Source organism: Cornus florida, unplaced genomic scaffold (genome assembly GCF_030987335.1).
Source record: "Cornus florida cultivar Cherokee Brave unplaced genomic scaffold, ASM3098733v1 CherokeeBrave_3.0.0_Hap2_Chr01, whole genome shotgun sequence".
NCBI classification, from domain to species: Eukaryota; Viridiplantae; Streptophyta; class Magnoliopsida; order Cornales; family Cornaceae; genus Cornus; species Cornus florida.
The window spans coordinates 33,781,424-33,853,512 of record NW_026775571.1 but is presented as its reverse complement, the minus strand read 5'-3'; the positions used below and the strand labels follow the sequence as shown (position 1 = coordinate 33,853,512).

Below are 72,089 nucleotides of genomic sequence, written 5' to 3'. Positions count from 1 at the left end.
GTTGACAAGTGTAGGCTTGAGATTAAGCCTAGGATGGAGCCTAGGATTTGTGACAAGTGTATGCACCAAATTTTGTCTTGCAATTATTTTTGGGCCACTTTGGGATTATGGTTTTAAAGAAGGGTTTTTGTGCAATTGACTATAGTTGTGTGTGTTGACCATGGTGTAGGAACACAAGTGAGTGGAGGATTTCTATTTCCTCCACTCACCCATTTTTCACTTTATGTCATTTTCTTTCTCATCACAAACCCTAGCCTCCATGGATGGAGCTTGATGCTTAAGCCTTGACCTTGATTTTTGAGGGCCTTCCACTCACATTAGGCCATGAAGCTTGGAACACTTTTTGTTCCCCTCATCCTCCTCTTTATAACCCTTGAAGGGTTTGCCATTTTGTGTTGATTTGCCTTGGATTCTAGAGAGACACTTCTCTAGTGAGGTAGGGGATGTTATAGGGTTATATTTTTGTTTCTTGCATGTTATTGATGCTTATATAAGTTGTATGCATGTCTTTTGTTAATTTGAGAAATTAGTGATTTATCATACCTTGCATATAACTCATTTTAGACTTGGTAAATGGCATGGCTATAAGTTGATCTTTGATATATATTAATTTATTTAGATGAGTTTTCAAAGCTAGAGATTAAATGGATTTAATTTGATTTAAATTCTAGTAAATTGTATTTTACTTGTATTCCATTTTAGACTTGAGTTATGGTATGACCATGATTTGGTGCTTGATATATATTAATTTGGAATCATTTGAATAACTTCTAAAATCTTGAGATTTGATTAATTTAAATTAATTAAATTCTATATGATGGTATCTTACTCATTTTGCACTTTTAATTTGATATATGTAATGAGTATGCTATGTTGTTTAACATATATTAATTTAAGGTTATTTGAATTTGATTTAAAATCTAGAGAATTTAATTATTTTGTTTAATTGAATTCTATCTAATGGCTCCATGGATCTATTGGTTTTTTAGAAGTTGTTTGTATGTTCAAATCATGGACTTGAACTTGTTATGTATTCACTTTGTTATGTTTTGAGCATTGGACAACATTATTGCTATATTTATGTTCATGAAAATATGTTTTCTTTATAGAATATATTGTTACCTTGTGTAATAAATTGTACACTTTGTAATTGACATTATGTATGCCATTTTAGAATTGAAACTCTAAGGCATGGATTGTATGGTTTCAACCTACTTGTGCATGGAAGGTGTTTTTGTGCATTATATAAATTATGTATAAGTTGTGAACTTATTTGGTTTATTTTAGATTCTCTTGGGACATGGTTACTAGTAACATGGCTAGAGTTTGGCTCTAGTGCGGGAGGTATGAGTTCTCCCCAATTGAGATAGTGCGCACTTAGGGTGGTCTTCCCTGCGGGTTAGTGCCCGAATAATCATTGAGGTCTCGGCAGAATTCCGAGCTTAGATGTCCAAGTCTTCCACTATTTGATTTCGCATTCAATTCCAAGTTGACAATCATGTTTAATTGTGACTTGTGGTTTTGGTTATTGGCGATTTTGATGTTGTTAAGTATATCCAAGCTTTATGATTTTAATGAATCATTGTAAATTTTGATGTTGTTAAGTACATCAATGCTATATTGTTCAAATGTGACTTTGAAATGATCCTATAGATTCATTTGAAACATAGACTTTAGGTAGCATGATCCACTATAGTTGTTTTAGCATTTTAGATTTCAAGTTAATGACCTTGAGAATATGCATCTTGTTGCTTTGTTTAGCATGCTCCCATGTTACTTGAATTGCACGAATGATGTGATTTGTGCTAGAAATGATCTTAGGTAGCTTAGGATGCTCCTTGGGTCACACTTTAACATAAACGCTAGGCGGCATGAACCCTTTAAAATGTTTCACCTTAAGGTGATAAAATTGTAAAAAGTTAGGTCGATGCATGCTTATCTCCTACGAGTAGCTTTATGTTACTCACCCACGTTATGGAGACATTTTCCAAGTACGAAGACTTGGTTCGTGATGCTCATCATTCCTTGGATGGCTTGTAGTTCTTAAGTTTCCATTTCATGCAAATGTTAGCATGAGATGCCTTTTGTAGCTTTATTTGACAAAATGTGTATATTTGATTCTATATATGTAATGTGTGCATGAGTGCACTCCTTATAATGTATTTGATATGTATGAGATGAGACCGGAGGCCAATGACATGTATTTTGTATCCTATGTAATCTATGACTTCATGAAATATTGTGGAATTATTGAAAAATGCCAAGTCATTGCGTCACCATGTTTGCATCAGATGTGGGAATTCCATTTTGATTCTTTCGTAGGATCTCATTAGTCATGTATGAGGTGTGGCCAAGGGCCAAATGGTTATTTGAGGTCATTCGTTAATTTTGGAATTCAAATTTTCCATTTCCAGTTCATTTTCGCCCTTTTGGCCGTAAGGGGGTCGGATTTTGACTCGGCCATTTTCGGGAGCCGCGGACCATTCCCGCACACTCAAAATCACTTATTACGTGTGCGTGCATATTTGTTTCAGCTTAGAAGGGCATTTGTGGTCAAATGCATGCTTGGTATAAAGTTGTATTTTCACCGTTTTGAGCCTAAACTGATCTAAGGGCATTTTGGGAATTTTTTTTGGGAAATAAATTCCGTTCTCAACTCTGTCACATAGAAAATGTGATTTTAGGGGGAGTTTCCATTTCGTGTCTTTCCGAAAAATGTCATATTGACCCCATAAACCGCGCTCCAAACTCAAAAATCTGCTAAAAATACTGTTCCAGCATTTTTTGAGGTTCCAGCCCATGCCACTGCCCCATTTGGCGGGCCCCCACAGCCATTTGGTGGGCGCCCGCAGCTTACTGCCGCATTTGGCAGGCCCCCGGGGGTACTGTTCCTGCTCCAGATACTTTTTTTTTCAATGGGTCATATCTCACTCTTTTTAACTCCGAATTGGTCCGTTCTTGAGTCTAAATTGACCGCGTCGAAACGAGCTTTCCAATGGTACCAATTAGAGCTTCAGATTCCTCTTGTAGCTCAAGATATTCAAGTTTTAGTAAGGTAGTGTCAAAATTTGGTTCGAACCGGGATAGGGTTTCCCTTCCTTCGACTTCAAGACTTGATATATTTTCCATCCAGACTCCGAATCAAGTGATTCTTGAGTCTAAATTCATTAAATTTTTGTTTTCTTTCCAATGGTACCAGTTTTAGTTTCAGAATTTTCTCATAGCTCAAGATATCCTTGTTTTAGTGAGAGGGTGTCAGATTTGGTTTGAAGTTCATCTGGGATTTCTCTTCCTTTGGCCTTGGGATTTCATGTGAAGTTATCAAAGGGTGTTTTAGGATGTTTTAGATCTAATTTGACTTGTTGAAAGTTAAATTCCTTCCTCTTAGGGTAAAATGACCATTTTACCCCTGGCTCTTCTCTTATAGGGTTTTGATGCCCTTCTCATCATTTTGTTTCCGTTGAGTTTTGAAACTCTTTAAGAGTCCATTCTTGTGCCCTAAGGATGACGTACATTTCTAAGGACTTGTCTTTGTCTTGCTTCCGTACTTTATTCATTTGAATTCCGTGGCTTCATAGAGAGTCATCGTGTTGCCTTGGGATGACGTACATCTCTTGAGGCCATTTTACTTCTTTTGCTTCCGCATCTTGGATCCAGTTCGGGTCATCACAGGACACACTGGGTTAAAAAATCTAGGGTCGTTACAATACATATATATCCACACTAAGGGACATTCACTGGATTACGAAGGGGTCTCAACCTGAATAGAAGGTAATATGCGAAAACGTACCCAAAGGTGGGCATGAATACCTAAACCTAACAGGGTACACCTCAACCTATCATAGCGAGCTACGCATCCACTGCATATATACACCCTAACCAACGAGCCTGAGACTCAAGCTCATCTCGTGGTATCATAACCATATATCTAAAGTTCGTCCAAAATCAAAGTATGTCATTCAATTATTCATTGATCTGACATAACTTTATAATCCAAATGGTCACTCAACTTATTCAGTTGATATGACCTAACTACAAACAACTAGTCCAGGAAGTCACTCAACTTAGTCAGTTGATCTGACTTAAACATAATTAGGATTTAATAGTTTACAATCCATTCCTTTATTCCAATAGGTTAGGTCTTAGCGTTTTGAGCTAGACCCTCTTTAGTATGCCACCATCCCATACCGGTGCATACAATCCTCCACATCCATGTAAATTATACAACATAAATAATAGTTCAGCAATTTACAGTCTAAAACCATGATCCAGATAATTGCAGAATAGTGTTTAATATTTCAGCAATTAAAAACCAAGCGTTAATCCATGTAATTGCATAAAAGAATTTAATATTTCAACAATTAATATCCAGAGCATGCATAGATCAAATCTAATAAATAAATGACCCTATCATGCATTCAAAATAAGATTTTTAATCATACTATATCTCATTAAATTGCTAAAATTAAGCTAAACAATTAATTTTCTTCCATCCGTTAATAGCATAAAAAGTGGTTTAATTTTATATTGTTTGTTCCATTAACTTAGAGGCAAAGCTTATTCAATTAGAGGTCTTAATAACACCCAAAATTAAATACTTAACCCCTCTATGAAGTCCCAAACCAATCGGAGTTGTTCAAACGCTCAACAGTATCAAACAGTGTGTCAAAATTTTTTCTAGAAAGTGCAAATTGAGAGAGCTTGCTTCAAGAACTCAGGAGCAGGCTCCCTAATGCATGGAGCTGGCTCCATGCCTCTTGGAGCCGGCTCTAAGGGTGTGGAAGCCGACTTCCACTTCCATGGAGCCGACTCTTTCCCCCTCTGAGAGCCTCTAGTCCAATCCTTCTCCGTTTCTGACCGTCTACTTCGTCTCCGGCCGCTTCCAACCTTATTGTTCTTCGTCTAAACTGAACCTAAGGGTCTTAAATCTCATCTAGTATTATTCCAGACCTTGGTTTATAACAGTAAGACTCAATAACAACGATTAAAACAATAGCGACTTGTTATGCTAAAAACAGACGATAATCTCCACACATGAAAGAATTAATTCAGATAAATTCAACAGACAATAGATAATCAATTTAACATATAATAATCATGCAAGATTCAATTAATATCCAATTAATCTCCTAGAGACTATCTAGGTGCACAGAATACAGGCCAACGGGAGAGAGGAAGAAAAGAACTTGCCTGTGATTTCAGTTATGAAATTTCGGCATCGTCTCTAAGTTTCCGACAATACTGTATACCGTCAAGCCTCCTACCGCTCCGACTTTAATCCACAATCCACCTCCTTGGTCTTCTCTATTTTCCTCTTTGGTAGCCCTAACTATGTCTCTGTTCTCTCAACCTTCCCTTTACGTGAACAAAATTTAGGTTTATGTTTCTGTGTTTTGTTCTTAAAACCCTAAGCCAAAATGTAATGATATATTTATAGGCTTAGAAATATACAACCCTAATTCTAACTATGATACGAGAAGAAAAGAAAACAATTCAATCCGTAAACTAAGTCGGCTAATACAGAACCCCAAACTGACTAAAACCCTAATTAATTAACCATCCTAACTTAATCCAATTAATGCCATTTATTCCATTTAAATTAACCATTACACTAATTAAATTCAATTAAGCAAATAATTAACAATAAAACTAATAATTATACAATTAATGAAATCGCAACCAATCAATAAACAAATACAATTAATTAAACAAACAAATATAATTAAATACCCTATTAATTCAAATAACAAGCAAATAAACAATAAAAGTATTAAAAATACAATTAAATAATTAAGTAAAATATCAGGACTATCATTTTAAAATTAGGGGTATTACACTAGATATAGTGTAGTTGTGTACCCTGGTAGGTCTAGGTACTCATGCCCACAATATGTGCATTTTGCATGTTGCCTACTATTCAGGTTGAGACAACCCTATAGTCTACTGAGGTTCCTTTAGTGTGTATCTATGTATATACGGACTATGTAGTTATTGTTGGATGGACTAGGATGTATATGAGTTCTGAGTCGCTGTTTGGGATATAGTAGATTAGAACTTATTTGTGGGCCTGACCCACCATTATTTTTCAGGTGTTTGTCAGTTCCAGGCTTAGGGATTGTTCGTGCTGAGAAAAGACGATCTATTTACTCCTCCGTCCTAACGTAGGATTTCCTTATTATTATTTGGGTTAATTACAATGATACCCCCCTGAGGTTTGCTATAATGACAGTTATATATAAGTTAGACCATTTTTGAATGATGACACCCCTTTAGGTTTGATAAAGTTAACAAATACACCCCCTGTTAAAATTTTTTATCCAAACAGACCCTTAAAAAGTGAAAAAAGACTAGATTGCCTTTAATAAAATACTAATTTTTGACTTAAAATATCCAAATCTTCATATGACAAAATTACCCTTATTAATCCCAATTTTATCTCTCTATCATCTCTCACTAAAAACCCAGAAATTTTGCCCCCAAAACCACCACCACCACTTCCACCATTGCCACCCACCACTGCCACCTCCACCAAGAAATGAAACAGAGAAATTGCAAATGGGTTTAGTGAGAATTATTGCATACTATTAATTTTTTTTATATATGTTTCTTCAATTTTGTGGGCCAAAAAAATATATATATTTCTTGAAAAACGAACAGGGGCGATAGTGGTAGAGAGAGTGGAGGCAATGCCGGGCATTCGTCGAAGCATCCACTGGCTATGGAGATTCAGTGGCAAGCTTGCGAGTAAGATGGAGAGCTCGGCTGTAGATGAACTACAAGTAAAGCGGTGACGAACTAGCTGTGACGGCTTGATGGAGCCGATGGAGACGGGGCTGGATAACTGCGGCGGTGAGTGAGGAGGGACTCTTGACTTTGATGATGTCTATCGACGGGTAAGGAGAACTCGGCTGTGGATATCTGCGATCGGCGATGAAAGCGACGGCGAGTTCAGCCGATGGCTGTAGATCGGTAAGACAGATCCGGATGTCCATCGATAGGGACTCTTGGCTTTAATGATGTCCACCGGTGGGCAAGGAAAACTCAACTGTGATCTACGACCGGCGATGAGAGCAACGGCAAGCTCAGTCGGTGGCTGTGGACCGGTGAGACAGATCCGGCGAGGGAGGTGGAGCTCGACTGTGGTTAAGGAGAAGTGGTTACGGCAGCTGTAGTTGAGAAGTGGTGGCGATATAAGGAGGGAGATGATGGCAGCGATTGTGGGCTGTAGTTGGGGAGGCAACGGCGGCAGTGGATGTGGTTGGGGAGAGGCGACGATGGCGGATAAAAATGGCGGCGGCGGATGTGGGTGGGGCGGTGAGATTGTGGAAGTGGAGAGATGTGGTAGACGGTGCAGTGGAGAGAGCGTGGACATTGTGATTGTGTAAGACGGTAGGTGGGTGGCGACGGTGCTGCGATGTTTTTCCGTTGGACTTGGTTATATATATATATGATGGTGCTAATGTAATAATATATATATATAAGGGCAAATTTGATTTTTCATAAGTTCTAATATTTTACCACAAAAATGAATTAAACATTGAAGAGCAATTTTGTCTTTTTAACAATTTAAGGGCTTGTTTGGATCAAAATTCTCACAGGGGGTGTCATTGTTCAAAAAAAGACTAAGTTATATATGGCTATCAATATGTCAAACCTTAGGGGATGTCGTTGTAATTAACCTTTATTGTTTTAGTCAGATATTATTTTATTTCAGCTACATTTTGGATTATGGGTCCACATGATGGATTTTCAAGTTGTAATTTTAATTAATTACTTATATCAGATGATTTTGTTATTTGAGGTTTATTATTGGATTAATTAATGAGGATTTATTGTTTAGTATTCTTTATTCTTAAATCTATTTTGTATTGCATGCTTGTTAAATTACCTAATTATTTTGGTATCTTTAATACCCTTAATTTTAGAAGGATAGTCTCGGTATTTATTTATTTGTTTTAATTGTATTTTTAATTATTTAATTGATTATTTGACTAATTGTTTATGTGTTTTATTGAATTAGGTATTACTTGATTATTTGATTATGTGTCTATGTATTATTTGTATTTGTCTATGTGTTAATTGTTTAATTAGATTATATGCTTAAATAGTGTTTTGATTAATTGTAAATTAAATATTTTCTTTTCTTTTATTATTTTATTTTATTTTTCTTTTATGATTATGGTTAGTAGTAATGGGTCAACCAATTGGGTTCCATGGACTACTTGGATAGGAGGTTGGATGTGTATGAATTATTATCCATGGATAGTTGTGCATAGATATATATTATGTACATATATAAAAGGGAAAGTAATTTATTAATTACTTTTATGGTAACTTGGGTAGTAATATTTAATCTCATGTATACGTTTTATATTTAAATAATAAAAATATACATAGATTTGATACGTGTTTCTTTATTTAATAAAGATTTACATAAATTATATACGTAACATATTTTACTTACCTTTTTAATATTTTAATATTTATTTTTTTAAGTTGACTTGGATTGGGAAAATGGTTAGGGTTATTTTATTTAGCCTATAAATATATAGTTATAGGTTGTAAAAGGGAGTTAGAAATATTCACGTGATATATTCTAGAGAGAGAGAGAGAGAGAGAGTTAAAGAGGGAAAGAGGAAAAGGAAGAAAGGAGGAGAAAAATCCTGTAAAGAGAAGATCAAGGAAGAAGAAGTTTAACTTTCGATCCAAAAGTTTAAGGCAAGTTCTTCTTCTATCTCTTTCCCTTTGATTCGTGTTTCTATGCACGCCTAGGAAATTTCAGGATTTATTAAGCACATAAAATTAAATAATTATGCATGTTTAATTGGATTAGAACATAGGTTTTATGAAATTGGTTCATATCTGTTCTTGTGTTATGAATTGATAAATGCATGATTTTGATTTGATTTCCGGTGTGAATTTTTTATATGTTTACATTATGTATTTTTTCATATCTGTGGAATGATGGAACGTAGAAACATGCCTAGGATTCCTGAACATTAAATAGGAACTAGGTTTGGGTTTAAATAAATTTAAATAGACTCAATCATAATGATACTTGCTATTTGAATGTTTTAAACAAACGAATGAATTTAATCTTTTAATATGTTTTAACAATTAAGATTAAATGTGTAGGATGAATTGGATATGAAGAATACTTATTTGACGGTATAATAAAATATCATCATATGTATAAGATTCAATTTATGTAGGACATATGATATAGGAAGTTTAAATAAATAATAAGTCATTCATATTTTGTGATAACTTGATATCATATTATCATAGTTATTTCTGGATTGTTTGATGTATTTCCTTAATCGTTATATTAATTGTTGGATTGTGTGGTTTAATGCACCGGTATGGGACGGTGGCATTCTAGGGACGGATTAACTTATCAGTTAAGTCCTACCTATTTTATATAAGGGAATGGATTAACTAAAATGTTAAGTCCTACTTATATTCAAGTCAGGTCAGCTGAACAAGTTGAATGACTTATAGAGGATTAATTTATTATATGAGGGAATGGATTAACTAAAATGTTAAGTCCTACTTATATTCAAGTCAGGTCAGCTGAACAAGTTGAATGACTTATGGATGATTGACTTATACTGAATAGGATGGTTACTAGATTATATATATATAAGTATGGTGCCATGATATAAGCTTGAGTCTCAGGATCAGTGGTTAGGGTGCGTATATCGCCAGGGATGTGTAGCTAGATATAGTGTAGTTGTGTACCCTGGTAGGTCTAGGTACTTATGCTCACTATATGTGCGTTTTACATGTTGCCTACTATTCAGGTTGAGACAACCCTATAGTCTAGTGAGGTTCCTTTAGTGTGTGTGTGTATATATATATATATATATATATATATATATATATATATATATATATATATATACGGACTACTAGTTACTGTTGGATTGACTAGGATGTATACGTGTATCGGATCTCTGCTTGGACTGTAGTAGAGTAGAACTTATTTGTGGGCCTGACCCACCTTTATTTTTCAGGTGTTCGTCAGAAGTAGAGGTTGTTCGTGCTGAGCAGGGATCAGTCTACTTCATTCTTCCGATGCTACATAAGAGTTCCTTTATGATTCAGTTTCCTGATTTAGACAGTTATTGCTGTCATTTGTTTAGTTTGGATTTTCTAGGGGTCCACACAGTATGGATTCCCGAGTTGTATTTTGGAGGATCAGTTGTATCAGAAGAGTTTATTAATTAATGGAAATATATTCTGAGGTTTATTATTAGATGATCATTTTAGTTTCTTGTCAGCATTTCATTTATTCTTCTTTATTCTTTTGTACTCTGTGTTCGTTTATTATCAATTTGTTTTGATATCCTCGGGTATTCGGGCGTGGGCCTGGCCAACCCGCATTCAGGAATCCGGGGGTATCATAGTTGGTATCAGAGCACTCCAGGTTCAAGTGTCTTTAGGAGTGTCTTTCGTTATGTGACTTCCGTGTTGCGTCTTTTAAAACTTAGAGCCTTTATTAGGATTCGTTGTACTCTATTTACGGTTTGTTAGGAAGAGCTGATGTCAATTATATTCTGCAGTCATAGAATGGTTGGCACTAGGAAAAGGATGGGTTCAAGGCGAAAGTGATAAAGACCCAAAGGAGTAAAGGAGTACGTTATCAATTTCGTTGCCAGAAGGCAGAGTTAGGGATCGATGGTTTAGATTCATTTGGCGTTACTTTAAAAGTATAAGCCAAGGAAGGATTTAAGTGTACATGATAGGTCACCGCATATCGGGGCCAACACGACTTCAGTTGATCTCAAAAAGGAGACAAGCGAGGAGTAGGAGCCGAAGAGGATCCTAATGGATGAGATTTATGTGCATCTAATAGAGAGGGTACTAAATCTTGAAGATGAATGATCGCGCAAGGTGATCTGAATTGCTAGTAGTATAGCGAATGTTATTAGTAGAATTGGGGTTGATCAATCTACAAATAATTAAGCTTTTTTATCATCTCTAAAAGAGGTATATAAGAAGTATTGTTCAGGAGTTTGGGGATCGGATGTGTTCTTATCATAATAAAATACATAATTTTTAAATCACATACAAGAGGGCATTGGTATTATGTTGTGATGTTCTAATTCACTTTATAATATCAAGTTAGACAGTTTACATTCCGCATATAAGAAGGAATAAGGTTAAGCCCTTGGTATTTGCTTAGGCAAACAAATGTTGCTTTTAAGCTATGTTTAAATGATATGTTTCAAGGTTGGATGAGTACCTATGAAACTATTAAAGGAAATTTTGTGAAACAATTTTTGCAAGTTGATTTCAGATGAGACTTTCTTTTCTAGAAAGAACGGAGTTTTAAGTAGGAGTATATTTTGTGCTTTTGTGTTTGTCATACGTGTTTTAATTTTCGTTGATTTTTCTGGTTAATTGTATGTGGTTTAGTTAGGGACACAAGTGTGTGATCAGCCAACTATTGCTTTAATAACATGGAGTAATAGCGCTATTTATGCTAGATTTGTGAGCATACGGTCATAGGATTTGGTAGATACACATAAATCTAACCAATCTATTGGACCTGGACATGTGTCATTATGGTGTGTTTTGGGATGGGATAATTAAACCATCACTATGAGTCAAACAATCTAGAACGATTAGTTTGATATAATTTACATTAGGTATGGTTTCGTATCATATTACAACGCCATGATATTGGTGATTGTTAATGTTTTAGTATGCGTGAGGTAGTGATAAATAAAGATCACTGTAACGTCATGATGATATATCAGAGGTGCTGGATTTGCAGAACATCTTCTTGAAAATTTCAGAAGTTGTTACCAAGTCGGAAGGAGGATTTAGTACTGGATTAAGTACTTATTGGAATGACACCAAGTAAGTATAGGAGACTGAATAAATATTCATCAATAAATTCTTAATCAAGAATTTATTCAAGAGGGTGTGTCATTAGGAGGAATTTGCCGGTGTTGCACATGGAGGAGGAAACTAAGTCTCTTTATTTCCATAAATAATATGGAATTATTTTTTTAGTCACAATTTGCAACAATTAGCTGTTGCAAGGAAATTGATGACTTATGTAGAGGATGGAAAGATTTCATATTCTTTTGAAGTTAGACAAAGAAGTTGGATTGTCATTAACTTGTCTTAAAGAAGCAGTGTGTGTCAAAGACAAGATGGTGAGACCAAACACCTGTATAAAGATGAGATGCATGGTATGTATGGAAATGTTGTAGTTTGTTGACTTTTGTTGAGTTAAAGTCATAGTTGACTATTGATAAATGGAATTACCGATTGATTTTCAATATCGGCAAGTTTATCACGGATCAGTGGTGGATAGATTTAGTTACAGAATTCGCTTTTGAAGATGCTCCAATTTAAACGTTGGGTACAGACGAAAGCTGGTGGTATCGGACTGACGATACTTTCTATAGACAAATTGGATGGAGAATGCACGGACTGAGTTTCATAACTTTTAGTTTTTCATCCTGGTGGAAACATGATGCGTTACGATAGGCAGGAGAAGGAACATAGTGATTTCTCTCCAAGTCTAATATTTATTAGATAGTAGAGATGGACCATCAAAGATCACTAGATCCTTTGCAGCCATTTCCTATACTAAAGTGGAAATGAGAGAGCATTTTACAGATTTAGTTGCGAGATTTCTGATTTTACACAAGGGTCAGGATTCTGGATGGGATATTGGTTGACTGATACATTAGGTCAGCTTGATTCTTGTCTATTTTGAACTGGTAGGACTTTAGTTTATACGAATAGAATGGATCACAAGACGGTTTAGATGGATTACAGTGGTGATTCACATTTTATATCAAGTTTCGCCTGGTGGAAGTAATGATGTAAATGGATGCTCTTAACAAACGATAGAATATTTAAATCTTTCGGTTAGTTGTTAAGTTATCAGATGTATTTATAACAGGTGTAATAATAACACTTGTTATTACTACGGTAGTTGAGAAGTTCAACTTTGAATATTGGAGCTGACCTTGGAGACGGTGTTACCTTACTCAGATGGAGTTTAAGGTACTCGAGGAGGATTTAGTAGTTTCTGTAAATAGTGATATGACGGTCGGGCGATTGAGATGGAAATTTATAATTTTTCTCGGTGTACTCAGACGGTTAGAAGGTACATCATGACATCAAATATCGGTTTTGGTGAATAGATACGGATAAGGATGCATATATAATTGCCCTAAGTGTAAAACCTGCTACAAAGGTGGAAAGTTGATCATCAGATATCGTAGGAATCTTTAGCCAGTTCCTATAACAAATATGGAAGTTGAATTAAATAGGAGTGACGGTTGGTGGGAAGGATCGACATTGATTTGGAATTTCAATTTTCCATATGGAATCCGAGTGGTGGATTGAGAAAGATCGCTTGAGGATATAAATTTGAGTGATGCTTATTTTAGAAATTCATAGTAATTCTATAGTTCAGTAATAGTGGTGTTATAGCATGTGGATGTCCACTATAATGGATGCAAAGTGCTATTTCGAAGGAGCTTTATAACGATTTTGGAGCAGCAGTTTTGCTTCATATCTATAGACAGAGGAATTAATCGAGAGATTAAATTAGACCATAAAGGATATGCTTGAGGCATATATCCTATGTTTTCATGGACAATTGGAAGCATTTACTTCGCTTTTTAGTTTTTGTCTGTGGTATTGTTGGCACAAGGAGGTTGGGGTGACAATGTTTGAGGTTTTGTATATTAGCTCGTGCATACCTCTCATTTGTTGGTTTGAAATGGAAGCAAGGGTTGTACAATCAGACCTTGACTTCATTTAAAAATACGTCGGAGAGAAATACTCCCCTTTATAATGGACTGCGTACAATTTGGAGGCAGCAGTGGGATGTTGTAAATAATTGACCTCGTATACTAGATTTTCTATCAGGGAGTAGTTTGCTCGTTATGTCTTCCATGTAGGAAGAAAGACGATTTTTGGAGAAAGGTCAATTTTACTTATTACATTGACTTTTAGAGGATTGTGTTTCGCAATTGAGGCAGTCGCCTCTAGATTTGCGTTACCAAATTATTAGCGCTGGGTGCATAGGAGTTTGTGCGTATATTCTATGGCACTTGGAGGTATGCAGATCATTCCCTTGTCGAAATGAGAGCATTACGTTGTTGTTTAATACAACCTATACATTGTATGATTATTGTGTTTCTTACAATATAGGAACCCTGTATACCACTTGGTATATTGGAGTTAAGTAGAGCCCTTATAGTAAGGTTGCGTCTACTTGGAAATAGGAGGATGTTTTTTGCTCATAGTTTCCAAGCATAATGGAAGAAAGTAAGGGCGAATTCCGAGGACGGAATTCCTTTTGTTAGGGGGGAAGAATGTAATACCCCTAATTTTAGAAAGATAGTCTCGGTATTTATTTATTTGTTTTAATTGTATTTTTAATTATTTAATTGATTATTTGACTAATTATTTATGTGTTTCATTGAATTGAGTATTACTTGATTATTTGATTATGTGTCTATGTCTTATTTGTATTTATCTATGTGTTAATTGTTTAATTAGATTATATGCTTAAATAGTGTTTTGATTAATTGTAAATTAAATGTTTTCTTTTCTTTTATTATTTTATTTTATTTTTCTTTTATGATTATGGTTAGTAGTAATGGGTCAACCAATTGGGTTCCATGGACTACTTGGATAGGAGGTTAGATGTGTATGAATTATTATCCATGGATAATTGTGCATAGATATATATTATGTACATATATAAAAGGGAAAGTAATTTATTAATTACTTTTATGGTAACTTGGGTAGTAATATTTAATCTGATGTATACGTTTTATATTTAAATAAAAAATATATATATAGATTTGATACGTGTTATGTTATAAGTTACTTTATAATATTATGGTAACTTAAGTATTACTGGATAATCCACTAATAAATAATGGAATGTGTATAATTTATTTATTTAATAAAGATTTATATAAATTATATACGTAACATATTTTACTTACCTTTTTAATATTTTAATATTTATTTTTTTAAGTTGACTTGGATTGGGAAAAAGGTTAGGGTTATTTTATTTAGCCTATAAATATATAGTTATAGGTTGTAAAAGGGAGTTAGAAATATTCACGTGATATATTCTATAGAGAGAGAGAGAGTTAGAGAGGGAAAGAGGAAAAGGAAGGAAGGAGGAGAAAAATCCTGTAGAGAGAAGATCAAGGAAGAAGAAGTTTAACTTTCTATTCAAAAGTTTAAGGCAAGTTCTTCTTCTATCTCTTTCCCTTTGATTCGTATTTCTATGCACGCCTAGGAAATTTCAGGATTTATTAAACACATAAAATTAAATAATTATGCATGTTTAATTGGATTAGAACATAGGTTTTATGAAATTGGTTCATATCTGTTCTTGTGTTATGAATTGATAAATGCATGATTTTGATTTGATTTCCGGTGTGAATTTTTTATATGTTTACATTATGTATTTTTTCATATCTGTGGAATGATGGAACGTAGAAACATGCCTAGGATTCCTGAACATTAAATAGGAACTAGGTTTGGGTTTAAATAAATTTAAATAGACTCAATCATAATGATACTTGCTATTTGAATGTTTTAAACAAACGAATGAATTTAATCTTTTAATATGTTTTAACAATTAAGATTAAATGTGTAGAATGAATTGGATATGGAGATTACTTATTTGACGGTATAATAAAATATCATCATATGTATAAGATTCAATTTATGTAGGACATATGATATAGGAAGCTTAAATAAATAATAAGTCATTCATATTTTGTGATAACTTGATATCATATTATCATAGTTATTTCTGGATTATTTGATGTATTTCCTTAATCGTTACATTAATTGTTGGATTGTGTGGTTTAATGCACCGGTATGGGACGGTGGCATTCTAGGGACGGATTAACTTATCAGTTAAGTCCTACGTATTTTATATAAGGGAATGGATTAACTAAAATGTTAAGTCCTACTTATACTCAAGTCAGGTCAGCTGAACAAGTTGAATGACTTATAGAGGATTAATTTATTATATGAGGGAATGGATTAACTAAAATGTTAAGTCCTACTTATATTCAAGTCAGGTCAGCTGAACAAGTTGAATGACTTATGGATGATTGATTTATACTGAATAGGATGGTTACTAGATTATATATATATAAGTATGGTGCCATGATATGAGCTTGAGTCTCAGGATCAGTGGTTAGGGTGCGTATATCGCCAGGGATGTGTAGCTAGATATAGTGTAGTTGTGTACCCTGGTAGGTCTAGGTACTTATGCTCACTATATGTGCGTTTTACATGTTGCCTACTATTCAGGTTGAGACAACCCTATAGTCTAGTGAGGTTCCTTTAGTGTGTGTGTGTATATATATATATATATATATATATACGGACTACTAGTTACTGTTGGATTGACTAGGATGTATACGTGTATCGGATCTCTGCTTGGACTGTAGTAGAGTAGAACTTATTTGTGGGCCTGACCCACCTTTATTTTTCAGGTGTTCGTCAGAAGTAGAGGTTGTTCGTGCTGAGCAGGGATCAGTCTACTTCATTCTTCCGATGCTACATAAGAGTTCCTTTATGATTCAGTTTCCTGATTTAGACAGTTATTGCTATCATTTGTTTAGTTCGGATTTTCTAGGGGTCCACACAGTATGGATTCCCGAGTTGTATTTTGGAGGATCAGTTGTATCAGAAAAGTTTATTAATTAATGGAAATATATTTTGAGGTTTATTATTAGATTATCATTTTAGTTTCTTATCAGCATTTCATTTATTCTTCTTTATTCTTTTGTACTCTGTGTTCGTTTATTATCAATTTGTTTTGATATCCTCGGGCATTCGGGCGTGAGCCTGGCCAACCCGCATTCGGGAATCTGGGAGTATCACAATATCCCTCGGATTTGTGCTCGGACTTGATCACCCGTGACTCTAGAATCGAGGGGTATCACATTTTTCAAATAACAAACAGATATATATAAATACAAAATTTCAAATAAAACAACAACAAATAACAGTCAATCAAACAACCACAGGCCACATGTGGGTGAGCTTCTATATCTTTAAAGTTTACATTTTACACACATCCACAAATATAATTGTTCTGATTTCTCTCTATTTTTCTTGTTGTGATCTAAAAGTTTATTTAATTCCAGTACTGATATGAATGAATCAAATAAAAAAATAAACATAATGGAATCATAAATTTTAATAAAAAGTAAAAGTTCAGAGACAAAAGAGTCTAAGGACCAATTTCATTAATTGCATCTCTCTTATAAGAAAAACATAGACAAGATAAAACAAAAAACAAATGAAAAATAGAGTTGATCCAAACGAAGATGTGCAGAAGAGACGTAGCCATAATGTTCCAAATATGTACAGAGATAGTTGAAAAGGAGGAAAGAGGACGTGAGAGAAAAGAAACCTACTTGGTGGAGTCGCCGTAGTAGACACCGGAGAGACAAAAAATTTGACGAAAAATCTGGTGGAAAGTTACTGAGCTCATAGTCGACTCCGAATAGAGGAATCACCTTTGGGGCAATTGCGAAGGAATGAAGGATTTGGGAATTTTGGGTCTAAGGCACAAGCTTGTTTGTTTAGTGCAACTAAATTTACTGTGTAGTTGTTTTTTAATTTTTTCAAAATTTTACTTTTAAATTTTTAAAATTACATTAGGTATCCCATTTTTCTTAAAAGAAATTACAAAATATACCCCACCGTGTCCAATATGTGTCATCCGCGTGTCTCATCCTTGTCCACCCTGTGTCTAATAAAACATAAATTCTGGATATTTCACAGAAGTTCGGGCACGTGTCTGAGCCTCGGATATGCGTATCCGTGTCGAATACATGTCCGACACTGGTACGGGACTCCTAGGAGGGGTGTCCGTGCTTCATAGGTTATCATTAATGACATCCAATCCCACTTAAAGGCCCATCTTGGCCTCAACCTTATCTAGGCTCCAAGATCTTCAAACAAACCGGCCCATCGAGCTATGAGAAACAACCTCTTTGATTTTGTTTGGGATTCTTGCCCAAATGGCCTTTTCAAACCATAGCCTCTAATCTTTCTTTTCCTTCTTAGCTTCTCCATTTTTTGTAGGGAAAAAAGTAAAAAGATTTTATAGTTCGGTTTAATTCCATCTATTCAGTCAAAGAACTCTAAAATTCTATACAGCAGAATAAGCTTTGGCATTGATCCTTCAAGATTCCAAGTCTTTGTTTTAAGGTAGGGGTGTCAATATTTGACACAACACACTAACAAGACATGAGATAAGAGGGTTTGGGTTTGGGCTAATCGTGTTTATGTCGTAATCATATTGACACGGATTAACCTGCTAACTAAATGTGTCGTGTTCGCGTTTGACCTTGTAAACACGATTATGACACGATTAACCTGATTAACTAAACGTATTAGATAAATGTGTCGTGTTCGTGTAAAAAAGGACTCATTGAGTTAAACATGTAGGATAAACATGTCGTGTTCGTATCAAAAATGAATTAAACGTGTTTTTTCGTGTCGTGTCAAGTCTTGACCCATTTAATAAACAGGTTACGTGTGTCGTGTCGTGTTACATATGTAATAATCATATCGTGTTCTTGTCAAGGGTCTTAGACACGATTAATAATGGTATCGTGTTCGTGTCGACCATAATCGTGTTCATGTCATAATCATGTCGACACGAACACGACACGCTAACACGAATTGCCACCCCTACTTCTGAGTGTGTAGAAAAGTTTTTAGGTGTCTTGTTATGTAGTAATGTTTGGTGTTGCTATTGAATATATATATATATATGATGTCATACAACAACAATACAAGGCACAATGATTAGAGCTCCTCAATTTTTTATATGGTCGAAAAATGCAAAACAAAATCATATTAAGTTGTTTTCTGAAAAAAAAATATATTCTATTTTTATTGAATTAGATTAGATATTATCACATTAGTAAAAGTTCAAATATGAATTCTGTTCATTATTTTTAATATCAAAAGATTAACGAGCAATATTAAAAATTATTTTAAAATATATATATATATATATATATTATAAATATTAACAAAAAAAAAAAAACACAGTCATACATAAATTTTTATGGACACTCAAACTCAAACCAAGTAATAAAGTGTTAAGACTAGGTTTTAACACGATCTCAAAAGTTGGGCTATCTCTAACGCGCGAGGTCGTTTGACATGTATTGGAATTTTTTCTCTATATGTAACCTTTAAGCCGGGGGATGAGAACCTTACTAGTATTAAATTATACCTAAGAAGTTTTTCAATTGTTTATTTTATTATATATGATATATATGTACTATTTTTCCCGCAAAGTCCATACATTCAGCATGGCCTTGAAGTCGATGTGATCTGGATCAAGGGCCAACACCACATATTGTTTCAAGTTTCAAGACGCACGATGTCCGCCACCAATCACTATATATAAAATGTGTTTGTTACCTAATGCTGTTAGTTCCTATAAAAAAAAATAAAAAAGTAAAATTAATAAAAAAAATACAAATCATACAATTTGAATGTAAAATAATTACTTCATGTCGCAATTCATCTACGGGTCAGAATAATTTGACCTTCTCAAATTTTATATGGTCAAAAACTCCTAAACTTGTCCAAAAAAAAGAAAAAAAAAAAAAAAAAATCACATTAAGTTGTTTTCATATTTTGTTCAATTGAATTAGATTACCACTATTTCAAGATATTACTTTATGGTAATAAAACTTCAAATATTGATAGGGTTCCTTATTTTTAATGTCAAAAGATTAATTGATTTAGCCTTCAAAAAATTTAGATGTAGTTTTTCAAACACATAAATAAATTTCACAAATGTAACTTTCATAATAGAAAATAAAGAAAATTAAATATTTAAGATAATATTTCATTGATCATTTAAAAATTCGAAGTGTTAATATTTTTCAAACACTAGTTTTTGTTGCCTTTTGAACTTCAATTTTAATGTTTTATTCCATAAGAAGGAAGGAAGAGGTGTGGTAAGAAGAAAAGAACATATTCATTTGCTCCGGAGAGAAAAAAATTGGACTATTATAAAAAATTTAAATTAAATATCAACTATTATTTATAAATTATAATACTATCATTTATAAATTATAATATTATAGATATTACTGAACATAATGATAAAAACAATTTAAAATTTTATATTTCCTTCTCTCATAAAGAAACATCATAAATTGTGAAACTTTTTTTTTTTTTCAACCAAATAAAAGAAGGAAATACATAATCTCTTCCTTAAATGTCTCGTTCATCACTCTTCTCTACATTCAACCCAACATAAAACAAAATTAGTCAACCCTCTATTAAATTTTAGTATTTTAAAGAGTAGTAATACTCACCTAATACTTCCAGTAAATTATCTAACCCAATAATTTTTAATTAATTATTTATATCAAATACAACAACACTTGCAGCGAATTATTTAATCGAATAATTTTTAATTGGCTATTCATACCAAATACAACTACGCTTCATTTCCTTTTTTGTTGCATAATTGATCAATTAAAAGAGTATGTCTAACAATTAACTACAACAATTCAAGAATCATTTTCTTATTTTAAATTTATTATTTGAATTACTTAACTAAAATAAAATAAAAATTTACTTAACTAAAATAAAATATAAAAAAAAAAAAAAAAATTGATATTGTGACAAAAATAATATATATATAATGATTAATGACCTTTTTATCAAAACATGCGAGTATTGCTTCACATGATTACGCGAGGTATATAAATACATACTTTGTATTGTAATAAATTGTCGGAACTTTCTCTCCCCTCTCTCTCCCTCTCTGGATCTACCTCTTGCAGTGCCAATTCTCTCTACCGACACTGGCCGGAGACCCTCATTGCGCACAGAACGAACAGAACCCTAATTTTCTCCATCTTTAGGATTCGAATTCGTTGATTAAATCCAAATCCAATCCAGTAATACGGAGTTTTAGTCAATTCAATTCATTCTCCGATTCTCAATTTCCGTTCTCACGACCCTAAAATCCCTCAACTCTCATCAATATCAATCTCAGCGTCTCAGATTCAGCTCACGGTGCGACTCAAAGATGCTTGATCGGTGTCTCGGAGCTCGTCGGAGTTGGCAATTCCGGCGATTCATCCGCAGCGGCAAGATCACGCTCCTCTGCTTTTGCATGACGGTCATCGTCCTCCGCGGGAACCTCGGCGCCGGAAAGTTCGGCACGCCACAGCAAGACTTCAACGAGATCCGCGACCACTTCTACGCTTCTCACAAGCGCGTTGAGCCTCGCCGTGTTCTGGAGGAGGTCCAAACCACCACCACCACCACCACTGCAACAACCACCGGAGGAGGAGAGTCAAACGCGGACAACAATTATGCAACATTTGACATCAATAAGATATTGGTGCATGAAGGTGAAGACGAAAAGCCAGATCCGAATAAGCCGTACAGTCTCGGCCCCAAGATCTCCGATTGGGACGAACAGCGAGCTGATTGGCTCAAGCGAAACCCTAGTTTTCCGAACTTCATTGGACCCAATAAGCCTAGGGTTCTTCTGGTTACTGGGTCTTCGCCGAAGCCGTGTGAGAATCCGGTGGGGGATCATTACTTGTTGAAGTCGATTAAGAATAAGATCGACTATTGTCGGCTTCACGGCATTGAAATCTTTTACAATATGGCTCTTCTTGATGCAGAGATGGCAGGGTTTTGGGCGAAGCTTCCATTGATTCGCAAGCTCTTGTTGTCACACCCGGAGGTGGAATTTCTATGGTGGATGGATAGTGATGCTATGTTTACAGACATGGCTTTTGAGTTACCTTGGGAGAGGTATAAGGATTCTAATCTTGTGATGCACGGTTGGAATGAGATGGTGTATGATGAGAAGAATTGGATTGGATTGAATACTGGGAGTTTCTTGTTGAGGAATGGTCAGTGGGCATTGGATCTTCTTGATGCTTGGGCTCCCATGGGACCCAAAGGAAAAGTTAGGGATGAAGCTGGTAAGGTACTTACTAGGGAGTTGAAGAACAGGCCTGTTTTCGAAGCAGATGATCAGTCTGCTATGGTTTATCTATTGGTGACACAGAGGGATAAGTGGGGTGAAAAGGTGTATCTTGAGAGTGCTTACTATTTGCATGGTTATTGGGGGATTTTGGTGGATAGGTATGAGGAGATGATTGAGAACTTCCATCCCGGTCTTGGTGATCACCGGTGGCCGCTAGTGACCCACTTTGTGGGTTGCAAACCGTGTGGGAAGTTCGGGGATTATCCGGTGGAGAGGTGCTTGAGGCAGATGGATCGTGCCTTCAATTTTGGGGACAATCAGATTCTGCAGATGTATGGGTTTATGCATAAGTCCCTTGGAAGTCGGCGAGTCAAGAGAGTAAGAAATGAGACAGGCAATCCTCTTGACGTCCAAGACGAGCTTGGGTTGCTTCACCCTGCGTTTAAAGCTGTCAAGGTATCGTCTTCTTGATGGCACATGAAAATGATTAGCTTCAAATTGAGTTTGAGAAGTCCTTTTCACATTTTGATTCTTTTGTGCACTTTTTAAGTTATAGTATATGTCAATCTTGTATTTCATTATTACTTGTAAGTTGTTGGCAGTATCTTTTCTGTTCCTAATATTTCCACTATTAATTTGAACGGGAAGCATAGTATTATTTATGACTCATGCTATCAATTTTGGGATTCGTTGATTGTTAGAAACAGTTGGATCTATTGCAATGCCGTTTGTTTTATGGTTGATTGCAACTATGATTAACATTTTTTCCTCATGAAGATATATGGTTCTATTCTGCTTGGTTGTCTAGTTTTGATTCCCACATGATCTTGATTGTTTGTTCATTGAAATTTTGAAGGTGTTCGCCTTCCTTTGATTTTCAAACTTAAAACTAACAAAAAAAGGTCGTGAAGTAACACATGTATCATTTTTGGCAAAACATTATGAAACTAAAAGAATGTTAAATTCAAACGTGCAGTCACAGTTGACACTATGACATCTAAGAGTTGGCATTCATTGATAATGTGCCTTTATTTTTAAAGGAGCCAAGTGAAGAAGAAGACACCATTAAGATGTTAGATTTAGTAAGTTGGAAACGCAAGTGAGTAAGAGAGTTTAGCCGTATTCATAATGATACTATTTAATGATTGAGTCATGCTCCCACAGAATATATTGGTTTCTTGCATCATTAGAATAGTGAGAAACAGTGGTGAGAGATGTTGATAAAGCGGTCATCAAGGAAACTCCTGGGGTTTAAATGGATTATAGCTCTAATTGGAGAAATATTGTTGACCAAATGTGTAAAGCATGTTATAATTGTTAAATGGGAAGGTGTTTTCAGTAAAGAATCCAGTCTTTAATTATTAAATGGAATTCTTCTTAGTCAACATAATTAGATGAGTCCTGGATAATAATGCAGCAGAGCTTGCTGAGACAGTAAACGGAAGGTTCCCAACCTCTGATCAGTCCCCATCTTATCAGTGAATGGGGAATGATTTTCATTTTATGCATTTAGCTCTCGGCTGCCATTTTGTCTCAAGAGGAATACAACTATGAATCGAGAGTCTCTCATAAATCATTTGCAACAGTTATTATAGTTTTTGCTGCTCATTGTGTTTCCACATTCTGAGGTAAATATGATTAGCACCCTCATCACACAGGTAACAGTTGTTACAGAAAGTTTCTGCATTGCAACATAATTTGATGTCAATCCTCGGGGAAAAAATTTACACTAGGAATGTTATGATCTTTATTTTGTATTAGGTGCGGTGCCACTGGAACCGCATAATTCTTTGTCATCCTGAACATAAATTTAACTGATTTGCAGCTTAACGGATGATACATTGTTACATTACTTCCTTTTTTTGCAGTGCCTTCTTACCTCGTGATGTGGCTAAATGTTAGTTTCATGTCAAGAATAAACAGTTTAACTTTTTCCCCCTCATGATGTGCAGTAAAATCTAAATGTTAGTAACAATATTAACTGTCAAGCTACCTAATGCAACCCTCCTCCTTTTTCCCGGGCTTGGGGACCAGCTGTGTAAATGTTTGGCGGCATTAAACATGACACAGCGGAATTACCTACAAGAAGTACAATTAGTGAAATGTTAGGCAGCATAAACGAGCTTGTGGATAGCTGTCCTTAAGGTGGTATGAATATGATGGAAGGGTGAAAAATTGAACCATCTGCTTTGTCGAAATTGTGGCCAATGACAGGATATGAGCACTGCATTGGCACCAAATAATTGAAAGATGAGAACTGTTTATTGTTGTTCCATTTGTGAACTGTCGAACGGTATAAAATAATAACAAGTTTCCATCTATTTCTTCTCAGAAGGTATAAATTTTGTATGTTACTAATAAATTTACCTTTGGATGAGAGGAGAAGAGGTCATATAGCATAGTAGTCCCCATAGTAAAATTAATATATGCTTTATCACTGAATAATATGTTGTGATTTACTCTAATTATACAACTGTTGTGATTTTCTGCTTCTTACTCTAAATCATGTAACCAATGTCCATCCATAATTGATTGGCAAAACTTTTCCCTGTGAATTCTGATGCGGCAGGGTTTAACCAAATAAAGTTGTATTTGAAGATTATTTGATAACACATAAGTGATCACTTCATTGCGTTGGAGCTGTTGATTTATATATATGTGTGTGTGTGTGTGTGTGTGACTTCTTCCTGAACCTGGCTGGTGTTTCAAGGTGTAAACCCTGCTATTAATTTATCCGTTTCATTATCCTAATTTTAGTTGAAAGAAATATCAGAACCTGTCAAATATTTATAATATGATGGATGGGGAAATCTTATTATTATTATTATTATTATTGTTATTATTATTATTTTGTTTTGAAATTGTTGTTAGCAGATAAAACATAAAGATACTATAATATTGTTATTGTGTAATTGCTTGGTATATTAATGATAAAAGCTTGGAGTAATAGCTATAATGATTGGATTTTTGAGTATGTGAATTATGGTGTATAAAATTGTATTAAAAATTAGATCGCTCTCTATGCTAAATATTTATGACCTTCTACAGTATATATCATTTTAGTTTGGTGATATTATTTTTTTGGAACTTCTTTCTCTATGGAAATCCATTAAGGCGAGATTGCTATAACAATTAAAAGAATTTTGCTGTCACATTATAACGAGTACTTTTCATAATTAAATTATTTTTAATTTGTTTTGAACAATACTATTTAAATTACTTTCATTGTTAATTTTTTTATAATATCCTCTAATAGGATGTTACCATATTTGATAATAGCAACTTTATAAATGAAAGAGTGTAATTGTCTTTATAAAAAAATAAAAAAAAGAAAAAATAGACTAAGAAAAAAAAAAAATACCTAAAATATTCATCCAGTTTTATAAACTTCCATTTCAACTTTACTAAAATTAGTAACTATTAAAAGCTAGCTTTAAAGAGTTACCAACCCTTCTCTAAACTCGACCATCCAAATACAATTGTTGAGAAAAGCATAGTGTTGTTGGGTCACTGTAACTTTAGAAAACCAAATTAAAAAAAAATTAAAAAAATAAAATAAAATTCCATAAGTAATTATTGGTAACAAAGGGTGAATGTGACCATATGCATGTAATGCAATTCTGAATAGAGTAAAGCTATAATGAGGTGCAACTCATTATAGCAACCATGAGCTTTGTCTGTTTTACTTAAATTTTGAGGCATGGACTTGATCATTTGAAAGAGAATAGTATATATATACAATCAAAATTTTGTATCAAAAATAATTTATAGTATATCATAAGCTTTACTCAAACTTTTATACTCTCTATTTTTTGACCAAATTGAATCGTTGCATTAGACTCCTTCGTATAATTTTATTTTAAAATGTTTCAAAATTATTTATAATAAATGATCATGTAAATTCAAGAAAAACATGATGATATGATTGGTGGGCAAAATTTTTATACTCAAATATGTTAATTTAAAGTAAAATTATTACAATTGTCGTGAGGCACAGCTCACTGGAGACTTTTCTTCTGAATAAGCTCTTACAATCAATTTCTTTTTTGTTATTTCTTTTCTTGACGCTATGAATCTCTTCTTCTTCTTTTTTCTTTTGTTTTTTCTTTTTTTTTTTTTTTTTCCTAATGTTTTCTTACATAAATTGCACGAAAAATTTTAAAAATTTATTAGACATATCCATACACTCAAATTGCCTTGAATCGTCAACTTCTTATTTTGAATTTATTACAGCTTACACAATCCAGAATGCCAAGTTTAATTATCATTAGTATTAATATTCAACATTAATAAGGTCTATTTACTTTTTATAAGATTAATAAATTTTGCTAATAATTAATTAATTAATTATTTTATTGTGCAATAAAGAGACTCGAGCTCCTGACATCTATATTGCATGACATAGTAGGTAAGTGACCTCATCATATAAATTCTATATAAAAAATATGGGTTAATTAATATAAAACATTTTACTGTAGAATGTTGGATTTGATGTGATTTGGATTTGGAAACAAGATTTACGGATTTAAAAATGATGAGATTTTAAATACTGTTTTAAATCCATCTAAAGAAGATTTGAAAGATAAATATCGTTTAATGATGATATTTCCGTAATTAACTTAGTGTAGATCAAAATCTTCAAAGTTATTTAACTAATTCCAATTTACTCTTTCAAATATCATTGTTGTTGTTGGAATAAAAAAAAGTAAGCATATTAGGTGTTTGGTGACCCAATGTAATAAGTACTTTTTACAATTAAATTATTTTTTAATTTATTTGGTAACAAATTTTTTTTAAAAAAATTCTATTGCTAATTTTTCAATAATATCCTTTAATATGATGTTACTATATTTGATAATAGCAACTTTATTAAGGGAGGGGCGTAATTATCATCATAAAAAATTAGAATGACAAAAATGTCTAATAAAAAAATAGTTACTTAAAATATTCAATCTCTACTCAGCAGTTTTAAAATTTCCAAATTCTAGGTTAATTCAAACAAAATTTGGTAACCATTCAAAACACTTGTAATAGTTACCAAAGCGTTTTTAAGCGGTAGAGAAGCAATCCCAAATGGGCTCATTATATATATCTTGTATCTCTGAGCAAGGAGCAGAAGCATATAAAAGTTAGTAATCAAATATCATCATTTTTTTTTTGTTTGATATTCTCCAATATCTCAAACGCATTCAATTTTATAATGAAAGCCGTGCAATCCAATCCTTTACAATTCACACCGTTTATGTGCAACAAAACTTATATTTACACCGATTGAATGAATAAAGATTACATTTTTATAAGCTTATAATGCAAGTTCATAAACCCCTTTATATAAAAAACCAATAAATATATTAATAATTAAAAATTTAATCTATAAGTGAAAGTATAATTATCAATTAATATACTTGTTAATTTTTTAGTGTATAAATTGTTGTGTATCAATTTCTAAGTGGCATACTTTTAAATTACTAGTAATTGATACTTAGTTATCAATGTATATTTATATAAACTTTTGTTAATATACATATATTTTTTTTTACAAAGTAATTAATATACTTTAATAAGTGGCGCTTAGTATTCAATAAATGAACTTGTTTAAAATATTAATTAAATAAATGCATAGGCTTAAGTTTACATTTTAGTATTCTTTTTTTAAATATGTTGGTGATGGTGGTTGAATAAATTAGTTTTTTTTATAAAATAAATAAATAATATTTTTTTAATTGACTTGTTAAATAAATTTTATGTTTCAGCTCTATCATGTAGTCCTTCCTGTTGTTTGTCTATTTGATGTAATTTTGGAGTATATTTTAAAATAAAATAAATATTTCATTTATCATTTAAACAATGACAAAAATGGTATAATATTATTTTAATTCCAAATTCCATTTAAATCCAACTTTAAATCTAATTTGTTCCAAACATATAAATGGAATTTCATTTTAATTACAATTCCTATTCCATTTCCAAATCTCAAAATAATTGGTAATTAAAATATTCAATCTCTACTCACAACGCAGTTTTAAAAGTTCCAAATTCTAGGTTAATTCAAACGAAATTTGGTAACCATTCAAAACACTTATAATAGTTACCAAAGCGTTTTTAAGCGGTAGAGAAGCAATTCCAAATGGGCTCATTATATATATCTTGTATCTCTGAGCAGAAAGCAGAAGCATATAGAAGTTAGTAATCAAATATCATCATTTTTTTTGTTTGATGTTCTCCAATATCTCAAACGCATTATAGAGATTGATCCACCATCAATTTTTTAACGAAAGTCGTGTAATCCAATCCTTTACAATTCACACCGTTTATGTGCAACAAAACTTATATTTACACCGATTGAATGAATAAAGATTACGTTTTTATAAGCTTATAATGCAAGTTCACAAACCCCTTTATATAAAAAAAACCAATAAATATATTAATAACTAAAAATTTAATCTATAAGTGAAAGTATAATTATCAATTAATATACTTGTTAGTTTTTTAGTGTATAAATTGTTGTGTATCAATTTCTAAGTGGCATACTTTTAAATTACTAGTAATTGATACTCAGTTATCAATGTATATTTATATAAACTTTTGTTAATATACGTTTTTTTTATTTATAAAGTAATTAATATACTTTAATAAGTGGCGCTTAGTATTTAATAAATGAACTTGTTTAAAATATTAATTAAATAAATGCATAGGCTTAAGTTTACATTTTAGTATTCTGTTTTTAAATATGTTGGTTTAAGTATGTTGGTGATGGTGGTTGAATAAATTAGTTGTTTTTTTAAATAAATAAATAATAATTTTTTTTAATTGACTTGTTAAATAAATTTTATGTTTCAGCTCTATCATGGAGTCCTTCCAATTGTTTGTCTATTTGATGTAATTTTGGAGTATATTTTATAATAAAATAAATATTTCATTTATCATTTAAACAATGGAAAAAATGGTATAATATTATTTTAATTCCAAATTCCATTTTAAATCCAACTTTAAATCTAATTTGTTCCAAACATATAAATGGAATTTCATTTTAATTCCAATTCCTATTCCTTTTCCAAATCCCAAAATAATTGGTTCCAAACATAATTACCAGAATGTAAACACTAAAAAATAACTCCATAAAAAAACAGGTCATGTAAAAGTAATTACCAATATGACAATTTTTACTGTTCACAATTCATAGGATTCAAAATACCCCTAAACACTTTTTAAGACTTGCAATCATATATATTCCTTAGCATATTTTACAATCAAAATACCCCTAAACACTTTTGAAGGTTTGTAATTATTGGAAAATATTTGTGCTTCAAACGACATTTAAGATATAACTAACATTATACTAGCACGCCATGAGATAATTAATAATATGCTAAAAAATAATTAATTAAATATGAAACTCGATATTTAATTAAACATGCAAATTAAAGTAATAAAATAATAAAAAAAAAATAAAGAACCTGGACCGAGACTAGTGCTGACGGACTCTGTGACGCTTGTCTTCCAAGATACAACGGTTTACATCCACCAGTAGCAGCACTACAAACTCATGGATACGGCGAACCTCCTGCATGTAATACACTTTTTGACTCAAAAATGCATCTATACTATATAAATGTTGAATTTGGTGCAATTCGAAACAAATGGTTTGGATCAATCTTAATATGGCTCAATGAAATTGGATTAGGGTTTAAGTGACTCGGACCACTTAACCTATGGTTTGAACTCACTTGGGTTGGGTTCAAGTCTAGAGAGGGAGAGAGAAGAAAAATGAATTGAACGAATTGCAAATGGCAACCCAAGGGGGTATTTATAGAAATAGAAGTGCTTTTTCAGATTGGATGTGTATATTCATTATTGGACAAAACCATTTATATGTGTCTCTTCATTACTGGACACAACCATTTGTATGTGTCTCTTCATCACTTGACACAACCATTTATATGTGTCTCTTCATTACCAAACACAACCACTCCAATTGGTTACAATGGTTCACATGGTATCTGTTCACTACTAGACACATCCACTCCAATAGGTTGCAATGGTTCACACGGTGTTTGTTCACCACTAGACACATCCACTGCAATAGGTTGCAATGGTTCACACTTTATCTATTCACCACTAGACACATCCACTTTAATAGGTTATGTTTGTTCGATCGTACCTTTTCAACCAACACACCCATTCACATATGTATTGTAATCCAATGCATCCTTACAGTTTATTAACCGTTTCTAACCAATCCTTAACCACATTAAACATTAAGAATATGGTAAAGAATCGGTAGAGGTTATGTTAAATAACCTAAGTTTTGGATTTTGCATGCAACATTTACACTAAGATATTCACGTTTTAGTCTAACGTGATACATATAGGCACCCAACTATAAATTAGTTACAGACATATTTCATTCACACTTGAAACACTAGTTTTCATAACTAGTACCAACAATCCCCTACATGAATGGAATTTGGCTGCTTAAATGCCAAAGATGATTATGCAGACACTAGAGAGAGTATAGTCAGAAAGTTACTGCATCGGGATAGGTAGCTTTTCGCCTTGAACCTTCCCTAGTGTATTGCTATCGGATTTACTAACTAACCAGTGAACGTGATATCTTGAACTATTCAGTCGTTTGTGTAAACCAAGACAATAACAAACACATAGTACCCTTCCTTACAAAGTTGGTTCCCATTGTTGTGTTCATTTTGGCCCTAAACAACTCCTGGCATTCATGAGTGCTCTAAAAAACTTAGCCTTTATAGGTCTTACCAATTCCTCTATTATTGGACCAAGTAAAATGAATTTCTTTATAGCCCAAATCCATGAGATTACATTTTAAGATCCCTCCTTGAAGTTTCTGAGTATCCTATATTCCACCATCGAAACTGTCTTTCTTTTCATATAGGTGCATAATAGCATTTAAATCCCGAACAAGTGCAGAAAACACCCCTAAAGTATACTCTGCGTAACACTTTACCTTGTATTTGAAAAAGTGTGCAAAAAACACCACTAATCTTTTCACACTGTGCAAAAAAACCAGGCAATCAGAATTCTGACATAAATTAGTGATGTAATACCCGTTTTGCCCTTTTATTCTTCCGAAAATGTCCAAGGAGGTATATATGCCTACTAATATCATAATATATGGGTATTATGTGCACATTACCTTTTATATATATATATATATATATATATATATATATATATATATATATATTTGAAACTTTTTTCTTTATATATATCTCTAAACTTTTTTTTTTTTTTTTTTTTTTTTTTTTTTTTTTTTTTTTTTTTAAACTTTGAGAATTTATAGAATAAGGATTTGAATTTTTTGAGATTTCAGCTTACTGTTTTCTACTAAATTTTTTTCCTATTTATTTCACCTTATATATATATTTGAAACTTTTTTCTCTATATATATCTCTAAACTTTTTTTTTGAAACTTTGAGAATTTGTAGAACAAGGATTTGAATTTTTTGAGATTTCAGTTTACTGTTTTCTATTAAATTTTTTTTTTTCACACTAATATTGTTAAACAAAAAAAGGGGGGGGGGGGGGGGGGGAATCACAATATCAGTGTGCAATAGTTTTCGTAGTTTGGAGCAGATTTATTTTATTTAGTTTACACTTTATTTTCGTTTTTTTTTTTTTTTTGTCTATTTTTATCTTTACTTGTCCATTGCCGGTATCCTCTAATAGTGTCCTTTTCGGTCATTTTACAAAATTATTTATTTATATATTTTTTATAAAATGGTTCAGTAAGGGTAATTTAGTCAACTTAGGTTAACTTTGTAACTATTTGCACCAAATTAAAACTTTAGGGTTATTTTTTAAACGTGAGAGGTGTCATCCAATAGTGTCATTTTCAATCATTTTACAAAATTATTTATTTTTAGATATTTTATAAAATGGTTTAGTAAGGATAATTTAGTCAACTTAGGATTTAAATTTGTCAGATGAATCTATTTGCACCAAATTGAAACTTTATGGGTGTTTTTTGTATGTAAAGGGTGTGATATGCTTGTAAGAGGCTGTTTGACATCTATTTTGTTTTACCTGTTTTTGTTACAGACCTGCTACAATAGCTCATTTCAAGCCCAATACATGTTTGGCTGAGCTTGTTGTGTTTTAAACAGTTGTAAAACAATGTCAAAAAAGGGCCCAAAATATGAAACACCATTTTGGTGTTTTTTTGTTGCTTCGGTACTGTTTGGGCTATATATTACTGTAGCGAAGGAAACAATTCGCTACATTAAACAGTATCGGAAGAAACATGTATAACACGTATAAAAGACAAAATTGGTCATTTTTTAGGGTTTTATACGTGCAGCTTCTCTCTAGCGATTTTGGACGACTCGGCTATTTATAATTGTTTGGCTACCGATCGAAGCTCACAATAGTATTTTCGCTCAAAACCTTCAACGATCTTTGCTATTTTCCTCTTATCTTCGAAGACTAGGCCAGGTTTAACCCATTTAAATTGAGTTTCTTTGAATAAATGCAATATTATGGCTGTTTTTGAGTTGTTATTTAAGGTTTGTGGTTGGAAATCCTCAGACGGTGTTTGATTTTGGAGTTTTATTGAAAGTTCTTTGAATTTTTTTAGAAACTAATGCCTTGAGAACTTTCAGAAATACCTTTCAAAAAAAAAAAAAAAAAAAAAACTTTCAGAAATACACTGTTTTTTGAATTTTCAATTTTAGAGTTTTATTTTCATGTACACCTTCTATATTCATGTTTTTGACTGATTTCTTCGACTTTTGTCGTTCAAAATCGACAGATTAGAGGAATATTATATGATTTAAATGTTAATCATTCTTGATTGTGATTCAACAGACCCTAGAAAATGATGGGACTTTATTTTATTTTATCTATCGAATCCGCTCTAAAGATGTTTATCATCAGAAAGGTTTCTTTTTGATGTGATTTAATAGTATACATAAAATTCAAGACTGGGTTTGTAGGTTTCTCTATATGAAGTTTTAGTAATCTGGAATTAATGGGTTTCATTCAGTTCAATTTCTTTAGTGATGAAGATTGGTTTTCTTATTGTTTAACGGAAGAATGTTCATTCATTTTGGAATTTGGATTAAGTGATCTTATTTACTTCTAAGGATAGAGTTGAGAATTGAGTTTGTGTTTTTCAGTTTATGAATGTTTTTTCATCTGGAATCAATGAGTTCTGTTCGGTTTATTGCTCAACAGAGCTTCTTTTTTTTAATAGTTGTAATGTTGTGTTTTTCGTTGTATCTTACCCTTAAATTGACTGTTGATAAAAATATGAATAACTATTAATTGAAATGCGTTTTGACTGATGTTGTTAAACAAAAGAGTAGGAGAACAATAACTTCTTGGTTAATTTACGGGGAGTGAGTGCTAAAAAATCTCAGTTGAGAGATGGTAGTGGCTCAAAACTGAGAGAATGGGATTAAGAGTGGCTTTATACTAATAGTGTTTGGTGAAGGAAAAGGTAAGAGTAAATACACTATTCTACCTACGCTGATAAAATTACAGAAAGCTTAAACATGGTTAACTCATTTTTGGGTGTTAAGCCTGATATTTTCTTCTGGACTGCATAATATAAACAAAGCTTTTTTCTGGAAGTGTCTATTGATTTGAGCATGCACATGGACTTGATATGAGGAAATGAGTTTACTGTTGAAAGCATGTTGATTCTTCGTTAATCATGTGAATAGGAGTTGGTATCAAAAAATAATGTCATTGGATGGTTCACTATTGCCTTTTGTGTTGTCTTGAGTTATTGAAATAATATATATTATTTTTGTTGTTATTAATTATAGTGTTGTTATTGATCTGTCAAATGGATATGAATGTTGAGAATGTGGAACAATGTGGTGATTATTTTACAATTGAAGGAGAAGGGGTGGCTGAAGTTACGAAGGATGGAAAATTGTTATGGAATGACTCACTCATTGAAAAATTCATTAATCTTATGAAGGAACAAGTTAGGGTTGGTAATCGTACTGCCACAACATTTAATACAATTGGTTGGAATAATATGGTAGAAAGAATGAAGGTTCAAATAGGGAGAAAACTTGACAAAACCCAACTTCGGAATAAGTTTAACCAATTGAGGAAAATTTATATCTAGTTTAAGAAATTGTTATCGGAGACTGGCGTGGGATATTGATGAGCACTGAATATATGCATAATCGAGCCCCTAAATACATATCTGTTAAGGCTTAAAGTGATACTTCTATCCATAGTTAGACTAATTTATGTTTAATGTGTATTTGTAGGTACTTTCCCAGAGAAATAGTTAAAACCGAGACTTAATGATGATATCGAACCTTACAGAGTCGTTGCTGGTCATTCAGAGCAAGCCGAGAGCTTAAATGGTGAAGTTTGAAGATATTCAAGCCTTAGAGCTCGAGCCCAAGTGTTGAGGCTCGAGCATCACAACAAAGACAGAAGAAAAGTCAACAAGGCCCAAAAGCTCAAGCCTCGTACCTTGAAGCTCGAGCCTTACCATAAAGTGCTCGAGCCTTAACCAAGGTGCTCGAGCCTTGACCCTCAAGCTCGAGTATGAGGTGTCAAAAATTAAAGAGTTGATTTAATTGCAAGGCTATGCTCCCAGGTCTCGTGCTTCACCTCCAGGATCGAGCACCATCCATTAAGGATCGAGCACTAACAACTGAAGCTCTAGCCTAGTGTCCTAAAACTCAAGCCAGGTGTCCTAAAACTCAAGCCAGGTGTCCCAAATGCTCGAGCCTTGTACCTAGTGCTCGAGCCCAAAAAGTTTGGATCAAGCAATGTTAAAAGAATCCAATCCCATAAATATTCTAAGCGTTGAAGAAAAAGACGCTTCAGAAAATAGTTGAAGGAAATTGGCTAAGTGTCAAAGTGAATATTAAACATCATTCATTGAAGCTCGAGCATCTATTCAGAGAGGCTCGAGCCTTGTTCCTGAAGCTCGAGCCTGCACCTTAAAGCTTGAGCCTGTGTTCCTGAAGCTTCAGCCTTCCATGACATGTCACATTTAAAGTACGAGATTGCTCTCTTTATCAACCGTATCTCATCCCAGTTGGGCCAAAAGACCTAAAAACCCATCAAATATTATTTTCTTCTATAAAAGAAGGCGTAAGCCTTGATAGAAGGGGTCCGAAATTTCAATCTCTTTGCCGGTGTTTTCAGAAGGCTGAAGGTGTGGTGGCTTTTAGGGTTTCTACAACCTTAGAAGTGAAAATACTGAGAAGAAAAGTGTCGTTCGTGACGAAGGAGATGAACTCAACACAGATGATATCCAACCTTGTCATGAGTAGCTAATTCCTCTCTTAGGGCACTGATGTAACCTAACCTAAATACTATGGTTTGATTGTTTTAACTCTGAGATTAATTTTAATATATATGTATTTTCTTGATTATATGACTATGAGCGCTTGAGACAACTCAAGTGGTTTTCATGCTTTAATAGATTATAAACTGTTACTACATTGTCTTAGATGTAATAGTCTATTTTCTATTATTAACTTACCTTGTTGTACGGTATCTGGCGTAGCCCTGCTGGACACAAGAATAGGGGTCATATAATGATATTCCAACGTATTTTGCAAAAGAATGTTTTCATAGTCAATGCTTAGGAAAGGCGGATTGTTTGCAACATAGTTAACGTAATTAAAGTAGTTAGAGTAGTTAGGCGGACAATCCACGCTAACCGCAAATAGGTTATAGTTAGCTAAATTTGTAAAATATCTTTCTTTAAAACTCGAATTGAATGAATGTTATTGAGTTCAATTCATTTGGAAAATCTCATTGTTAAATTCCCAGAGTTAGTATAATTAACTGTAGTATGATGGTTCTGATGAAGTCAAAGCCCTAAGATTCCCCTCTCTCTCTCTCTGATCACTCAATTTATTTACTTTACTGTTATTTGATATTTTATTTTTAATTCTAGTTTGTTAAACTGTGACAACCAACAAACTTTCCAACCAAGTTACCTATAAACCAGAGAATAAAGTTAAAGACTAAAATACAAATCTTTTCTCCCTGTGGGTTCGACATCTCTTTTTATAGCACTATTCTGCACGGAATCGTTCTATTGTGAGTAAAGTTATACAACAATTTTTGGTGCCGTTGCCGAGGAGATTAGTTTTTATTTTAGTTTTTAATTAGTTATTTTTGTTTACCAGTCTTCGAACTCTCTGATATCTCACCTTACTTCTTTTTCTTTTCAGGAACAAGTTAGCAGTGAGGACAAAAACGCTTAAGGGAGAAAAAGCTTCGGTTTATTTAACCTTTTTGTGAGTTCTTATTGTTTTCTATTGCTTGGAATATTTTATTTTTGCTACTGTTAGGATTAGTGAAATCAGTGCATGTTAACTCGCCATAATCGGACAACACCTTTAGTGCATGATCTTGAAATAGAGAGAACTCTTAGACAATTAAGAAAGCTTAAAAAACATCTAAATTCAATAGGAAGTTCTTCTGATAATATGGCTGAATAACGTAATGCACCGGGTAATAATGGTAATGGGAATGGAGAACAGGTTCCACCTGTCCCTCTACAGCCATAATTGAGGGACCATTTTATTCCTACAACATACACTTCTCCTTCATGCTTTGTTTTTTCGGATGCTAATGCGATCCATTTTGAGATCAAGCCTACTATGATCCAAATGCTTCCTACCTTTCATGGGTATGCAACAGAGGATCCTTATAAACATTTGGATGTGTTTTTGGAATTGTGTTCAACTACCAAGTTGACCACTCTAACCAATGATTCATTCAGAATGCGTTTTTTCCAGTTTTCTCTCAAGGACAAAGCAAGAACTTGGTTGCAGTCCCTTCCAACAAATTCTATATCTACATGGGACATGTTGCAACAGGAGTTCTTGAAGAAATTTTACACTATGGGTAAAACCACATAAATAAGAAGAAAAATCATGGCATTTTCCCAAATCCCGGGAGAATAGCTTCATGATGCATGGGAGAGATATAATGATCTTCTGAGAAAGTGTCCACACCATGATATTACTCAATGGCACTTAATACAGATCTTTTATGATAGTCTTACTGATTTTTATAAAAATATGATCGATGCTTCTAGCAATGGAGCTTTTCTACGAAAGAGTCCAGCTAACGCTTGGGAACTGTTTGAGGCCCTAAGTGAAAACTCAGTGCAACATGCTTCTTCCTCTAGGTTTAGGTCTTCACCTGGAATGCATAAGGTTGAAAAACTTTACGAGGTAGATAAATCTAGTGAGTTAGCCGCTTAAATAGAAGCCTTGAACTGTAGGTTCGATCAAATTTTATCATCTGGCTTCGCTCTTGTTGCTAATCCATAAACTGCCTTACCCAAGGAAGTTTGTTCCATCTGTATTAATCCAAACCATTTTGCTGATGCTTGCCCTATGCTGGGACAATCATCTAAGATCCCATAGGAGCAAGTGAATGTTGCATTCTCTAGGCCAGCTTATAATCCATATTCTTCTATATATAATCCTGGCTGAAGAGATCATCATAATCTGTCATGGCGTAATCCAAATCATGGAAACATTGCTCCCCAATCTCAGGGGCAGTATCAAAATTCATCAAATCCTTTGCCACAAAATAATTCTTTCAAACAATCTGGTATTTACGTTCACCTTAGTTTAGGAATTAACCCACTCAAGCTCCTAATCTTCCACTTCCTCCTAGAAATTCTGTGTTTGAGGGACAAGTACTTAATGCTTTTGTTGATTTGAAAGCCAATACCCAACTTCTTAATTCTCATTCTCAAGCCATAGCAAAGCTAGAGGCACAAGTTGGGCAAATAACGAGTACTCTATCTCGAAGAGAGGATGGAAAGCTGCCTAGTCAGCCAATAGCCAGCCTAAAAGGGCAGACTTACATGATTGATAAAACCAATTCCTTAAGCATTCATCATGAACAAGTTTAGGCTATCACTACATTGAGGAGTGGTTGAGTGGTTGATAACCAAGTTGAAAAAGGACAAGAGGAAAAAGAAAGGCTTAGGATTCTTATAATTCCTATCATTCATAATCAACATCCCAAGGATATTTCCTTAAGTGTTATTCCACAATCCACAAGAGGAGTTGAAGGTGGGGTCACTTCTTCATCTACTCCTAACCTTGAGACAGCTTATGAGCCAAAAGTGCCTTATCCTGAACGTCTCAAGGAACCCTCACACTTTGGTAAACAAGGGGAGAAAATTTAAGATATGCGGAGGTCTTTAAACAGGTCAAAATCAATCTTCCTCTGCTCGATGCTATAAAGCAAATTCCAGCTTATTCCAAATTTTTAAAGGACTTGTGCACTCTTAAGAGAAAATCCAAAAACCAAGTTCCTTAAAAAGTTTGTCTCACCAAGCATGTCAGTGTTATTCTTAAGTACAACACTCCTCTAAAGGTTAAAGATCCTGGAGCTCTTACAATTTCTTGCGTCATTGGAAACAATGTGATAGAGCGAGCACTTCTTGACCTTGGAGCAAGTGTTAATCTTATTCCTTACTCGGTGTATGAGAAGTTAGGTTTGGGAGAGTTAAAACCTACTTCGGTTGTTCTATAGCTTACTGACCGCTCTGTCAGACAACTACGAGGTATTGTTGAAGATGTACTCATAAAAGTGGACAAGTTCTATTTTCTTGTCGATTTTCTAGTTCTTGATACAGAACCAGTCCACGATTCCAAAAAGTATATTCCAATCATTCTTAGGCAACCTTTTCTAGCCACAGCCAATGCTTGCATTAACTGTAGGACTGGAGCCATGGATTTATCTTTTCGGAATATGATAGTCAAGCTAAACATCTTCAATACTATTCATCATCCCCACGATGATAGTGAATGCTTCTTCCTTGATGTTATTGATGATTTGGTTGAGGAATCGCTCCCAACTATTATGGCCAAGGATCCGTTAGAAGCTTATCTGAATCACTTTAACTATGAAGATTTCGATATCGATGCTTCAATAGCTGAAGTGAATTATTTACTCAATTCCACTCCTATCACAGATTTTCCTCCATGGAAATCTAGGTTAGACTCCCTTCCACCACTTTCTAGTATTCCGCATATTCTTTCTTTATAGTCTCCACCTAAGCTTGAGCTTAAGTCATTACCGGAAAAGCTCAAGTATGCTTTCTTGGGTTTAAATGACACCCTCCCGGTGATCATTGCTTCCAATCTTACAAGTTCCCAAGAAAGTAGTCTCTTAAAAGTTCTTGAGCAAAATAAAGAGGCTATTGGGTGGAGTGTGGCTGATTTGAAATGAATTAGCCCCACAATTTGTATGCATCAGATTCATTTGGAGGAAGATTCCTAAACATCTCGGGAACTCCAACGAAGATTGAATCCTAATATGAAGGAGGTGGTGTTGAAAGAAGTTGTGAAGTTGCTAGATACGGGAATAATCTACCCCATCTCAGATAGCAAGTGGGTGAGTCCTACTCAGGTAGTACCTAAAAAGACAGGTATTACAGTAGTTGAGAATTCCGAGAGAGAATTAGTTCCACAGCGCACCACCACTGGATAACGTGTGCATATTGATTACTGGAAACTCAACTCCGCTACTAGTAAAGATCATTTTTCACTTCCATTCATTGATCAGATTCTAGAGCAATTGGCTGGCCAGAGCTATTATTGCTTTTTAGACAGATATTCCGGCTATAATTAGGTAGTCATTAATCCTAAGGATCAAGAAAAAACTACTTTCACTTGTCCATTTGGTACGTTTGCATATAGATGGATGCCTTTCGGATTATGTAATGCGCCAGCAACATTCCAGAGGTGTATGCTGTCTATCTTTTTGGACATGGTTGAAAAGTTTCTCGAAGTCTTTATGGATGACTTCTCTATTTTCGGGTCCACATTCGAAAACAGTCTCCAAAATCTTTCCCTAGTGCTTCAACGTTGTAGGGAAACGAATCTTATTCTTAGTTGGGAGAAGAGCCATTTTATGGTTCAAGAGGATATTGTTTTAGGACATATCATTTCAAAAAATGGGATTGAAGTTGATAGAGCTAAAGTAGGTTTGATCTCTAAATTGCCTCATCCTACTTCCATAAGAGGAGTGCGATCATTTCTTGGGCACGCCGGTATCTATCGACGATTCATTAAAGACTTCAGCAAAATTTCCCGTCCTTTGTGTAATCTACTTGCAAAGGGCGCTCCTTTTGTCTTTGATGAATCATGCCTTGAAATTTTCCATAAGCTTCGCTCTCTTCTTTCTTCAGCTCCTATCATGAATCATCCGGATTGGGCTCTTCCATTTGAGATTATGTATGACGCATCTGATTATGCTATGGGTGCTGTCTTGGGATAACGAGTGGATAAGCTTCCTCATGTTATCTACTATGCTAGTAAAACTCTTTCAGATGCACAGTTGAATTATACCACTACTGAAAAAGAGTTGCTTGTAGTTGTCTTTACTTTGGATAAATTCAGATCATATTTATTAGGTTCCAAAGTTATAGTCTATTCTAATCATTCTACTTTGTGACATCTTCTTTCCAAAAAGGAAACAAAACCTCGTTTGATTCAATGGATCCTCTTGCTTCAAGAGTTTGATTATGAGATCCGGGATAAGAAAGGGTCATTAAATGTTGTAGCTGACCATCTTTCTAGAATTCGTATTGAGGATACCTCAACTTCACTTCCAGTTTGTGATTCCTTCCCGGATGAACAACTGTTTGGGGTTTCTCAGTCGGATTTGCCTTGGTTTGCTAATATTGTGAATTATCTCGCAATAGGCAAAATTCATTTATCTTGGTCAAAGCAGGAAAATGATCAATTCTTCTCTCAAATTAGGATGTCTATTGGGAAGATCCTCAACTATTTAAATATTGTGCTGATCAAATCATTCGTAGATGTGTTCCTAAGAGTGAGTTTCATAGTATTTTGACCTTCTGTCACAGTTTAGCATGTGGAAGTCATTTTAGTGCAAAGAAAACTATAGCTAAAATTCTTCAGTGCGGTTTCTTTTAGCCTTCACTCTTTCAGGATGCATATTTATTCTGTAGGTCATGCTTTAAGTGTCAGTAGCTAGGATCAATTTCTAGAAAAAATATGATGCCCTTAACTCCAATCTTAGTTATTGAGGTTTTTGATGTTTAGGGTATTGATTTTATGGGTCATTTTGTTCTTTCCAATAAAAATGAATATATTCTAGTGGCTGTAGACTACGTGTCTAAATGGGTTGAAGCAATAGCTACCAAAACCGCCGATCACATAGTTGTGATTGAGTTCATTCAAACAAACATCTTTAGTCAGTTTGGTATGCCACGAGCTATAATTAGTGATGGAGGTGCTCGTTTCTGTAATAGGTATTTCCATACCTTAATGTAAAGATACTCCATTACTCATAAAGTTATTTCTGCCTATCATCCCCAAACAAGTGGCCAAGTAAAAATATCCAATCGTGAAATTAAGAGAATTATTGAGAAAACGGTTAAGCCAGATCATAAAGATTGGTCTTACAGGCTGAACGATGCTTTATGAGCTTATTGTACTGCTTATAAGACTCCGATTGGTATGTCACCTTACCGTCTAGTCTTTGGTAAAGGGTGCCATCTTCCTGTAAAGTTAGAACACAGAGCTTTCTGGGCTATTAAAAAGCTCAATTTTGATATGACAACTACTGGTTATAACAGGAAGTTTCAATTAACTGAGTTTGAAGAATTGCGTAATGATGTTTATAAGGGTGCTAAGGTTTACAAATCAAAGACTAAGGCATTTTATGACAAGCATATATTACGTAAGACTTTTGAGCCTAAGAAGAAGGTTTGGTTGTTTAATACACAACTGAAACTTTTTCTTGGAAAGTTAAAGTCACGTTGGGAAGGTCCATACATGGTTATTTCTGTTACACCTTACGGTGCAATAGAGATACAAGATTGCAAGACCGGACAACTGTCTAAGGTCAATGGATAGAGACTGAAACCCTACATAGAGGGTAGTGTGCAGAGAGGCACAGTGGAGGCAATAGAACTTCATGATCCCATTTACTTGGATTAGAGAGGTCGGGTTAACGTCAAGCTATCGACGTTAAACTTAGCACGCTGTTGAGCTATCGACGTTAAACTTAACACTTGTATGTTGTACAGTAGATTTGTTTTGTTATTTCTGTGTATTTTAATTAGTTATTTTTTTTTTAGGTTTTCGTAATTTTTAGGTTTATGTTATTTATTGTTTAGTTTGATTTTATGTTAAAATGGAAAAAGAATAAAAATTAAAAATTAATAAAAAATACAAAAAAAAATTGAAACAATGCTCGAGCCTGACAGTTGAGGCTCGAGCATCAGCAGCTACAAGCTCGAGCATCCGTACCTAAAGCTCGAGCCTTTCATCATCGTTAGATCTAGGGTTTTTAGTGGCCATGCTCGAGCATCAAAATGGATGCTCGAGCCTCTGCACTTTATATTAAAAAAAACCCTCGAGCCACAGACACAAACCCTCATGCCTCTGTTCCTTTTGCCTCCACACACTCCCCAATCTCTCTAATCTCTCCATATTTAGCATCAACATCATTCAAGGCTTCAATCCAACATCAAAAAGGTACGAATTTCTTTCCTTCTAGTGGTTTTATATATATATAGGTATATATATACGTATACATGGTCTATATATTTACTGATTTCATCTACAATTAATGCCAAAGCTATTAGAAATCGTCCATATGAATTTATACATCCCACTCTAATGTTAAATCTGTAATCCGAACTTGTAAAAATTCCAAATCTCAACGGATTTGAAGAACATGGGTGAGGGTGATTTTGGGGTGTTTGAGGACGAATTTATTGAAGTTTGGGGGTTCTTGAGCAATTGAGGAGAAGCTTGGGGGTTGTTTAGGTGATTTTGGATCGATTTTGCAGGAGATTAGAGGAGTTGAGCTTTGGTTGAAAACCAGGAAGCTCGAGCCTTCAGATTGAGGCTCGAGCATTTGCTTGCAGTAGGCTTGAGCATTAGATGTCAAGCTCGAGCCTTAGCCAGTCCCAAGCTCGAGCATCAGTACCTCAGGCTCGAGCCATGGAGCACAGAGTTGGGATTTTTGCTTAGATATTATTTTTGGATTATAGTGATGCCGAGACGGCCGAGACAGCGGGTTATTAGGACGCCGGTGATGGCGTTAGACGATGCCTGGCGGTACAGCAAGATCTGTTTCGAGAAAGATTTTGTTCTAAAGGATTTTCAGAGGCACTGCGATACATTTTGGGCGATGGAGGCCCTTCAGGCTCGCTAGCTAACAGGGTTCTTGAAGCATCCAGCTTAGATTGCATACCCCAGGCTGGTGAGAGCTTTTTACCGCTCCTTATAGTTTTATGCAGGAGACGAGAAGGAGAACGAGGAGGACCACTTCACAGCCACTGTCAAGGGTATATAACTGACAGTGAGTTGTGACACTATTGCTGAGGCTATGGGCTGCCATCATAGGTGCCCAGTCGCTCTACGGGCTAGATTTCCAGATATTCCCCCGGGCACGACCCGGGAGGTGATGGTCCGTGCTTTGGGCCAGGGGCGACATTCTACCACCTTAGAGACGATTTGGAAGTCACAGCTTCCGCGACGTTTCTGATTCTTAGATACGGTCCTAGTGGCCAATGCTCACCCTATCGGACACAAGATAGGGCGATGTTCTGAGATGGTGGATACGACTTACGCATTCCATGCCGGCTACTAGGTGTCGATTCCCCAGTTAGTTCTGGTACACGGATACAAGGCACCTCCCAGTTATCCGATTTTCAAAATCATTGATTCAATCCCACTTTCTAAACTCACGGATACAAGGCACCTCCCAGTTATCCGGTTTTCAAAATCATTTAATGAGATGTTCTTACTTCCTTTTCCATTCTAACCTTAACCCCATGACCATGCAAGATGAAGGCACAATTGTGTCGTGTTCCAAAGTTTCTAAACAACAAAACAGTTCATACGGAGCTTGTTACCTCCATCTTTGAAAATTCATAACGAATTCAATTCTAAGTCAAATTGAGTGATTCCAAAGCCTAATGAAAGCTTAAAAAATGTACTTTAAAAGTGTCAATTTAGTTTAACAAAATCCCTTCCCAATTGGAATAGTTTTGACCCAAAATTTCGAAATAAAATCTGCCCAGAAACTGATTTCCAGCCTGTAGCTTCCATCTTTGAAAAATCATAAAAAATTCAATTGTTATCCAAATTGAGTGAATCCAAAGGCCGCTGAAATTTCGAAGACTATATTTTTAAGATAAAATTCTACTTCACCAAAATACCTTATCATTTAAATCAGGTATGATGAGAAAGACTCAGACAAAATCTGCCCCAACCCAGAATTTCCAGTAAGAACACTCTAACTTCAAAATTTCATAGAAAAGCCATTTCTCAACCAATTTATGTGAAACCAATTCTCAATGAAAGCTAATTAACTATATTATCATAGTATCAAATCATCTCTAAATGATAAATTACGAATTTACATGAATTTAAGCAAAACAGTAGCATGTAATTTCAGCCCAACAGTTTCAGCCTATTGCAAAAAATTTCAGTTTAATTTTTATACACTTTGCAACTTAGATTGAAAGAGATTAACTCACTAAAGGCAAAAGAATTGAGGGTTAGACAATTCTACTTCAATGAAGCTTGAAAACACTTACGAAAAAATGTGAAAACCACCCAAGGATTGAATCAAAACTACCCAAAATGATGAAGATGGAAGAACACTTCTTTCTTTTTCAACCAAAACCCTCTTCTTTTAACACCACTTGCCAAACCCAGCAACAAAAGAAATGGACTCAAGTTTGATATCAAAAGAACCCTCACTACCCAAGGAACATTTTTCCTTCACAAAGACCCATCAAAATCCCAACACAAAGCTTCCAAAATTTAGCTTAAAAAGTATCACTATGGAAAGGAAATATAAAGCACGAAAATTGGTTTTCTGCAGAATGGTTTCTAGGAACAAAACAATAGTCATACCATATGCTATAAAATGAATATGGTATAGCCACATACACCCCCACATGTTATCCCCTCCATTGATTAAAACCAAAACCATATGAAATGACTCAAAAGTCCTTTTATTTCCTACTAAATACCATTCATGCCATTTACATGATAAAAGTCAAGAATACCCTTTCACAACTAACCAAATGCCAATTATGCTATTTTGCATAATAAAAGTCTACTTCGCACTTTATAAAAAAATCAAATACCAAATATCCTATTTGCAAAACAAAAAGTCCATAATGGCCTTTATGAAATAAAGAAATGACATTTAATTAAATTAAACACATTTGCAACTTAAATCATAATTTTCGACAATAAAATAAAATGCACGAATGCCACCATGTCCAGAAAATGATAAAAATGCAAGTCCTCACAATTGGGCTCTTTTAACCCAGGGCAAAAATCTTGTTGCGCATCCCCTCCTTGACAGGGTGAATTGATCTTTGAACCCCACCCAACAAATTATTCCCTATGGAACTTATTGGATTTGATTCAAAAGGAATTGATTATCCTTGATCAAAGTAATTCTTGGGCTTCCATGCCCTTGCAACACTTGATTTGAAAAGATTTTTCTTTGAAGTCTTTTTAGAAACAAACCATTGGAAGTTTCAACATCACACAAAGACTCATTTTTGGCAAATTCATTTTCATGGCATTTCTCAATAACACAAACTTCTTCATGCTTGTCAATCAAACTCAGGGTTGGATTAAATATGTTCAACTTCACTTTCATATGCCCAAATAAATTTTCATTATCCCCGTCCTACAATTAATGTTAGCATTTGCGGTTGCCAAGAAAGAACAGTCAAGGATAACGGGAATTTGGCTCTTGAAATTGGGAACTGGTTCTGTGTCAATGACAACAAAATCAAACGAGAAGAAGAATTTATCAATTTTGATTAACACATCCTCAATAATACCCAGGGCTTTTTGATGGATCGGTCGGCTAATTGCAAAACTACCGATGTCGGTTTTAAGTCTCCTAAGCCTAATTGAACATACATCGAATATAGAAGAAGGTTCACGCTTGCTCTTAAATTAAGAAGATCCCGGTTAATGATATGGTCATCAATGATACATGAAGTAGTAGGTGAACCGGGGTCTAAATTTTGGAAGAGTGTTGTGTTGCAAAATGGAGCTTACTTGCTCTATCAAGACAACTTTCTTTGATGCTTGGCTCTTGTTCTTCCTCTTTTGGGTGTAAAGATCTTTTAAGAATTTGGCATATGCCGGAATTTGTCTAATTGCATTTAAAAGCGGAAGATTAATATTCACTTGCCTAAACACTTTAATGATCTCATTCACTTTACCTTATTGTTTTTCAAGAGAATTGGATCATTTTAAGACATCCGGAAATAAAGCCTTTGGCTCAAAAACTTTTTCAAAATCCTTTTTAGAATTACTTTCAACACAAGAATTTTTCAAATCATTTTTCAAAACTTTGTCAACAAAGGGGGGCACATGCAATGAAGCAGGAATAGGATATGAAACGGGACGGATGTCAACTTTTGGTTGCACTGGTTCACTCTCTTCATTTTGAATACCAACTTGATTGTTAACAATTTTTCCACTTCTTAACGTTGTCACCGCATTGACATGCTCAATTGTGTGACCTTCTGATGAGGAATTGGTCTCCACAACAAATTGTTATTTGGGTGGTGGATTCAATGGCATTTTCCCTTTTTTCCTAGCATTTAAGGTACTAGTTATTTGCCCAACTTGGGTTTTTAGCTTTGTAATGGATTAGAAATGAGAATGAAGTAATTGGGTGTTTGCCTGCAAAGTACTCAAAGCGGTCAACACTTTTTCTTCAAAAGCGGGACTTCTAGAATTTCCTTGAGAATAAGATTAATTTGGAAAGTGAGTATTTGAAAATTGGTTTCCATGTGATGATTAAAAAGATGATCTATAACCTTGGGAACCTTGGTTTTGCATTGGGAGCGAAACATACTTGCCTTGAAAACTACTTTTTTTTTTTTGGGGTGCCCTTGGCTTTTCCAAAAGAAGTTTGGATGGTTCCTCCACCTGAGATTGTAATGTGTGCCATAGGGATTATTCCCTTGGTTGACAAATGCGGCATTATGTTGTTCATGGTTCTGACTTTGCACATGTCCATGTGGACAATTAGAAGTAGAATGTAAGACACTAGAACAAATCATGTATGATTCATTAGATGGATGATGAACATTGTTAGGGGAGGAAGACACTTGATTCACCAAATTTTGGTTGATAAAAAATTGATCAAACCTTTGAGATAAAGACTTAACTTCGGCGGCTATGTCATTAGAATTGTCAACTTGATATAAGCCGACAATCTTCCTTTCACCTAGATTTCTACCATTTTTAGATGATAAAGATCGATATATTGAATTCTCACTCATGCTCTTATATAGTTGCCAAACATCATTTTCATACTTATCAAGATAAGAACCATCCATGGATGCATCAACCATACCCTTGTGATTATCCGGTAAACTTTCAAAGAAGTATTGAACCAATTGCCATTTAAGAATGTCATGGTGTAGACACTTCCTAAGCAAGTCATTAAATCTTTCCCATGCCTCATGAAACATCTCCCCATCCTCTTAAGAAAATTCTCAAATTGAGGTTCTCATAGCATTGTTCTTTGAAACTGGATAATACTTTTTCAAGAACTCGTGTTGCATTTCTGCTCAAGAAGTTATCAAAAAAGGTCTAAGATTATTGAGCCAATATTTTGCCTTATCTTTAAGGGTGGAGGGGAAGAGTTTTCGTCGTAAAACCTCTTCTGGCATGTCCGTGTATTTCACGGTGGAACATACTTCAAGAAACTCATCCAAATGCTTGTAAGGTTCTTCACTTCGAAGTCCATGATAATTAAGAAGCATTTGAATATTTACGGTTTAATCTCATAATGATGTGCTCTAAACGGAGGTAGTTGAATGCATGTTGGTACATTATACTCATTTGGCACATAATATCTCTCAAAGCAAAAGGAGGATTCACAATTGGAGGCTCAACATAAGCCCTATGATTAACTTGAGCAACAGGAGGTGGGGGTGGAACAAAAATTGGCCGAGGCATTCCCAATGGAACTTGGCCTTGTTGTTGTGGAATGAAAGGTCTTAGCATGCCCAATGGTACTTGAATATTGTCATGATGCACATTAGGGTGGAGGATACCTTGTTGGTCGATGTGACCAAAGTCCTCCACATGGTCCTTGTTAATGTCCTCCATTAATGAAATGGAGTTACTAGAATTACCCATTCTCTTAAAATTACGAACAATGGATTCAAGATTCAAATTAAATGGGACAATAGTAGGATTTAACGACCTACGACCATGCATGCACAAACAAAACAAAAACAAGTAATAAGCAAGTAGCAATCATTTCTCCTCCATAACAAATCAATCAAGAAACCTCCACATACAATGTTCCCATACTCCCATGCTTTGAACAATATGCAAGAAAAGTAAATTGCCTTCACGCGGGCTTACGATCTAGCTAAGAATTTAAAAACTTGCCTCCACGCGGGCCGACAATTTAACAAGAGAGAGTTAGAAAAGTTCACAAAGGATCCTTAAGCAACTTCAAATGATTTTTCAATTTTTGCCTTGCTTTGCTTTGCAATTTTTTTAGATTTTAGCTTTTTGCACTTTTGCTTAGCTTAGCTTACCTCTTTGCCTTTGAATTTCCCTTTGCTTCACTTCCCTTGGCTCAATTCACCTAGCTAATCAAGAACAAACACAATAAGCAACCAAAATAAAAATAAAAACAGGATAAAAAAGGTACTAATTCCTAATTGATTTCCAAAATACGACGATGCCAAATCCTCGGCAACGACGCCAAAAACTTGGTGTGTCGTGAACCAAAGCACAAAATAGTGTAGTGTGGCCAAGTTTAAATTTATAGAATGCCACTATGTGATACCCCTCGACTCCGAGACATGGGTTGATTAGGCCGAAGCCCAAACCCGAGAGAATACCAAACAATTAATATTAAAATAAACACAGAATACAAAAGAATTTAATGAATAAATAATAAAGCTGAAGGAATTCTAAATATAAAATCCTCAAAAGGTTATAGATTAATATAATTCAAACTTCCCAAAACCTTCAATACGCACAACTCGGGAATCCATCTAGTGGACCCCTAATAAAATGCCAATATAAAGTAAAGCACGGAAACCAAAACTAAAACATGAAAGGAAATTCTACATCGTCAGAAGAATGAATGACCGTCTCTGCTCAGCCCGAACAAGTTCTAAGACTGGAACCGTGCGATACCTGAAAAATGATAGTGGGTCAGGCCCACGAACAAGTTATATTCTAACTACAATCCAAACAGAAACCCAATACGTAGATATATCCTAGATATCTCAACAATATCTATCTAGTCCATACAAATATATATCCACACTAAGGGACTCTCACTGGACTACAAAGGGGATCTCAACCTGAATAGAAGGCAACATGCAAAACGCACCAGAGGTGGGCATGAGTACCAAGACCTAATAGGGTATACCTCAACCATCATAGCCAGTTATGCATCCCAATGCATATACGCTCCCTAACCATCGATTCTGAGACTCAAGCTCAAATCGTGGTACCATAGTCATATATTTAAAGTCCATCTAAAATCAGGGTATGTCATTCAATTATTTATTGATCTGACATAAATAACAACTAATCGATTTAGTCACTCAACTTATTCAGTTGATCTGACCTAAAGACAAATAACAAATAATCCAGTTAGTCATTCAACTTTGTTCAGCTGATCTGGCTTAAATATAAGTAGGATTTAATTTTGTAATCCATTCCTTTATTCTAGAGTAGGTAGGACTTAGTATTTTGAACTAGTCCGTCCCTAGTATGCCATCGTCCCATACCGGTGCATACAATCCACTCCCTTAATTGATAAACAGATATAAATATTTCCTCAATTAAAATCCAAAGCTTATGCATAATAAAAATTTGATATATAAATAATCATATTATGCATCCAATTCAAGACTTAGAAATTATGTCACAACTATTTAAATCACCAAAATAATAATAAGCAATTTAATCCTTCATGTCCACTAACAGCATGCAAACTTATTTAAACTTCCATACTGTTCAAATCAATAGTATATAGATTAAGATTATGCATCACGGAATCCTAACATGTCATGAAAAATAATTTAGAATTCCCTTTACCAACCCAAAACAGTCCTGAAATTTTAAAAAATTCAAAACTGTGCTTTTAAAAAAATTCCCGTAAGTTACTATGCAAGAGAGCTTGCTCTTAAAATGAGAGAGTAAGCTCCCACACAAGGGAGCCGGCTCCCCTACCTTAGGAGCCGGCTATGTGACCTAGAGACCTGGCTCCCTAATTCCATGGAGCCGGCTCTCTCTCTCACAGAGAGCCGCGGGCTAAAAATAAAAGGGAGCCGGCTCTTTCCCCTTAGGAACCGGCTCTGTCCCTGCTTCTGGTCATCATCTTCGTCTCCGTTAACGTTAAAAACTCTCTGAAAACATTAGTTCAAGTTCCTAGAGGTCCGACTAAGTCCCAAATCATCCAGAAAAATCATACATCTTAGTACGCATCATTACAATATTTAAAACAGAAATCGAAACAAGTTATCCAATAAATCAAATTCAGTTAATCAACGCATATATTACAATTTAAAAGCTAAATTGACATGCATACTTAATTGCTTTTAATATCTGTTTAGTTCCTGAAGACTACCTAGGCATGCACAGAACACAGGTCAAAGGAAAAGAGTAAGAAATAGAACTTGCCTCTAATTTCAATTTTGAAACCTTAACATCGTTTTCCTAATTTTTCCGGCAATTCGAGACTGTTCTCAACTCCTTTATTGCTCCTGGTTCAACCCACAAGCAAGCTTCCAATACCCTTCCTCGGTTCAACCCTTGATCCTAGCCAAACCCTTACTTTCCCTCTCTCTGTTTTTCTCTCAAACCTCACTATTCGTGAATTCTCTATATACGTGAATAGGGTTTTTTTTTTTTTTTAACCCTAGGCAGACTTATAATGACATATATATAGGCTTCTAATAAAACCTAATTCTAGTCATGTGAGGAGTGTAATACCCCTAATTTTAAAAGGATAGTCAGGGTATTTGTTTAATTATTTAATTACGATTTAATTATTTAATTGTAAATTTGGTGATTTATTTAATTGTGAATTTGGTAATTTAATTGTGAATTGGTTGAGAATTATTTAATGACTTGGTTTTGTTTTGTTTTATTTAATTGTTTTGTTTTAATTGTTGTTTAATTGGATTTATTTTATTTTATTTTATTTGACTTAATTATATCTTTCGTTAAATGTGTTTTTGTTAAATTAGGTTTTTAGACGTCACGTATGTAGTCGACATAGTTAAGCATTGATTAGGTTTTCTATGGGCCGACTAAGGATTAGTGTAGGGTTTGAATTAAATTAGGGTTTTGTGTAAACCTGTAAACCTATAAATATATGTAATGAGCGTCTGCCTAGGGTTTTCGAACCATATTCACGGCATACTAAAAGCAAGAAACGTATAGAGAAGTCTGGGACAAAACCAAAGGATCGCCGGAAAAGCTTAGGAGAAAGACGTTGAGGTTTTTGAACCAAATCTCACAAGCAAGCTTTATACTAACTCTATCTCTTTGGCCTGTGTTCTTTGCATTCCTAATACAGTCCCAGGAAGAAATTAAGATAAATTAATTTGGTTGCCCTGTTATTTATTTCAAAATAGTATGTCTTCCTTTATGTGAATGCTAATCGTTTTTAAATTCTTTTTGCTTAGTTCTTATTCCAGTTGAATTTGGTTAATGATCAATGAATTTAATTAACTTTGGATCACCCTAGGACTTAGTTTAATCAGTTAAAACATAATTTAAAAGTGTTAAAGGCTGTAACAGAGAGGAACGAAAACAATGGAGATCACCGGAGACAAAACAAGCAACCAGGAAGAGAGGGGAAAGAAGAGGCGGCTCCATAAAATCATGGAGCCAGCTCAAAGAAGGTTGGAGGCGGCTCCATCATGTTTGGAGGCGGCTCCAACTTGGTTGGAGGCGGCTCCTTCGACGATTTCCAGTTTTTCGACTTTTTTGCGAACCTAGGCTGCTGTGGTTTAATTTTTAAGGTCCTAGGCTGATTCAAGAGCTATTCTAGGGTCATTCAATAAGGTAAGAACCCTTGTTAAATGGGCAGAAGGTATGGTAATTCATAAGATACCATAGGAAGCTGAAATAGGGTCACAGTTTAACCCTTAGGGAAGCTTTCAGTTTAAACTTTGTTGCGGACGATTCAAGTTGTTTAATTTTCTAAATTAGCAATTGAATTAGGAGTTTGATATGTAAATCATATAACAGTGGTATGAGATTAAGCCTGTTAACTAATATAAATTCAGTTAATGCTTAATAAGAAACTAGTTGATGTTTACCAAGAATTGTTTATATCAACATGTGGGATGTTGTGGGGTAATTACAAGTAAACATATAATTACTATTAATATTATTATTATGCTTATTATGAGTTACAGGATGGTTATATTTATTATCTGCATTTAAAATTTGTTAGAGAATCAGGTATTGGACGTATTAAACAAGCATGCTAGTTAAATATTCTTGTTATGCTTATGATTGGATATGTTGATATTGATATGTTATGCTGTCATATATATATTATCAATACTGGATGGATGGTTTGTATACACCGGTATGGGACGGTGACATACTAGGGGGATTAGCTCAAAAAGAACGCTAAGTCCTACCTACTCTGGATTAAGGAATGGATTAACTACAAAAGTTAAGTCTTACCTGTATTTTTGTGTCAGATCACTAAAAAGTTGAGTGATACTTTGGTTTGGAATGGAATTTAAATATATTTTTATCGTGCCACGATATGAGCCTGATTCTCAAAGTCGTTGGTTAGGGAGCGTATATGCAATGGGATGCATAGCTGGCTATGATAGTTGGATGTGTACCTTGCTAGGTCTAGATAGTCATGTCCACCTCAGGTGCGTTTTGCATGGTGCCTACTAGTCAGGTTGAGACGGGCATGTAGTCCAGTGAGAGTCCTGTAGTATGAATATATATATATATATCTACAGACTATTTAGTTATTGTTGGAATGGTTAGGATGTACATACGTATCAGGCCTCTGTTTGGATTGTATTAGTATAGAACTTGCGCGTGGGCCTGACTCACTTCTATTTTTCAGGTTCACGACAGTTTCAGACTCAGACGTGTTCGTGCTGAGCAGAGGTTTTCTAATCACTCTACCGACGATGTAGGATTTCTCATTAAAGCTTACTTCTGGATGTTTTATCAGTTATTTTATTACTGTTTGAGTAGTTATTAGGGGTCCACTAGAGATGGATTCCCGAGTTGTACCCTTGGAGCTTTTAGATTATTGGGATTTAAGTTTTTATCTTTAAAGGATTTTATATTAGTTTCTTTCAGCTGTTTAATATTTATTCTTAATTCATTTTGTCATCTGTGTTCGTTATAAAATATTAATTGTTTGATATTCCCTCGGATTTGGGCCTGGGCCTAATCAACCCATGTCTCGGATCCGAGGGGTATCATAAGGAGTCGGCAAGAAAACAGACAAAAATATAAAATACATATATGTATATAAATCGGCAATTTTAATGAATATACATAAAACCCTAAAAAATTATATTACATATATAAAATAATGAAACTAATTTAATTATTAACAATTTCTAATAATTAAACTAACCAAATATACATATATATTCATATATACATGTATATTCATCCATGGGTAAAAACTATATCCATTTACACTATCCAAATAGTCCATTGATCATATCCAAGCCCAACTCCGTTTAAAATAAAAATAATATTAATTCAATGTACACCTATTTTATCAATTAAACAAATAAATCAATTTAAACAATTAAAGCAAATCCACATAATCATATAATTCAATTAAACATACAAATCAATTAAACAATTATTAAAATACACAATTTAACAAATAAATCAATTTGACAACTAACCAATTAACACATAGCGAAGTAAACACGTAATGAATTTAAAAGTTGCAAGAAAACCATAAAAGAAAATATCGAGACTATCCTTTTAAAATTAGGGGTATTACACACTACCACTACTAATTAAAAATATAGCTAGGGTGAGTATAGATCGTCCCAAGGGAAATGGAGTGTATTTATGCTTGGAAATCAAGGTCAGATTAGTAGGTCGAGTGATCAAAGATGGTTTGATTGGTTGATTAAACTACAATTTAAACTAATTAAAAGCAATGCGAAGTAAATAGGATAAATGGAGTGTAAAGAATATAAGAGAAATGTCTTGAGACTTAGAGTTCACCACTAAGCATCACCTTCTTAGACATTCAATGTTTGATGGATTAGGGGGATTATATGTTGTAATTGAAAGTGTGTGCCATTAATTGAATTAACAAGCATGGATGACCAAATAAGTATACATTGTCTAGCCAAACTAGTGAGTAGCACAACATATCAAATCAAGCCATTATTCCTTCCTTAAGGTTCACAATTAATGCACATCATCAAATTAGAGAAATATACTAATTGCATTCGTAAGCATGGAACATCAAACAACAAGTATGGATTATCCTCCCATCTAAGAAAGTAAGGCAACTACACTACAACTAAGCTAGGGACATGAAAATTAAACTAATTAAACTAAGGAGGAGGCACAATCCATCAAGAAATGAATATCAACCATCAAATAAACATCAACAGTATTCCATTTAAGTACCATGCCTTGACCATCACTAGATTCATAACATCAACACACATAGACATGCTTCAATATCACAAAATCTAGAGATAAACACATGAACATCCATTCTAACATACATAGACATATTAATAGAATTAAATGGTCAATTGGAAGTATTAAACTACACAAATCATTCTAGAAACAAGATTTATATAAATATTAAAGGTCAAGACAAACATTACAACACTAATCTCCATTAATTACAAAACATCAAAGTCTAAGAGGTATGCTTAGGGTTATCTCTAGCCTCAAGAGAATGGTTTAGCCATTTATTGATGTTGTCATCCAACCCTCAAGGGCTATCTCCATGGTAGAGCTCATCTTCCTCCTTGGTGGAAACCCTAGATAAGTAGAAGAACTTTCCCAATTTGTGTATGTCTGTAATACCCATAATTTTAAAAAAGATATTCCTGGTATTTAATTTATTATTTAAGTGCATTTTACTTTATTATGTGTCATTATTTTTTTTATTAGGTGCTTAATTGTTTTCTTTTGTGGTGATTTAATTTATTTCTTTTGTAGTGTTTTAATTATTTAATTGGCATTAATGGTTTAAGTGTAATTGGTTTAGTTATTTGATTGGAATTACTTGTTAGTGTTTTAATTATTTAATTGGCATTAATGGTTTAAGTGTAATTGGTTTAATTATTCTATGTGTGTCTTATTTTATGTGTGTCTTATTTAGTTTAATTGGGTTTACTAATTATTATTTTGTTCAATTAGATTATTTGTTAAGTATTTAATGGTGAATAGGGTAATTAGGTAAATACATCTAACTAGGGTTTTAATTACAGTATAAATTAGGGTTTTATATTATAGCCGTCGTAGATTTTTACGTTAATTGGATGAGCCGGTTAGGATTGTGAGTTGGACTTAAATGAACCTAGGGTTTAGGAAAACTCTATAAGTATAAGGTAGACGTCTGTGTAGGGTTTTTTTTAAACAAAACACACGTTTTGTGGAAGTGGAGAAGGAAAAATGCAGTTTTTCACATTCTGCCAAGGTTTGATCAAAGCTCCGATCCTACTTTGGTCCGATCGAGCTGAATTTTGGAGGAGAGGTTCACGACTCAGTGACGCACAATCTGAACGGTGAAGATCAGAGTTTGACCTCGAGAACAGTGATTCGTACTCGTGAACAGTAACTGGGTCGCACAGGTTTTTTTCCATTCTGCCCAGATTTCATCAAACATCCGATGCCGCTTCGTCCGTGGTCCGATCGAGCTAAAATTTGGAGGATAGGTTCACGACTCAGTGTTGCACAATCTGAACGGTGAAGATTAGATTTTAAGTTTGGGAATAGTATTTCGTACCCGTGAACAGTAACCGGGTTTTGGAACTCGCCGGGATTTTTTAAGAAGACGACGTTGAAACTTTGAACAAAAGTTTCTGAGGCAAGATTCTATCCTTACTCTTTCCCTTAGGCTTCATACTCTTTGCACTCTTAAATAATTTCAGGATTAATGAAGATTAAACCAAACTAAAATGATATCTGTTTTGCTATGAAACTGGTAGTTACAGTAGTGTTGTATGCTTGTTCAACCTAGACTAAGCATGTTTGTGGATGCATTGTGGTTCTGTGGTTCACGTTTTTCCTTACCACTGCTAGTATAAATTATTGGAAGGATGGGTCTAGATGATAGCTATCTTAACTTCTGTAATAGCAACTGTTGGAACTTAAATACTAGGAGGATTTGAGTTTAACACTAGATCGGTTTTGTGGAACACTATAATTTGAGCATGTCTACATACATACTGTGAATATTGTTTTGATGCTTACATTATCACAGTTAGTATCAATTGTGGAGGTTATGATTTTGTGATACATACCCTACATATCTGTATGTCATTTGTAAGGTGTTAAATGTAAGTTTTAATTAATTCTGTCTTTATATCAGACTAAAGGGAACAACTTAAATTGGGCATGTATATGTTTTTGTTGTGACCCTGTTTATCAATGCTTATTTTATCACTGCTAACATTGAATGTTGGATGTTGGAATTTAGTTGATATATACTTGATTTATTGGTATTATTGACTACTGGAGGATTGGAAAGTAGGCACCGGTATGGGACGGTGGCATACTAAGGATGGGTTTGGTTTTTAAAACAATACCATTACCCACCTACTTGGAATAAGGATGGGATTAACTAAAAGTTAAGTCCCGTGGATTTGTATTGTCATGGCAACTACTTGTTGAGCGGCAATACCAGGGATTTTATATATGTACTGTTATGGTGCCTCGGTATGAGCTTGAGACTCAGGACCGATGGCTAGGGAGCGTATATGCATCGGGATGTGTAGCTGGCTACGATGGTTGGAAGTGTACCCTGTTTAGGTATAGGTACATATGCCCACTTTGTGTGCGTTTTAGCATGTTACCTCTATTCAGGTTGAGACCGGCCTGTAGTCCAGTGAGAGTCCTTTAGTGTGACTATATATATATTTACGGACTTTTAGCTATTGTTGAATTGTTTAGGATGTACATGCGTATCGGGCCTCTGTTTGGATTGTAGTAGTATAGAACTTGCGCGTGGGCCTGACCTACTTCTATTTTTCAGGTACACGACAGTTCCAGGCTTAGACGTGTTCGTGCTGAGCAGAGGTCTCTATTCATTCTTCCGACGATGTAGGGCTCTCTCTATAGTTTTATTTCTGGACGTTTATTACAGTTATTCTATCTTCCGTTTGGATGTTTAATAGGGGTCCACTAGAGATGGATTCCCAAGTTGCAAACTGATGGAGTTTTGGAGTTTGGGTTTGAGGGATTTTAATAATTAATAATATTTTGCGGATTCTATTTTTAGTTCCTTCCAGCTTTAATTTCATTTCTTAATTTATTTTGTATTCCGTGTTCATTATAAAATATTAATTGTTTGATATTCCCTCGAGTTTGGGCCTGGGCCTGATCAACCCATGTCTCGGATCCGAGGGGTATCTCAATGTCTTTCTCTAATCTCTAGCCAAATATCTCTCTAACTAACCTCTTATGCTCAAAATAGCCAAAATCCTTATATAGATAGCTCTAAGGTCACATCCAAGGTCAACCCTTGTGCACTAGGACCTCCAAATGATTACACCACGAGCACACATTTAATTTGGCTTGAAATCACACGCAACTTGAAGCAGTTCGATCGATCACGAGGTTGCTTCGATCGATCGAACTAAGGCGGTGCCTTTTTGGAATAAAGACAAGGCTGAGATATTTTTGGGATATTTTGGGAAAGGACAAAAGTGGTAGGTAGGGATAAGATCAAAAGAGTTCAATTGATCGAAAGAAATGTTGGATTGATCGAAGAAGATATTTTGCTGAGGATAAGGACAAAAGGCTCGATCCATCATGGCATGGTTGGAACGATCACTGTGTGATCTATCGGAGCTTGGTTCGATCGATCGAAGAATGTTGTTTTGCACAACTTTGCTCATTTCTTCCACTAAGCTTGAGATTGCATCTTTTATGCTCTAATTCAGCTGAATTGACTTATTTTGGGGATAAATGCCTGAAAAAGAAAATAACATGAAATTAGATTAAAACGGTAAAATAAGATAGATTAAGGTCCTAGAATACTCAAGCTTAAGGGGTTTAAATGTACACTTTTTAACGCTTATCACGGATCTTGGAAATCTTCAAAACAAAGTTGTATTGCCAGATCCACTATGAAATCTGAATTCATTGCTTTAGATAAAGTTGGTGAAGAAGTTGAGTGGCTTCGTAATTTCTTGGAATATATTCCAAATTGGCCTAAACATGTGCCCACTATATGTATATCAGGTCAATTAGCAATTAGAAGGGGACAAAGTAATATGTATAACGGTAAGTCTCGACATATACGTCGACGACATAATACCGTTAGATAATTGCTCTCAAGTGGGATAATCTCAATAGATTATATCAAGTCAAAAAATAATTTAGTAGATCCGTTTACAAAAGGTTTGACAAGAGAGTAAATGTATAGTTCATCGAGGGGAATGTGATTAAAACCAAAAGCTAACGAGTCATCTTAATGAAAACCCAACCCAGTTGACTGGAGATCCTAAGATTTAGGTTCAAATGGAGAATAAAAATTCTGAATGGCTCACCAGAAGCACTGGGAAGATTTAATCTTATAGCCATTTCTATGATAAGACAGTGTTACCTACAACGATGATTAGAATAAGCTATGGTTTTAATGACTCTTATACCTTGAAAATTCCAACTGGGGTATGGTAGGATACTCTTCATAAGTGGTTACTTATATGAGTGTGAAGTGGGGTCGCTTCTATAAAAACTTCGAAGGCTAAGTTTTCTTGAGCACTCATGAAATCCAAGAGTTGTTCAGGGCCATATGAACACAACCGTGAGAACCGGCTTTGTGCGAAAGGGAACTGTGTGTTTATTGTTGTCTTGGTTTATGATGAGTGCTGAAAAGTACGCTTTTAAACCCTTTAAGTTTGAGTATTCTAGGACATTTATCTATCTTATTTTCCCGTTTTAGTACTTATTTGTGTTTTTGTCTATTTCAGGTCAATAATGTTAAAATAGGCTAAAAATGGTTTCTTAAGGCCTTTTTGGAGTCAAACTAAGTCTTAGTGAGGATCCGGAGCAAAAGGAAGCTGATTTGGAGCAAAAGGAGTCTAATGCTGAAAAACTGCCAAGTTGTATTGATCCAAATTTTTCTGAGATCGATTGTTTTTTCTAAGATCGATCGAAGTTGGATCGATCGAAAATAAAAGTTAGATCGATCGAACTTTTCTCTGATCGATCGAAGAAAAAGTCTGATCGATCGAACTTTTGTTGGCAGCGAGCTGTCTTATTCCCGTGCGCGCCCAAAACTCCCACCTACCACATAGTACGGGATTAGATATTTTTGGAGTTATATTCCTGACTTAGGGACTAAGAAAATGACCTTCTATATAAAGGGAAGTGACCCATTTTGTAAATGAACTTTTTATCTTTTTATTTTTACATTGTAATTTTTATTTTTCTCTCTAGAAAAGTTAGAGATTAGGGTTAGAAGAAAAGAGGGAAGTGGAGGCACATCTCAAGAACCTATCTCTAGATCCACTCTCTCTTCATCTTTAGAGCTTCAAAGAAGAAGAAGAAGAAGATGGAGCCATGTTTGGAGCTTACCCTTGAGGGTTCCATAACCACATCTACCTCCTCCATGATTGGCTAGATCTACACTTAGGGCTTGGATAAGCCCTAAGTCTTGTGTAATCTAAACCCTTATATTTCTATTTTTGGGGATTTATATATGTTGTTGTGATTAGTGTTCTAGCATTGTGAATTTAATGAATCTTGGTATATTTCTATGATTTCTATGGTTTAATTCTTCCTATTAATTCTCTAGTTTATTTACATGTCTATGTGTGATTAAATTATGAATTATTTCTTACATGATTCATATGGATTAATTCTTTCTGTTAATTCTCTATGTGATTACATGTTGTCATATGTGTGATTATTTGGGAATTGATCTCTACACTAATTTTTCTATATTAATTGTATGTCTATGTATGGTTGATTGAGAATCTAGTGATGGCTAGACATGGTTTTCATTTTATGGGTTTGTCAATTAATTTGATGGATTATTCTTATGCTTGATGGGTTGTTCTACAATTTAATTCATACTTGTAGGTAGGTAGACAATCTATGCTTGATTTGATATTCCATGGCTTATTATTGCAAATTCCATGATTCTCTAGATTGATGTGTGCTACAATTGTTACTAATTTGATCAGTCATGCTTAGAATTAATGGGTTGTGCTACACTTAGTTTAAGTAGACAATTCATTCTTTAATTTGATGTTCCATACTTAATATTTCAATTGGTAGTCGCATTTTGTTCACAACAATGTATTCCCCATTAATGGAAAGCAAGTAGTTAATTACATGAGCTTAGTGGTGATTCCAACACCCTAAGACCTCTCTTTATATCTCTTAAATCCCTATCCAACTTACTTTATTTTAATTGCATTTTAATTTCCTTGCATCTTAGTTTAATCAATCCAAACCCTCTCTTCGCAATCTTTTGATACGTTAAAGTCGAAGTAAAATTCCAACACGTATAATCCATTGGGACGATCCCTACTCACTCTTACTACGTTAGTAGTAGTGTTAGTAGTGGTTTTTATAAATTTAAACTTGACCTAAAAGGCTTTTCTCGAACCGTACATTCACTACATTATTTTGGCTTATAGGAGCGGCCGTCATCAGTTTACATTAACGACTGAACAGTTCAAGACATCGTGTTCATCGGTTAGCCAGTAAATCCGATAATAATAAACTAGGGAAGGTTCAAGGACAAAAGTTACCTATCCTGATGCAGTAACTTTCCAATAGTACTCTTTTTAGTGTCTGCATTTTCATCATTTACAAATGACGATAATTTCCATTCATGTAGGGGATTGTTGGAAACGGGGCATACAAAATATAAACTTTAGATAAAATTTAGAGTAGATTCTGCTAAGAATATTTTGCAGATCTATAGACGAATGCATTATTCTCCGCAAGGAGATGAATGTGGTATATTTATTTTCTCAAATCCGTTTCCAGATGAATGAGAAATTAGTTCCAAAGTGAGGTGTTTGATAAGCCTAAATGAGTTGCAAAACGTGGGAAGTGCTTGTCTCATATGGAAAAAATGTTGAAACCATTTTGAGTTTAAATAAGCCAAGTATGGGATTTGAGTTTGGCCCAGGGGCACCCAAGTTTTTAAGAGGGGGAGGATCTAGGCAAGCTTGGGTTCAAACCATTTACCACACGCGTGTGCCCTGCCTGCCCGACCCTGTACGGGCTTGGGCTGGGCTTAATTGTGAAATCTGTTTAATTTTTTATTAAATGAAATTGGGCTTGGGCTTGATTGAAAACTGTGGTTAATTTTTTACTAAACGAAATTGGGCCTTTAATTTTGGACTGGACTTATTTAAATGGGTGATTGGTTTTAGAAATTAAAAATTAGTTTTTTTTTTTTTTTTTTCCAAAGGGTTGCATATCTTTTCCAGCGAGTTGCATCTGTTTTCTAAAGGGTTGCATCTGTTTCCAAAAGGTTGCAACTGGTACTGAAACAACATGACACATGGTTGCACCCATACCCGAAAAGGCACTTTGCTGCCTATAAGTACCCCCTTTGGGGTCATTTGCTAACACACCATTCAGAAATCATTCTTCTCATTTCTGAATTAACTTCTTCTTCTCTTTTCTTCTAAAAGTGTTTGTGGGTTCGAGCCCTAGTCTTTGGGTTCGATCCTTAGTCAGTGAGTTCGAGTCCGACTTCGAGTCAAAGAGTACTACACCAAGTTGGTTCGCCTATTCCTTTGGTTTGCAGTGCTACTACCGAAGGAAGACAAGTCAATGTATCATGGGAGATAGACGCCACTGAGTCCATTAGCACCATAGCGGGGCAAATATGTCTTAAGGATATAGAAACAAATTCTAGCCTCGATTTTTAATCAGGTTCCTTTATTTTATAGTTTTTATTTTATTATATTAAACTATATATTATAAGTAATTATATATATAGATTATTATTTTGTAATAATAATTATATATATATATATGTATATATACAAACATTATATTTTTACATAATATTTAAATAAATAGTACTATAGTATATGCTATGAAATAGACCACTTATTTGGACGGCATGTAGCACAACCCATCAAGCGAAGACATTAACCATTCAATAAACCCACAATTGTAACACACAACAATCTAGAGAAATGTACATCATGTGACAAAAAGCATGAATCATCAAATATAAGTATAGATTATTTACATATCTAAGAATTTAAATGCAATTATACTACAATTACGCAAATGACAAGAAAATTAAACTAACTAACTAAGGTTGTAGAACAATCCATCAAGCATAAGTATAACCCATCAAATCAATCATAAGTGTAACCAATAAGCACTGTGCATGACCATCACTAGATTAACAATTCAAACACACATAGACATGCATTAAATTTATAGAATCTAGTGTAGAGACATAACCATCTAGTTCATCACACATAGACATGTAAATAAAATTAGAAGATTAATTGGAAAAATTAAATCATTTAAATCACAAGGTTAATACATTATTTACATCAAAAATCCCCAAATAGGTCAAAGAACTAGAGTTTAGAAGGCAAGCTTAGGGGTTTTTCCAAGCCCCGAGAAGAGGATCTAACCACTCATGGATGTTATCTTGCAACCCTCAAAGGCTATCTTCATGGTTGATTTCATCTTCTTGCTATTTTATTGTCTCTTCTCTTGCTCCAAAAACCCTAATCTCTAGAGAGAGAAACTATGTCTAATCTATATAAAAGCTAACTAAAAGTTGAGAACAAAACTTGGAACCCTATACAATTGGTTCAATTTGATTTAAATATAAGCCCCTTTGTGTAGGCAACAAGTCAGAAAATAACCATTTTATTGGTTTAATCCCGCAGCCAAAAGTTATGTAGAATTTGGGCGTACTCGGGAATTAAACAACTCATTGCTAGCAGGATTTCGATTGATCAAAAGGGTCTTCGATGGATTGAGAATATCTTCGATCGATTATGAATGACGTGGCATGCTTATCTTGACAACTGGAAACCTTATCTGCTTAGTTGGCATTGACGTGGCACTGCGATCGATTGTCAAAATCTTCGATCGATCGTGAATTTGGTCGAACGATGAGGTGGCAGTCTTATCCCTTTGCTGATGTAGCTTCGAAGGATCACCAACCTTCGATCAATCGTGGATGAATCTTCGATCGATCGAGATTGCTCCAGGAAAAATTTTCAGACTTTTTTGAATTTTCTTATTGACTCCAAAGAGGGCTTAATAGGCTATTTTAGCCCATTTGAACCTTATTGACCTGAAAATGGACAAAAACAAGAATTATAACTAAAACGAGAAAGTAAGATAGATGAGTGGACTAAAATACCCTAACTTAGGTGCTAAAATATGCAACATTTGAGCACTTATCAAAATATACTTAAAATTTGTAAAAACAAATTGAAAACAATGATAACCAAAGATATTGTTCGCTTCTGTTTTATTTTTTTTTGGCAACAGTTAGAGTGACCAAACATGTTTTTTTTTTTCAAAATTCTTGAAACGCATGACATACCAAATATATTTTGTATGTTTCTGTTTCCGAAATTTTCACATCAAAATATCGTTCCCAAACGTGCTTCCGATTATTTTACAAAACATACTACATCAAAAACACTATTTCTGTTTTAGCCAAAAGCAAAACGCCTAAAACAAAGCACATGCCAAACGGGCCCTAAACATACTTTGGTGTCTATTATTATCCAACAATCACCAACTCCACAAAATAGTTCAATCTATCACGTGATGCATAAATGTTAAGAAAAACCATTTAGTTTACCCTACTCCAATTCTACATCTATATGAAATCGAAAACATTTTTTTTCAATCACCTCAAAGTATAGCCCATTTTTTCAAAAAAGAGCAATACACCAATAGTATCTAAGAAGTATTGGATACATATATTAAAAATTTTAAAATATATTTTAAAATTTTGGATACATTTTGTATTTGCAAGTATTTGTATAATATCGATATTTAATGCGTATTCGATACGAGTACGTTTCTCTCTTAAAAGCATTTGTGCTTCCTAGTATTGAGTTGTACAACTCTTTATTCTTAAATTTTTTGATTCCAAATATAAAATAATAATAATAATAAAAGTTTAGGTTTCAATAATTATTTCATTTTTCTCATAATACATACTTACTACTTCTACTTGCGATTTAGATTCGAAATATTGGATCATATATATTTTTTTTTATCATTTTTAATTCAGGAAAAATATTACTATTAAATAGGCGTGCCCCAATCACTAATTGAGATCCAAGAAAATAGCTGAAATTAAAATAAATGCAATAATTTTATGCATAGGTGTCCGTTAATGATTGGACTGGACCATATTTGGGACCACGTGTATTAAACCACCGTGCCCATAAGATCTAGAGAGGCTGAGAGAAACCAACGTGCCCATAAACTTTGAGAGGCTAGACCACAGCAAGTTAATCGAACGGACTAGATTGATTACACAATATGCTATACCTGTCATAAACTTACACGTCATCAAGTGTTACCATATGTCAACGATATACATCAATTCATCATCAATTTATGTACTAACAAAGCAAAGTACTACCAATTAGGCAATTTACCGTCACTACACCTATAAGCCTACCGCTCAACAGTCGCGAGAAGCATTCTATATATGCGCATATATCTATACTATTATTAAATGTGCAAAGTGTTTCAGTGTTTCAGTATTTATTTATTTATATAAAAAAATATTTATTAATTGATATAAAAATAGTTTTTGTAAAAATAGCTTCTATAAAACTTTAAAAATCACCTAATAAATTCAATCACATTCTATATAAAACTTTTATTTTTAGTTTTTTTTTTTGGATAATTATAGTTTCTATAAAACTCTAAAAATTACCTAATAAAATCAATCACATTTTATATAAAACTCTTATTTTTAGTTATTTTTTATAGATAATTATCACAATATAACCGGCCCGGCCCAATTATGATTATGTCATTATCAGAAAATGACACATGTCATCATCCTATTCATTCAAGAAGCCTATAAATAGAGGCATGGAGGAAGGAGGAAGGGGTATAGAAATTGAGAATTCTATAAATCCAGAATTCTAGAGTAAAATACAGAAGCTCTGCCAAAGAGTTTCAGTATTTCAGTATTTATTTATTTATATAAAAAATATTTATTAATTGAGTTGAATTTCAGAGTAAAATACAAAAGCTCTTTCAAGAGTTTTCAGTATCTATTTATTTGTATAAAAAAATATTTATTAATTGATATAAAAAGAGTTTTTATCTATATTATTATTATATGTGTAAAGAGTTTCATTATTTATTTATATAAAAAAATATTTATTAAATGATATGAAAAGAGTTTTTACTAAAAAAAAAAAAAAAAAAAAAAATCTATAAATAAGTAAAATCTACATAATAAAATTTAAATTAACCTATTTATCTATTTATTATTATCCATTTTTAATAAAAGAAAATCTAATTAGACAAGATTTATTAATATAAAAAATATTTATTAATTGATATATAAAATAAAATAATTTTTATAAAACTCTACCACAAATTAACTTTTATTATGAGTATCTTAATAAAATTAAAACTAATTAGACAAGTATATATATTTAAAGAAAATAAAATAATTTCAATAAAACTCTATTACAAATTACCTATTTTATTATCAATAAAACTCTATCAACAAAGATATATTTAAAGAGTTTGTATAAAACTCTAACACAAATTACCAATTTATCAATTTATCATGAGTTTTTTAATAAAAGGAAACATAATTAGACAAGTATTATTAATATAAAAAATTATTTATTAACTGATACAAAATGAGGTTTTTAAAGAGTTTTTAAAACACAAATTACCTATTTATCTATTTATTTTGAGTTTTTTTTTACTAAAAGTAAATCTAATTATACAAGAATTATTCAAATAAAAAATATTTATTAATTGATATAAAAAGAGTTTTTAAAAGAGTTTATATTAAACTCTAACACAAATTACCTATTTATTACAAGTTTTTTAATAAAAAAAAACCTAATTTACCTAATAAAACCAATCACATTATATATAAAACTCTTATTTTTAGTTTTTTTTTTTAATGGATAATTACAATTTTTATAAAAATCGAAAAATTATCTAATAAAATCAATCATATTTTATATAAAACTCTTATTTTTAGTTATTTTTTATAGATAATTATCACAATATAACCGACCCAGCCTAGTTATAATTATGTCATTATCAGAAAATGACATATGTCATTATCCTATTCATCAAATAAGCCTATAAATAGAGGCATGGAGGAAGGAGGAAGGGGTACAAAAATTGAGAATTTTACAAATTTAGAATTCCAGAGTAAAATACAGAAGTTCTGTCAAAGAGTTTCAGTATTGATTTATTTATATAAAAATATATTTATAAAAAGAGTTGAATTTCAGAGTAAAATATAGAAATTTTGTCAAAGAGTTTGAGTATTTCAATATTTATTTATTTATTTATATAAAAAAATATTTATTAATTGATATAAAAAGAGTTTTTATCTATACTATTATTAGATATGTAAAGAGTTTCAGTATTTATTTATTTATGTAAAAAAATATTTATTAAATAATATAATAAAACACTAAAATCTATATAATAAAATTTAAATTAACCTATTTATCTATTTATTATTATCAATTTTTTTAATAAAATAAATCTAATTAGACAAGAATTATTAATTTAAAAAATATTTATTAATAATATATAAAAGAAAATAATTTTAATATAACTCTACTATGAGTTTCTTAATAAAATTAAATCTAATTAGATAAGTATATATTTAAAGAAAATAATATAATTTCTATAAAACTCTATTACAAATTAGCTATTTTATTTTCCATAAAACTCTATCAACAGAGTTTATATAAAACTCTAACACAAATTACTTGTTTATCTATTTATTATGTGTTTTTTTTTAATAAAAAGTAACATAATTAAACAAGTATTATTAATATAAAAAATTATTTATTAACTGATACAAAAAGAGTTTTTAAAAAACTCTAACACAAATTACCTACTTATCTATTTAATATTAGTTTTTTTAATGAAACTAAATGTAATTACACAATAATTATTAAAAAATATATATATTTATTAATTGATATAAAAATAATTTTTTAAAGAGTTTATATTAAACTCTAACACAAATTATCTATATATTTATTATAAGTTTTTTAATAAAAGAAAATCTAAGTAGACAAGAATTATTAATATAAAAAATATTTTTAATTGATATAAAAATAAAATAAATTTTCTAAAATTGTACCACAAATTACCTTTTATTATGAGTTTTTTTTTTAATAAAAGCTAATCTAATTAGATAGGAATTATTCAAATATAAAAATATTTATTAATTCATATAAAAAGAGTTTCTATAATACTCTAACACATATTACAAATTACAATTTTTTAATTAAAAAAAAATCTAATTTTCAGAGTAAAATACAAAAGTTCTACGAAAGTGTTTCATTATTTATTTAATTATATAAAAAAATATTTATTAATTAATATAAAAAAAGATTTTATCTATACTACAATTAAATGTGCAAAGAGTTTCAGTATTTAAGTATCTATTTATAAAAAAATATATTTATTAATTGATATGAAAAGTATTTTATTATTATTTTTTTAAAAAAAAAAAAAAAACTCTATCAAACTCCAAAATCTATCTAATAAAATTTAAATTAACTTATTTATCTATTTATTATTATGAATTTTTTAATAAAATAAAATTGAATTTGACAAGAATTATTAATAGAAAAAATACTTATTAATTGATATATAAAATAAAATAATTTTTCTAAAACTCTACCACAAATTAACTTTTATTATGAGTTTCTTAATAAAATTAAATTAAATTAGACAAGGATATATTTAAAGAAAATAAAATATTAAATGTGCAAAGAGTTTCAGTATTTCAATATTTATTTAAAAAATATTTATTAATTGATATGAAAAGAATTTTTATAAAAAGAAATAAATAAAAGAAAAAAAAAACTCTATAAAACTCTAAAATCTACCTAATAAAATTCAAATTAACCTATTTATCTATTTATTATTATGAATTTTTTAATAAAAGTAAATCTAAAGTTTCAGTATTTATTTAAAAAATATTTATTAAATGTGGAAAGAGTTTCAGTATTTCAGTATTTATTTATTTATATAAAAAATATTTATTTTTTGATATGCAAAGAGTTTTTATAGAAAAAAGCTCTTATAAAACTCTAAAATCTACCTAATAAAATTCAAATTAACCTATTTATTATTATGAATTTTTTAATAAAAGAAAGCATAAATTTCTAAGTAAAATACAGAAGTTGTGCCAAGGTGTTTAAGTATTTATTTATTCATATAACAAAATATTTATTAATTGATATAAAAAATATTTTTTTCTATAGTATTATTATATGTGCAAAGAGTTTCAGTATTTGATTATCTATTTTTATAAAAAAAATATTTATTAATTGATATGCAAAGAGTTTTTATAAAAAAAAAAAAAATGTCAATCAAACACTAAAATCTATCTAATAAAATTTAAGTTAATCTATTTATCTATTTATTATTATAAATTTTTTAATAAAAGAAAATCTAATTAGATTAGAATTATTAATATAAAAAATATTTATTAGTTGATATATAAAATAAAATAATTTTCCTAAAACTCTACCACAAATTAACTTTTATTATGAGTTTCTTAATAAAATTAAATATAATTAAACAAGGATATATTTAAAGAAAATAAAATAATTTTTATAAAACTCTATCACAAAGCACGAATTTTATTTTCAATAAAAATCTATCACAGTAGACAAAGATATAATATTTAAAGAGTTTCTATAAAATTTTAACTCAAATTTTCTATTTATATATTTATTAAGTGTTTTTTTAAATAAAAGGAGATCTAATTAGACAAGTATTATTAATATAAATAATTATTTATTAATTGATTTAAAAAGCATTTTTAAAATAGTTTCTATAAAATTATATCACAAATTACCTATCTATCTATTTATTATGAGTTTTTTTAATAAAAAAAAAATCTAAATAGACAAGCATTATTAAGATAAAAAAGTATTTATTAATTTATATAAAAAGAGGTTTGAAAAGAGTTTCTATAAAACTCTAACACAAATTACCTATTTATCTATTTATTATGAGTTTTTTAATACAAGAAAATTTAATTAGACAAAAATTATTAATATAAAAAAATATTTATTAATTGATATAAAAAGTGTTTTTGAAAGAATTTCTATTAAACTGTAACACAAATTACCTATTTATTTATTTATTATAAATAGATTTCCAGAAAATATAATAATTTCTATAAAACTCTACCACAAATTAAAATGAGACCGGTGTCAAATTTTGGTTGCACCAGTTCACTCTTTTTATTGTGAACTCCAACTTTATTGTCAACAATTTTTTCACTTCTCAAGGTCGTTGCCGCATTGACATGTTCAATTGTGGGACTTTCTGATGAGAAATTTGTCTCTACAACAAATTGTTGCTTTGGTGGATTTAAAGACATTTTCCCTTTTTCCCTAGCATTCAACGTGCTAGCTATTTTGTGACGGTCCTGGTTTTTCAAGTCAGTGTGTCTCGTGATGAACCGAAGATTGACCTGGTAACGGATTCGAATGCGGAAGCAAAAGATTGGAAATATGACAAATAAGCCCCCAGGGGCAAAATAGTCATTTTACATGGAAATGACGTCCCTAGAATGTATATTATTCCCGAGACACATCCATGACTTCCCGTGAAGTCACGGAACTCAAAAGAGAGTAGTGGAAGCGAATTACAAGAAAGCCGGACAAGAATTGCCCCAAGGACAAAATGGTCGTTTTTGAAAATATACAATCGGGTGCTACCGAGCACACCACTGGGAAGACAACGAAAAATTAATCAAGTTGGACTCAAGAATCACTTGATTCGGAGTCCGGATGTGATCGGTTGGTCAATCATACATCAACCTTCGCAATAGCACGAATCATTGTAAAATAGGGCTATTGGTCGGGTAAGTCGAACCACTGGGACTGCGCTAGTCTAAGGCAACCTAAATGTCTAGAATCATTCTTAGAATGATAAGGGGTAATAAGGGTTTGTTTGTTTGTCACTAAACTAGAAATGTAAAGATGCATAAACTAGTAGATTGCAAGAAATGTAAAGAGGTGAAATGCAAGTAGAGAAGACTAGGGAGATGAATCCGTCTCCATCCCTATACACATGCTAGATTAGAACTAATTAAGGGGAAAAATAAAATATAATGGTCAAGAATTACATAACAACACATGGTTGTCATGTAATTAATCAAGAAGCACATTAAGTCTCAAACAAGTATAATATATCAAAAGGGTAAACATGCTTAGACTACCTAACTAAGGTGTAGCTTATACACTAACTAAGGTGTAGCTTATACACATTTACTTAAATGAAAGACTATCAAGTTCTTGACAAAATGATGAAGCACACGGAGCTAGAGATTAAGCATACACCATCAAAGGATTTCCTAAGTAATGGTCTATCAAAGTCACCTATCAACATGCCATGAAACCATTTCATAACTTTGTTCCCATTCTCACCATGAAAACTCAAGCAATAAGATTCATACAAGACATCACCTAACAATTAAGATAATGAACTTGAAGAAATCAACCATACATATATAAACATTCATTACAACAAATGAAAGGCTTTTAGTTATGAAAAAGACCATAGAAATATACATTGCAATCCCCCAAAATAGACTACCCTAGGACATGCTTACAAGGGAGGGACTTCATCGCCTCCCTAGAGGAAGAGTTAGTTACCCATGGTAGCTCTAGATGAAGGAAGAAGCAAGGCCTCCAACTCCATTTTCGTGCTCCCCTCTTTTTGCTTGAAGAACACTTCCTTCCTTCTCTCTTTTCTCTCCTCTATCTTGTCAAATGAAACCTAGCATATGTGTGGCCTTTGGTTGCCTAATATCCTTCAACAAAGTCCTCTCTCTCCTCCAAAAACATTCCCAACCACTTCATAAAAGAGGGAGATTCAAATTGAGGAAACCAATGAAGCAAGTGGCTGAAAATGAGGAGTCCCGAGCTGCATTCTGGTCAATTTTCGAGCACTCGAAGGGTGGCCTCGAGCACTCGAAATTAGTGTAATGTGCAACATGCTCTTCTTGCTCAGCACTGACCTACTTTAGTAAAATGGCTATAACTTTGTGCTCCAAACTCCGAATGATGCTCTGTTTGAAGATTTGGAGATCTGATTCAGAGCTTTAAAAACTTTATGTTTTGATGAAGACCCAATTCTCAAGTCTGGTTGGTCGAAAATGGGGAGAAAGGAAGCACTTCAGTGCTGCCAGGCAGTTCTGCGCACCTCTGGTAAGAAGATCATAACTCTCTGCTCCAAACTCCAAATGATGAACCGCTTGAAGATTTGGAAAGATGATTCAGAGCTCTAAATATTTCATGTTATGATGGAAGTCCAGTTCTTGAGTTTGCTAGGTCGAAAATGGCGACAAAAGTCAGGTTCTACTGCTGCCAGAATTTCAGAATTGGCACCCTTTTTGTTCAACATCCACGAGGCATCATTTTTTGCTTCCTTTTTGCAATTTAACCTGAAAATGTACAAAAACATGCAAATGGAGATAATCTACATAAAATAATCAATTAATGGACTTTGTTAATGTAATTTAGGGCGCTTGAATATACAGTATTCGACGCTTATCACACCCTCAAACTTACATTTTGCTAGTCCCTTAGCAAAACCAAAAT

The 72,089-nt window shown here is 33.3% G+C and overlaps 1 protein-coding gene, 1 long non-coding RNA gene and 1 other non-coding gene across 3 annotated transcripts; 2 read left to right on the top strand and 1 right to left on the bottom strand.

Moving 5' to 3' along the window:
• The first annotated feature begins 20,783 nt into the window (after positions 1–20,783).
• Positions 20,784–22,683, top strand: LOC132294605 (xyloglucan 6-xylosyltransferase 2-like). Its single transcript, XM_059792518.1, has one exon. It carries the CDS (start codon positions 21,104–21,106, stop codon positions 22,490–22,492), a length of 1,389 nt encoding a protein of 462 aa, XP_059648501.1. The 5' UTR covers positions 20,784–21,103; the 3' UTR covers positions 22,493–22,683.
• A 9,608-nt stretch (positions 22,684–32,291) lies between these two features.
• Positions 32,292–53,382, top strand: LOC132294598 (uncharacterized). The gene is made up of 3 exons (XR_009478120.1): positions 32,292–32,485; positions 36,217–36,282; positions 53,147–53,382. It is a non-coding gene; the product is annotated as an uncharacterized LOC132294598 (long non-coding RNA).
• On the bottom strand, positions 36,908–37,013 carry LOC132283794 (small nucleolar RNA R71). The gene has a single exon (XR_009472133.1). It is a non-coding gene; the product is annotated as a small nucleolar RNA R71 (small nucleolar RNA).
• Positions 53,383–72,089: the final 18,707 nt, after the last annotated feature.

What these genes read in the sequence shown, in the direction of transcription:
- LOC132294605 (XM_059792518.1), top strand. Translation starts at nt 21,104, where the DNA reads ATGCTTGATCGGTGTCTCGGAGCTCGTCGGAGTTGGCAATTCCGGCGA.